Source organism: Carcharodon carcharias, chromosome 19, assembly GCF_017639515.1.
Source record: "Carcharodon carcharias isolate sCarCar2 chromosome 19, sCarCar2.pri, whole genome shotgun sequence".
Classification (NCBI taxonomy): Eukaryota; Metazoa; Chordata; class Chondrichthyes; order Lamniformes; family Lamnidae; genus Carcharodon; species Carcharodon carcharias.
This window is the reverse complement of record NC_054485.1, coordinates 48357161-48429249: the sequence shown is the minus strand read 5'-3', so window position 1 is coordinate 48429249 and position 72089 is coordinate 48357161.

The following is a 72089-nucleotide window of genomic DNA, read 5'->3' as shown; positions in this document are numbered from 1 at the left end:
GACCTCAGCTGGAGTGTTGTATACAGTTCTGGGTGCCACACTTTAGGAAGGATGTGAACACGTTGGAGAAAGTGCAGAAAAGGTTTACAAAAATTGTTCCAGGGATCAGAAACTTCAGTTATTAAGATGAATTGGAAAAATTGGGACTGTTGTCCTTGGACGGGAGAAGGCTAAGAGGAGATTTAATAGAGGTGTTCAAAATTACGAGGGGGCTGGACAGAGTTGATAGGGAGAAATTTGTTCCTGCTCGTAAAAGGATCAAGAATAAGTGGGCACAGATTTAAAATGATTTGCTAAAGCTTTTTCACCCAGTGAGTGGTTCAGGTCTGGAATGCGCTGCCTGGAAGTGTGGTGGAGGCAGGTTCAATCGAGGCATTCAAGAGGGCATTAGATGATTATTTAAATAGAAACAATTTGTAGGGTTATTGGGAAAAGGCAGAAGAATGGCACTAAGCCATAATGCTCATTCAGAGAGCCAGTTCAGACATGATGGGCTGAATGGCCTCCTTCTACACCGTAACAATTCTGTGATTCTGAGATAAGGGACAATTGGTCACCTGCTCTCTCCTTCTGAGTCATTGCCACAGATTTTTGCCGAGTCAGGCCAATTGGGAGGCCTTTAAAAATTGTGGGCAGGACCCAATCCCCATTCCCATTTCTGGCAATTTTTGCTGAAGTAGCCAGGCCACACACAGCACTCCTGCACTTGCCGGCTCCATTGCTGGGATGGGCACTTCAACCAACACCCCCCACAATTTTGGTGGAGTCTATGAGACACCAATCCATGATCCATTCTGCAGCTCAGGTGGATTTAAAATATGCCGGTGCTCAAAAGAAGAGTTCTCTCAGTGTGCTGGCCAGCAATTTCTTGATACGCACTGGTGGCAGTTGAAATATTTTACTACTTGTGCAGTCTTGGAACATTTACAGCATAGTGACTGAAGCATTTATCAACAGTGCAAGTTAATTGTGTGTAAGTGCCACTTGATAGCATTGTCAACAATACCTTCCATCACTTTGTTGATGGTTGTGAGTTGACTGATGAGGTGGGAATTACCGGATTAGTTTTGCTCTTTGCGGACAGGACAAATCTGGGAGATTTTCCACCTTGCCAGATGGATGCCAGGACAGTAGCTTTATTTGGTCAGCTTGGCTAGAGGTGTGACTCATTGTGGAGCGCAGGTCAACAGCACTAAGCCAGAATGTTGTCAGGACCCATAGCTTTTGCTGCATCCTGTGCACTCAGCTGTGTCTTGATATCACATGAAGCAAACTCAACTGGCTGAAGACTGACACTTCTTTTGAAGGGGTCGTCAGGAAGAGGCTCTACTGGAATACTAAAGCTGGCCTCCACTTATCTTGCTTGATTGAGACAGATAGAGAAATTGCTTATGGTACCATTAGACACTCACCCATTAATACATAATTGAGGTGAAAACAGAAAGTGCTGGAAAAACTTAACGGGTCTGGCAGCATCTGTGGAGAGAGAAAAACAGAGTTAACCTTTCGAGTTCAATATGACTCTTCTTCAGAACTCTGAATCCGTTCCAAAGCAGAGCCCTAATGGACTCGAAATGTTAGCTCTGTTTCTATCTCCACAGATGCTGCCTGACCTGCTGAGTTTTTCCAGCACTTTCTGTTTTTATTTCAGATCTCCAGCATCCGCAATATTTTTGCTTTTATTTTAACAATTCATTGAAAACTGTTTGGAAGTCCTTGCGAAGAGCAATGTAAGAGGGTAGAGAAAATATGAACAAATGAATTAGGAGGAAGAGTATGCCATTTGGCCCCTTGAGCCTGTTCCACCATTTAATTAAGATTATGGCTGATCAGATTGTGGCCTCAACTCTACTTTCCTGTCTATCCCCCATATGCTTCGAGTCCCATATTAATCAAGAATCTATCTAACTCAGCCTTAAAAATATTTAATGACCATGCCTCCACTGCTCTCTGGGGAGAGAAATCCACAGGCTGATGATCCTCTGAAGGAAAACATTTCCCCTCATCTCCATATTAAATAGGAGGCCTCTTATTTTTAAACTGCATCTCCTAGTTGTAGTCTCTGTAATAAGTTCATAAGATAATGACAAATAGGAGCAGGAGTAGGCCGTTCAACCTGTTGAGTCTGATCCAACATTCAGTAAGATCATGGCTGATCTGATTGTGGTCCTAACTCCGCTTTCCTGCCTGATCCATAATGCTTGTCTCCCTTGTAAAATCACCTTTCACAAAGGGAAACATCCTCTCAGCATCCACCCCGTCAAGTCCCCTCAGGATCTTACATGTTTCAATAAAATCACCTTTCATTCTTCTAAGCTCCAATAGGTATAGGCCCAACATGTCCAACTTTTCCTCATAAGGTATCCTCTTCATCCCAGCAATCGGTCGAGTGGATCTTCTCAGCATGTCCCCAGGGGCCAGTGTCAAAGTCCAGCAGAGTTGAAGTGAAGGAGGCCATGCCCACTTTTTTATGGCACTAGCTGCCATAAACTGGGTAATTTAAAGGTATATTGAAATTTAAAAGTTTTTGACAGGCCAGGGAGAAGGTAAGCATCTAAGGTAAGTGGACAGGGTTTGAGGGGTGGGTGGGGATCGGAGGTCGGAGTGGGTATCAAAGGTTGGTGGTTCAGGGGTTGGGAGGGGTCAGAGGCCGGGTTTGGGAGGGAAGGATATTGAACATTGGCGGGGTGGGTGGTCGGGTCTTGGGTTGTATAAGATCGGGCCTGGGGCTGGGGCGTGGGTGGAGGTGTGGGGGCGGGGGGGGAGGGTGTTGGGCCCATGGGGATGGGGCAGGTTGGACCGAGGGTCTGGGGAAGTATATCAGGCCTTGGGGATGGCGGGTTGGATCTCGGGGGGAAGGAGTGTATTGGGTCGCGGGGTGGCGGGTTGGGCCTTGGTTGGGGGGAGGGTGTTGGACCTTGGGGGTGGCAGGTTGGGCCTGGGTATGGGGGCAGGCGGTGGGCATTGGGCTGGGTTCGTTCGGGCCTGGGGGTTAGTTTGGGGCTGAGTTGGGCCCACCATGTGGGGAGGGCGGGAGGAGTCCAGTGCAGGTGGCAGAAATCTTGTGGGGAGATATTTGGACATCTGGGAGAGACCCCTATGGGGTTGGGTGTGTGGGGCATGTCACATGGGTGGGGTAGTCGGGGGATGGTGTCAACCCCTTGGTTGGGCGGAGGGTGGTCAGCGATTGGGGGAGTCCCGTTGGGGCAGGGATAGCCGGGAGGTGAGGTAGGTCCTTGGGGAATTGGGAATGTGGGGGCATTCCATGGGGGGTTGGTCTCGGTCTGTGCAACAGTTACCCAGGAGTTAGAAGTGGTTTTAATCCTTCTAACTTTTTCTGGGTAACCATTAATGTAACCCAGTCGGAACCATGTGAGGTTTTCGATTTAAATCGCATATTCAGATGGTTCCCAGCACAGGGCAATTGCCAATGTGGAAGTTTGCACTCCTGGGCAATTGCCATACAAACCCTGCCTGAGAACATCCGAAGGGGAGTCCCCAGCGCATCTTTGGGATACACAACAATATGATGCTGGGGAGCTCGGAAGTTACAGCCCAATGTGCTGCTTTTCTATTCTTCCTGCCAAAGTGGACAAGTTCACATTTTCCCACATTATACTCCATATATCATTTTTTTCTCCACTCCTGCAAACCTATCAACGTCCCTTTGCCGACTCCTAATGTCTTCTCACAACTTACTCTCCTACTTATCTTTGTGTCATCAGCAAATTTAGCAACCATACATTTGGTCCCTTCATTCAAGCCATTGATGTAGATTGTAGATGGTTGAGGCCGCAGCACTGAACCCTGCAGCAGTCCACTAGTTAAAGCTTGCCAACCCAGAAATGACCCATTAACTTTGCTCTCTAATTTCTATTAACTAGTCAATCCACTACCCACAGTAATATGTTAACTCCTACACCATGAACTCTTAATTTGTATAGTAACCTTTGATGTGGCACTTTATTGATTGCCTTTTGGAAATCAAAGTATAACACATCTACAGATTCCCCTTTATTCACGTTACTTGTTACTTCCTGTCCCACCTGCGACAGGTTTCATGGCGAATGGAAGCGGCAGGCAAAAAGTCGCAAATCCAGCATCGTAAAAACAAGTCGCAATTCTCCCGACGATGTGTTCATGGCGGGTCAGTTATCTCACTGACTAGTGGCACGAATGCCATTTGTATTTATTAGCATGTCATGAATGCTCATTAAAACAGGTGCTTGCCAGAATCTTGCCACGCCTTCCAATCTTGCATCACACCAGAGGGAAATTACATCGGCTTCAAACCCATTTGAAAAAGGGTGGCATGCACACATTGGACCTCAGTTCACTGGTAACTTCGAGGTGAGTGGAACATACCTGCCATAGTGCTGCACCAGTCTTGTTGAGATGAACACTACTCTGCTGGGGCTATAGGGTTGGACTGCTCCTGCTCTTTGCTTTCATTGTCCTGGGGAATACCACTGTGCTGTGGTACTCATGCAGGCCTCCATTTTCAGAAACTAGCACTTCAACTGGGGGTGGGGTGTGATGCAAGGGTCGGGTTGACGAACACAATGGGGGTGTGGGGTGAAGGTGGTGGAGTGGCAGTGAGAGGGAAGGGCAAACGCTATGGGTGAAATCATCCTAGATTTTCACCAAGTGCTGTAGGGGGCAGGTAAAGTGATGTTTTACCCGTCGGCATAATGGTGGGTTTACATGCCATATGGTCCCAAACCCATCACATTAGTTATGCATTCCCAGGTACCCCAGAAGATGTACAGGGGGACCTCCAGAATTCCCCTCTCAGGGGCCATATGGAAATTGCCCAGGAAGTTTAAATTTCCAATGGGCAATTATCCTTCACCTGGAGTCGTCTGATACTTCATATTAAATCAGAGACTTAAGACAGTTCCGACTCCCTTACCAGAATAGTTACCCAGGAAAAGTGAGAAGAATTGAAACCATTTCTAATTCCTGGGTAACTATAGTACTGCCCTGCAACTCCCTGCCCCCCACTGAACCACCCCAACAAACCTCCCAATCAATCCCCGACCACCCGACTACCTCCCACCCCCCGACCACCTCACAACGCCCCAACCATCCAACAGCCCCCCCCAATCCCCCACCATCTCGCAACTACCATCCCCACCAACCGACTACCCCCACCCCCTGACAGCCCTCCCCACTCCTCCAACTCCTGTCCCAACCTCCGACTAACCCCCAACATCTGTAATACCCTCCCGAAACTGTGCTACATCCTACTGCCCAAATACCCTCCCAGCCCCCTGACTACTACCCTGCCCCAACTACCCTCCTGACCATTCAACTACAACCCATGCCCCTGACTATCACCCCCCCACCCACTCGACAATTCCCTTGGCCCCCGATCTCCCCGACTACCCTCCCACCCCCTGATTACCACCCACCCCAAAATTACCGTCCCGATCCCTTGACTAAACCCTACTGCCCAACTACCCTCCTGACTACGCCCCTATCCCTGACTACCCTTCTGACCACCCGACTACCTTCTCACTCTCCTGACTATGGCCCTGACCCCCCTACTATTCCCCCATCCCCTGACCACCCGCACCCCCTGACCACCGCACCCCATGACACTCCACATCCCCCAATTACCCTCTCGATTCCCTGACCACCTCCCACAGTTTCCTGAAGCCCCCTTGCTTTGCCACCCAGCTCCTCACCCATTTACCCTACACAGTTACCCTGGCTTCTCAAAGAAGCCGGGACCTTTAAACTTACTGCTTTATGGCAGCTAGTGCCATAAAAAGGGGGTGTAGCTTCACTTCCCCCGCGCTACTGCCCTGCACTGGAAGGACTCCGGAGATGGAAGATTGGGTGAGAAATGTGCAGTTCCCAACCCGGGTAAGTAAAAAACGAGCAGAGTGGAAATCCAACAGAAGTTCTGCCCAAATACATCTATTCAACGCTTCTGTCATTTCCTGATTTCCCACTATTAATTCCCCAGAATCACTCCCTAGAGGAACCACGTTCCCTTTGGTTACTCCTTTCCTTTTTAAATACTTGCAGAATCTCTTACTGTTTTTTTTCATATTTCTAGCTTGCTTTCTCTCACAATGTAATTTCTTGCACATTTTATTCAATATTTGCTGGTTTTTAAATTCTGTCCAATCTTCTGCCCTACCACTAATCTTCACAGAATTGTACACTTTTTCTTTCCTTATGATACTATATTCAACATCCTTAGTTAACCACAGATTGTGCATCCTTCTCCTAGAGTCTTTCTCTTTCACTGGATGAAATGGAAGAAAGCAGCATGATGGAATCTGACATCCTCCTGATGCACATTAATCAATAGAAGTATTATATATCATTCATTAGTTATTCATTTATGATCTATGTTGATGAATATATATGGAATTTTTGGTAACTGAGAGACATTTAGAAGTTTGCAAATTGTGACAGGAATTTGGTTTTGACCCAGTGAGTTGGATCTCAAGGATTGTATGCTGAATACATATACAGCAATGAAGCCAAATGCAGCAAGTTCTGGACAATGTCCAGGCTTGCGCTGACAAATGACAAGTAACATTCGTGACAAGTGCCAGGCAATGACCATCTCTAACAAGAGAGAATCTAACCATCATCCCTTGACATTCAATAGCATTGCCATCGCTGAATCCCCCACTATCAACATCCTGGGGGTCACCATTGACCAGAAACTGAACTGGACTAGCCGTATAAATGTTGTGGCTACAAGAGCAGGTCAGATACTAGGAATCCTGCTGTGAGTAACTCACCTCCTGACTCCCCAAAGCCTGTCCACTATCTACAAGGCACAAGTCAGGAGTGTGATGGAATATTCTTCACTTGCCTGGCTGAGTGCAGCTCCAGCAACACTCAAGATCCTCAGCACCACCCAGGACAAAGCAGCTTGCATGAATGGCACCCTATCTACCAACCTAAAAAGCCACTCCCTCCACCGCCTACGAATAGCGGCAACAGTTTGTACCATCTATCAGATGCAGTGCAGAAACTCACCAAGGATCCTCAGGCAGCACCTTTTAAACCCATGACTGCTACCATCAAGAAGCTCAAGGACGCCAGATAAATAGGAACATCACCATCTGCACATTCTCCAAGTCACTCACCATCTTGGGTTGGAAATATATCACCCATTCCTTCACTGTTGCTGGGTCAAAATCCTGGAACTCCTTGCCTAACAGCATGATAGATTTACCTACACCACAGGGACTGCAGCAGTTCAAGAAGGCAGCTCACCATCACTTTATCAAGGGAAATTAGGAATGGGCAATAAACACTGGCCTAGCCAGCAATGCCCACATCCCATTAGTCAATAAAAAAAAGACCTCATCACTCCAAATAAAATCGATTTTGTAAGCACCTCAACTAATTTGAAGGATTACATTTTGAATCAGTGAAACTTTACTTGTAAGCTTATTGTTTTAACCTCATTGGGTGAACAAACCTGACACTAGCTTGCTAATGCTTCAAACAGTCATTAAGACCATACGCATGAAAAGGCTTGCATGCTGAAAGGATAAGACGGTTGAGACTTCACACAAGATTGAAGTGAAAATGCACCATTGCTTTGCAGATCAGGGTAACCCATGGATTTTGTTGTCAGTACAGAAAGAGAAACTGAAACTCAGCTCTGAGGGAAATGCTTAAACATTTTCAAAATTGAGTCAGACACTGAGTAGTTGAAAATGGGAAGAAAAGACACAAAACTGTTGGACTAAAACCAAATACAGATTGCACTAAACAAAAGAACATCTGTGTTTCACTCAGACTCTGGTCACCACCCACAATGACAGAGGAGTGTGGAGTGGTGTGGAGACTGGTGAGACTGTGAGGGGAGCTGGGTGATGATCAGCTATTAAACCTTCAGGCTGTTGCAAGGCGACACCTGCTGCAGGGCAAGATTAAAGCTTTCTATATTGGTTGACATTTCTGACCAGATCTATTCATTAAAAATGAAGAATCCAAATTCTGCCCACTATCTCTATATTTCTCCCAGATCATGGTTTTTCCATACTTTTGCCTGCGATGCTTAAAAATTTGATTTTAGAACATTTTTGGAGGAAATGGCAGCAATTTAACCCAAGAGATCTAGATGGCCCTGAAAATTATATGCAGTTTGTGTTTGCGTGGTTGTGGGGGGTGTCAGCTGGGTGATTCTCAGCCCTCCAGGTGGCTACGCATGCCTGCTTCTTTCAAATGACATTAGGGTAATAGGAAAAATCAACTTGGAGCAAAAAAAGTAGGAACGTAGGAACAGGAATAGTCCATTCAGCCCATCAACATTGTTCTGCATTTGAAAAGACCATGGCTGATATGTATCATAGCTTGAATTACGTAGTCCTGCTTATGTAACTGTTAATTAATAAAAATATTTTGTTACAAAAGCATAATAAGATTTGCAGAGAGGACAAAACAAGTCCAGCTTCTTTATGAGATAAACGGACTGTTATGATGTTCTCTATGGAATATTTATTCAGTCAGCCAAGATGAATTTCAATCACAACTCATTAATAAAACTGGCAATTAAACGTAGCTGAAATGTTGGCTATTAAGAGATTTCTGCCCTTCCCTCCTTTACTACTGCCCTTTCAAGTGAGCACAAAGGATCCCATTCCAAAGAACACCCAAAGGGAGTTTTCCCCAGTGACTTGATCAATATTTATTCAACTAATATCATTTGAATGATAAAAACAAAAAAACTGCGGATGCTGGAAATCCAAAACAAAAACAGAATTACCTGGAAAAACTCAGCAGGTCTGGCAGCATTGGCGGGGAAGAAAAGAGTTGACATTTCGAGTCCTCATGACCCTTCGACCGAACTGAGTGAATCCAAGAAAGGGGTGAAATTTAAGCTGGCTTAAGGTGTGTGTGTGGGGGGTGTTTGGGTGGGGGGAGAGAAGTGGAGGGGGTTGGTGTGGTTGTAGGGACAAACAAGTAGTGATAGAAGCAGATCATCAAAAGACAGACAACAGAACACAGAGGTGTTGAAGTTGCTAATATTATCTAAATGAATGTGCTAATTAAGAATGGATGGTAGGGCACTCAAGGTATAGCTCTAGTGGGGGTGGGGGGGAGCATAAAAGATTGTAAAATATTTAAAAATGATGGAAATAGGTGGGAAAAGAAAAATCTATATAATTTATTGGAAAAAACAAAAGGAAGGGGGAAGAAACAGAAAGGGGGTGGGGATGGTGGAGGGAGTTCAAGAAATAAAGTTGTTGAATTCAATATTCAGTCCGGAAGGCTGTAAAGTGCCTAGTTGGAAGATGAGGTGTTGTTCCTCCAGTTTGCGTTGGGCTTCACTGGAACAATGCAGCAAGCCAAGGACAGACATGTGGGCAAGAGAGCAGGGTGGAGTGTTAAAATGGCAAGCGACAGGGAGGTTTGGGTCATTCTTGCGGACAGACCGCAGGTGTTCTGCAAAGCCGTCGCCCAGTTTACGTTTGGTCTCTCCAATGTAGAGGAGACCACATTGGGAGCAACGAATGCAGTAGACTAAGTTGGGGGAAATGCAAGTGAAATGCTGCTTCACTTGAAAGGAGTGTTTGGGCCCTTGGATGGTGAGGAGAGAGGAAGTGAAGGGGCAGGTATTACATCTTTTGCGTGGGCATGGGATGGTGCCATAGGAGGGGGTTGAGGAGTAGGGGGTGATGGAGGAGTGGACCAGGGTGTCCCGGAGGGAACGATCCCTACGGAATGCCGATAGGGGGGGTGAAAGGAAGATGTGTTTGGTGGTGGCATCATGCTGGAGTTGGCGGAAATGGCGGAGGATGATCCTTTGAATGCGGAGGCTGGTGGGGTGATAAGTAAGGACAAGGGGGACCCTATCATGTTTCTGGGAGGGAGGAGAAGGCGTGAGGGCGGATGTGCGAGAGATGGGCCGGACACGGTTGAGGGCCCTGTCAGCGACCGTGGGTGGAAAACCTCGGTTAAGGAAGAAGGAGGACATGTCAGAGGAACTGTTTTTGAAGGTAGCATCATCGGAACAGATGCGACGGAGGCGAAGGAACTGAGAGAATGGGATGGAGTCCTTACAGGAAGCGGGGTGTGAGGAGCTGTAGTCGAGGTAGCTGTGGGAGTCGGTAGGTTTGTAATGGATATTGGTGGGCAGTCTATCACCAGAGATTGAGACAGAGAGGTCAAGGAAGGGAAGGGAAGTGTCAGAGATGGACCACGTGAAAATGATGGAGGGGTGGAGATTGGAAGCAAAATTAATAAATTTTTCCAAGTCCCGACGAGAGCATGAAGCAGCACCGAAGTAATCATCGATGTACTGGAGAAAGCGTTGTGGAAGGGGGCCGGAGTAGGACTGCAACAAGGAATGTTCCACATACCACATAAAGAGACAAGCATAGCTGGGGCCCATGTGGGTACCCATAGCCATACCTTTTATTTGGAGGAAGTGAGAGGTGTTGAAGGAGAAATTGTTCAGTGAGAGAACAAGTTCAACCAAATGGAGGAGAGTAGTGGTGGATGGGGATTGTTCGGGCCTCTGTTCGACTTCCTGTAAGGACTCCATCCCATTCTCTCAGTTCCTTCGCCTCCGTCGCATCTGTTCCGATGATGCTACCTTCAAAAACAGTTCCTCTGACATGTCCTCCTTCTTCCTTAACCGAGGTTTTCCACCCACGGTCGTTGACAGGGCCCTCAACCGTGTCCGGCCCATCTCCCGCACATCCGCCCTCATGCCTTCTCCTCCCTCCCAGAAACATGATAGGGTCCCCCTTGTCCTCACTTATCACCCCACCAGCCTCCGCATTCAAAGGATCATCCTCCGCCATTTCTGCCAACACCAGCATGATGCCACCACCAAACACATCTTCCCTTCCCCCACCCCCGATTGGCATTCCATAGGGATCGTTCCCTCCAGGACACCCTGGTCCACACCTCCATCACCCCCTACTCCTCAACCCCCTCCTATGGCACCACCCCATGCCCACGCAAAAGATGCAACACCTGCCCCTTCACTTCCTCTCTCCTCACCGTCCAAGGGCCCAAACACTCCTTTCAAGTGAAGCAGCATTTCACTTGCATTTCCCCCAATTTAGTCTACTGCATTCGTTGCTCCCAATGTGGTCTCCTCTACATTGGAGAGACCAAACATAAACTGGGCGACGGCTTTGCAGAACACCTGCGGTCTGTCCGCAAGAATGACCCAAACCTCCCTGTCATTTGCCATTTTAATACTCCATCCTGCTCTCTTGCCCACATGTCTGTCCTTGGCTTGCTGCATTGTTCCAGTGAAGCCCAACGCAAACTGGAGGAACAACACCTCATCTTCCGACTAGGCACTTTACAGCCTTCCGGACTGAATACTGAATTCAACAAGTTTAGGTCTTGAGCTCCCTCCCCCATCCCCACCCCCTTTCTGTTTCTTCCCCCTTCCTTTTGTTTTTTCCAATAAATTATATAGATTTTTCTTTTCCCACCTATTTCCATCATTTTTAAATATTTTAAAATCTTTTATGCTCCCCCCCACCCCCACTAGAGCTATACCTTGAGTGCCCTACCATCCATTCTTAATTAGCACATTCGTTTAGATAATATCACCAACTTTAACACCTATGTGTTCTTTTGTTCTGTTGTCTGTGACATCTTTTGATGATCTGCTTCTATCACTGCTTGTTTGTCCCTACAACCACACCAAACCCCTCCACTTCTCTCCCCCCACCCAAACTCCCCCCCCCCCACACACCTTAAACCAGCTTATATTTCACCCCTTTCTTGGATTCACTCAGTTTGGTCGAAGGGTCATGAGGACTCGAAACGTCAACTCTTTTCTTCTCCGCTGATGCTTCCAGACCTGCTGAGTTTTTCCATCATTTGAATGATGTATGCTCAAATCTGCTACTGCAATTCCTACCTTACAAGGTAGTGCAAAAGTAGATGTTGTAAAATGCTTTGAGATATCCTGAAGACAAAAGGTGCTATATAAATGCAAGTCTTTCTTTCATGGTCAGCACTCTGGTCAAAATTGTTGAGGTTGGAGGACAGTGACTGGAATTTTTGCAGGCCAATGGAGTCAGTTTGGGTATGTGTGGGGTGGGAAAATTGCAGAAAATTACATTCAGGTGGGAATCCCAATGCGATCCTGCCCCTTTCTGGCCATCCCAGGGATGGTTTGGGAGGGCAGCGGAGAACTCCGGTAGCAGGAGGAAGTCAATTGAAGTACTTAAGAGGGCAATTAGAAGTAATTTTGTGCCTGTATTCCCTTGTTCCCAACAGCTCAGGAGTTCCATGATGTGGCTGCATCCCAGCATGCTGGAGAAGGTGCTTGCGCAGTCGGCTGAACTTCCTCAGTGAAACTGACAAACTGAGAAGGCTTCGATCAGTTACAGTGAAGTGCTCCAGCCATAGCCAGGTGAGAAACTATTGTTCAAAGCACTCCTCCTCTCAGAGAGTACTTTCATACAAGTATAAATACATACAAATTAGGAACAGGAGCAGGCCATTCAGCTCCTTGAGTCTGCTCCACCATTCAATAATATAGTGGCTGATACGATTGTGGCCTCAACTCCACATTCATCTACTCCCAATAACCTTTGAATCCCTTTTTAGTCAAGAACCTATCTATCTACCTCTGCATTAAAAATATTCATTGACCCTGTCTGCACTGCGCTCTGGGGAACAGAGTTCCAAAAGTTCATGACCCTATGAGGGAAAAAAACCTTCTCATCTCCGTCTTAAATGGGAGACCCCTTATTTTTAAACTGTATCCTCTAGTTCTAGTCTCTCCCACAAGGGGAAACAACCTTCAGCATCCACCTTGTCAAGTGCCCTTTCTGCTTGACAGGTGATTTCCAACTTGTTGGAAGGTGTTTCAGCCGTCTTGGACTTCACCCATCTTCAACTGCACTTCCCTGCTGTCTGCCTTAGAGCAGCATGGGATCAACCTATTCAGTTCCACCTTCGACCTCTGCTGAAAATCTAGGGATCACCACTGCCAGCTGCCCCAGGAGCAGCAGGAGCAACACCAGCAGTAGCACCAATTGCTTCTCCTCAGGCACATGCCCCTCTACAGGGGAATGGGGGGTGGACAACGAGATCCAGCTAGAAGGAGGCAAGGCAAACAACACGGGGTCTACAGGTAGAGGATCGGTTCCTTTGACATGTCTGAGCATCAGTGCCTCATGTGGTTCAGGATTTCACAGCAGGCCGCTGCTGACGTGAGTGTCTTCATGGAACAAGTCCAGGAGGGCGTGTTTTGTCAATGGCCAATAAGGAGCATCTCACTGGAGGCCCATCCCATGTCTGCCTCTAGTCAAGTTGCATGCTCTCTTCTGCAATGAAAGAAGGTAGAGAGTGCTCAGTGCTGGTAAGGGCTTGTATGCAGACAAGAGAGGGACAACATATGTGGGGGTGACTGTGAGGTTAAAGTGCAAGAAGGCAATAGGCTGAGGCTATGTATGAATGTTAGCTGCAGCAATGAGGATGTGACATGCCTGTGGAATGAGGAAGGAGTGGAGCTGCAAGGTATACTGACCTGAGGATTGTTGTGCAGGAGAATGTTGGGAAAATCAGAGTGTGGGGCTTGGCACCCGAGAGTATTATGCCACCTGTTATGCCGTTCTGAGGTCTTGGATCCTCTTGATGTGCTGTCTTCAGGTTGGAGGGACCACACTCCAATTATTTACTTCCATGGCCATTTCCAGTCATGCCTGCTTAAATGGAGAGGTTGCCCTCCTCCTCCCCTCCTCGGCAGAGCTTGGGTCACTATAGCCTCTCAGCTCCCCCTACTGGAGCTTTAGGTTAGAGTGCGAAACCAAGGAACATTCTTCCCCAGTCTCCTCTTCATCCCTGTGGGTGCTGAAGCCTGAAAAATCCAGCTGCCGCTGAGAATTTCTGAAACATACCACGGTCCCTTTAAACAGAAATGCTTCTGTTTACAGAATAGAAGAATTATCCAATCCCCTCCTTCATTGGTTGAGGCGGGCTCTTAATTAAAAGAGCAACCAGAAGGTCCACTAAACAGGTTCACAACCCAAAAATGTTCCCGTCATTGTGCCAGAGTCTAAGGTGGTAGGAAATACCCAGAAATACAAAAACTGAGGGGAAATTTTGATCTAAGATCATCAGCCACAAACAGTAATTCTATTTCTCTCTCCACAGATGCTGCTGAGTGTTTCCAACATTCTCTGTTTCTATTTCAGATTTTCAGCATCTGCAGTATATTTGCCTTTGTGTTGGGAAGAAAGAATGTTTTAGTTTTGCTTGTCCCTTTTAAAGTAACTCTCTTATTGTTTTTTATATTTGTTCACATGGTGTGACTGTTGCTAGCAAGGCCAGTATTTATTGCCCATCCCTAATTGCCCTTGCAGTCCATGAAGTGCAGGCACACCCATAGTGCTGTTAGGGAGGAAGTTCCAGGACTTTGACCCAGCAACAGCAAATGAATGGTGATTTAATTCTAAGTCAGGATGGAAATATGGAGGGGAACCTGCAGGTGGTAGTGTACAGGTGTGTCTGCTGCCTTTATCCTTCTAATTAGTAGAGGTCATGGATTTGGATGGTGCTGTCAAAGGAGGTTTGGTGAGTTGCTGCAGTGCATCTTATATACAGTACACACTGCTGCCACTCTGCTCTGGTGGTGAGCAAGTGAATGTTTAAGGTGGTGGTTGGGGTGCCAATCAAGTGGATTGCTTTGTCGTGGATGATATTTTTTTTCCATAAAATATCTAAAAGAACATTATCAAACATTTCAAAATGGCTATCACAGAAAATGCAATAATATTCAAATTCTCTACATAGATCATGTTGCACTCTGATGTGTTTCTATAAAATTGTGATACATGTAATATTTAAGATATATCTTCAGTGAGTCATACAGCCTGAGGGCTAGAAATTGTCCTGGATGGTATTGAGCGTTGTTGGAGCGACAATAATCCAGGCAAGTGGAGAGCTCCCAGCCTCTGACCTGCTCTTGTAGCCACAGTGGAAGTTCCAGCTAAGTTTCTAGTCAATGGTCACCAGGGGTCAAAGAAGTGGAGAATTGCAAATTTATACATTTTTTCAAAAAAGGGGGTGAAGATAAGCCTAGCAAATACAGGCAAGTCAGCTTAACTTTGGTTAAACTTTCCCCAACTTTGGGGAAACCTCTAGAAACAATATTTAGGGATAAAATTAATAGTCACATGGACAAATGCAGGTTAATTAAGGAAAGCCAGAATGGATTTCTTAAGGGAAAATGATGTTTAACTAACTTGGTGGAGTTTTTTGAAGAGGTAACGGAGAGGGTCGATGAGAGCAATGTTGTTGATGTGGTGTACTTAGACTTCCAAAGGTGTTTGTGCAGTGCTGCACAACAGCCTTGTGAGCAAAGTTATGGCTCATGGAATAAAAGAGACAGTAGCAATGTGGATATGAAATTGACTGAATGACAGGAAACAGTGAGCAGTGGTTAATGGATGTTTATTGGGCTGTAGGAAGGTTTGTAGTGGAGTTCCCCAGGGGCCGGTGTTGGGACCCTTGCTTTTCCTGATAAATATTAATGGCCTCAACCTTGGCGTACAGGGCACAATTTCAAAATTTACAGATGATGCGCAACTTGAAAGCATTGTGAAATGTGAGGAAAATAGTGTAGAACTTCAAAAGGACATAGACATGCTGGTGGAATGGGTGAGCAGGTAACAAATAACGCTCAATGCAGAGAAATAGGAGGTGATTCATTTTGATAGGAAAAACATGGAGAGACAATATAAAGCAAAGATTACAACTCTAAAGGGGGTACAGGAGAAGGGACACCTGGGTATATATTTGAATAAGTCATTGAAGGTGGCAGCACAGCTTGAGAGTGCGGTTAGTAAAGCATACAGTATCCGAGGCTTTATTATTGGAAGCATAGAGTACAAGAGCAAGGAGGTTATGTCAAACTTGAGTAAGACACTAGTTCAGCCTCAGCTAGAGCATTGTGTCCAGTTCTGGTCACCACACTATAGGAAAGCTATGAAGGTATTCGAGAAAGTGCAGAAAAGATTCACGAGAATGGTTCCAGAGATGAGGAACTTCAGTTATGCAGATAGATTGGAGGAGTTAGGAATGTTTTCCTTGGAGAAAAGAAAGCTGAGAAGAGATTTGCCAGAGGTATTCAAAATCATGAGCGGTCTGGACTGAGTAGATAGGGAGAAATAAAAACTGAAAATGCTGGAAAAACTCAGCAGCTCTGGCAGCATCTGTGGAAAATGAAACAGAATTGACGTATCAAGCGTGTATGAATCTGAGAGTCATACGGACTCAAAACATTAACTCTGTTTTTCTCTGCACAGATGCTGCCAGACCTGTTGTGTTTTTCTAGCATTTTTTGTTCTATTTCAGATTTCCAGCATCCACAGTATTTTGCTTTTATCTTAGAAATGGAGTAACAGTTTCCACTTGTGAAAGGATCAAGGATGAGAGGGCACAGGTTTAAAGTAATTTGCAAAAGAAGCAAAAACGATATGTGCAAAAATTTTTTCACACTGTGAGTGGTTAAGGTCTTGAATGTACTGCCTGAGAGTATGGTAGACACAGGTTCAATTGAGGCATTCAAAAGAGAGTAGGACTGTTATTTGAAAAGGAAGAATATGCAGGGTTACAAAGAGAAGGTGGGGGAATGGGAATGTTTGTGGAGCCTCCTCCTCCTCCAGTTAGTCCTGGTCATTTGTGTCTACTTCCAGTTACAAACAGGGATCAGCTGTGAGGTCATGGACCTTACAGGAATTTCTCATTTAGCCATTTCCAAAAATAACAAGCCTAAGCTCTGAAAGCCCTGTCATATCTTTGTTACTCAGGTAATGATCAATCTGTTTGTTATTGTTTCAGGTATTTATGAAATTGCACTTTATTATTGTAATGCAAAATGGTATAGATAATTAGCAATTTCCCAGAAACCAAATAATGAAAAATATTCATTGTTAATAAATGACACACAATATGACAGGGAAATACCAGACATGATTAAATAATTTCAATAATTCACATGACCACGAGCAAAACAAATCACAAGCTGCCAATGCATTGACATACATACCTGTTTACAGGAAATGCATTCATGCTTAAACAAGGTCTAGGTATAACTAAGGAGGAAGATAGAGATTTGGTACCAAGGCTCTAGGCAGGTGAAAATTTGTCTGTCCACGTATTCCAGGTGACCCTAAATAACACACTTAGTTAAATGTGTTGAATTGCCTTACCCTGTTTATACCTTCTTAGTGTTGTGTTACAGTGTGTTCAGTGTCTGAGTTGCTGTGGCAACATGCACTTTTACATGCATAGTGCAGTCCAGAGCTATGGATATTGATGGTACAGGCTCCAACTTTCTTTCCATCACATGGAATCTCTCCTGCATTTATCATCTGCAGGTGCTGGAAGGATTTGTCGGTTGATACTCAAACTGTCTGGTCGCAGTCTGAATGTACCTTCCTTGACCATCAAGTCCTGGGTTGGGGTTCAAACCTGGAGCTTCATGTTCAGAGGCAGGGATTTTACCCACTGAGCCACATATTAGAAAATAAATTTAATGGATCATAAATTTGGTTCAATTTCTGGACTGTTATGATGGCATGTGTGTCCTACCTGATGTAAAATATAAATCTTAACTTTCTGTTTTTCCTGGCTTATCCACACAGTCACATGGACATCGGAAATTGATGACGCTGTTCTGTCAGATGTTAGAGATTATAAGGCAAATATTACTATACAAATATACTATTCCTTTTAAAAGGTTGGAGTAAAAAAGATATCTTTCCCATTAATTTAACAATTTTGCTTCACCAAATCTATTTAGCAAACCATTTCAGTTATAACAGGCAACGGGTAGAACTGACTTGATCAATCATTTAATATTCCTTTCAGTTTTAATTTATTTTCACTTCAGCATTGAGGAAATTAAATCATTTCAGCAATGAGCTTTTATTATTAAATATGTCCAAGTGCTTTCCAGATGACATGGTGTTAAATCCCTCTGACAGGCTTTACCATTAATAAAGTGGGAAAGTATTTTAGTAAATAGATTTAAAACTTTCCCCAATTGTGCGTATTTTTTAAGGTAACAAATGGATCGTAATAAATCAGTGTTATTTGGATCCATGCCAGTTGGTAAAGTTAAACAAAGACACTGCTGCTTTCTTTGGCAGAGAGTGTTTGTTGGCTTAGTTTACAGTCAACACTACTCCAACACCCAGTGTCCCAGCTATCCCCCTTTATAGTTGACGTTTCGAGTCCTCATGACCCTTCAACAGAACTCAACAGTTCTGCTGAAGGGTCATGAGGACTCGAAACGTCAACTCTTTTCTTCTCCGCCAATGCTGCCAGACCTGCTGAGTTTTTCCAGGTAATTCTGTTTTTGTTTTAGATTTCCAGCATCCGCAGCTTTTTGTTTTTATCCCCCTTTATAGGTGTACACATATCCATCACCTATTTAACAATGTAATTGTCATTAAACCTTAACAATGTAATTGCCATTAAACCCTAACAATATAATTAATAAGACGTTGACAACCAGGACCCCATAATTCCCAAATGACTGCCATCTGTCTTTTACATGTTGCTCAGCATTATATTGATGATTGTACTGCTCAGCTGAAGAAGTGCTTTATCCATGCCAAGCAGCTCCATTTCATCACCATTGGAGATGAGACAAAGCACTGAGCATATGGTTTTCAGGGAGCCTCTACACAAAGCCTTTATCCCAGTTACACTAAATGATTGAGGATGCCAGGAACTGAGGGGAGGTGCCATCTGAGCCTGAATCCCCGACAAAGGTACAAACCTCTGTCTGTCACCCCACCCCACCCCCCCACCCCCACTTTCCTGGGAACTGCATAAATGTAACCTGAAGAAAATTTGGGTGTTTGCTGTTAATATATTGAGGAGATTTTTGAACTTCTTTCTTACAATGTAGCTTTTCCCCATCAGCTCACTGATTTCGATTTCAGAATCAGTGATCAATGAGCGAAGAGTAAGTGAGGCCTCAATTGCATTATTTAGGTGTCTGTGAAACTTGCTGCCAGTTGCCTTGATATAGCATTTAATTGCACACTTGTTCATAAAACATGGGCATCTAGGTCTGGCCTCATCTCCCCTCCACATATGCTATGGTAGCTAACTGTATTGAGCTATCCATATACCTATTATAGCGTTATGTGAATTTATGAGTGGTATGTAACCCTACATGTGCGTGTGTTACTCTGCAAATGAGAAAAGAAAAATGATATAGGAACCACTGTTTTTTTAACTTTTGAGATAAGATGGGACATCAGCATGATGAAAAAGAGAAGGGGAAGGTGACTATGTCAAAAGGCAATGGTTAAGTGATATCAAGATTTTACTAAATATCGAGATATTTAGATTTTACAAATACCTCCTGCCATTAGTGTGAATAACTAAAATTTACCTGCTTATTCCAGTCACAGATATGTCACTCAACTTTTGGCTTTACAATCGTCAAACTATCTGCTGCAAGTGAATAGGAGGAATGAATGGCTGGAACGATTGTGCAGGAGGGAGGGCTTTAGATTCATGGGACATTGGGACTGGCCCTAGGGTGAGATGGGACCTTTACATGCCAAATGGGTTGCACCTGAACAGAGCCAGGACTGAGTGGAATTCAAAACACAAACAGATCAGCCATGATCTTATCGAATGGTGGAGCAGTCTCGAGGGGCCGAATGGCCTACTTCTGCTTCTATTTCATATGTTCATACGTACATATATAGGGAGTATGAAAAGAGACTCTAGCAGAAAAGGGGATCCCAAATTGTAAATGAGTTGTAAAAGGGGGAGTAGGGCCTATTAAGGACCAAAAAGGGGATTTACACATGGACGCAGAGGGCTTGGCTGAGGTACTAAGTGAATACTTTGCAGCTATCTTTGCCAAGGAGGAAGATGCTACCAGGGTAAAAAAGATGAGATAAATCAGACACTAGATAGATTTAAAATTGAAAAGGAGGACTTATTGGATAAGTTATCTGTATTTAAAGTCGATAAGGCATGGGGACCGGATGAGATGTATCCAAGGATACTGAGGAAAGTGAGAGTGGAAACTGCAGAGGAAATGGCCATAATTTTTCAGTCTTGCTTAGACTGAAGCATGGTCTCAGAGGACTGGAGAATTGCAAACATTACAACCTTTTTCAAAAAAGGGTGTATAGATAATCCCAGCAAATACATGCCAGTCAATTTAACTTCGGTGGTAGGGATGCTTCGAGAAACAATAATTAGTAGTCACACAGACAAATGCAGGTTAATTAAGGAAAGCCAGCATAGATTTCTTAGGGAAAATAATGTTTAACTAACTTGATGGAGTTTTTTGAAGAGGTAACAGAGAGTGTTGATAAGGGAAATGCTGTTGCTGTTGTATACAAATACTTCCAAAAGACATTTGGTACAGTGTCACACAACAGGCTTGTGAGCAAAGTTATAGCTCATGGAATAAAAGAGACAGTAGCAACAGGGATACAGAATTGTCGGAGTGACAGGAAACAGTGAGTAGTGGTTAATAGATGCTTTTCAGGCTGGAGGAAGGTTTGTGGTAGAGTTCTCCAGTGGTTAGTGTTGGGTCCCTTGTTTTTCCTGATATATATTAATGACCTGGTGTACAGGGCCCAATTTCCAAATTTGTGGATGATGCAAGACTTGGAAGTATTGTGAGCTGTGAGAAGGGTAGCATAGAATTTAAAAGCGGCATAGATAAGTTGAGGGAATGGGCGGACAATAGCAGATGATGTTCAATGCAGAGAATTGGGAGGTGATTCATTTTGTTAGGAATAACGTGGAGAGACAATATAAAATAAAGGGTGCAACTCAAAATGGGGTGGAGGAGCAGAGAGACCTAGGTGTACATGTACCTAAATCATTGGATTTGGCAAGATAGGTTGAGAGAGCAGTTAATAAAGCATACAATATCCTGGGTTTTATTAATAGGGACATAGAGGTCAAGAGCAAGGAAATTATGTTGTGTTTATATAAGTCATTAGTTCGGCCTCAGTTAGAGTATTGCATCCAGTTCTGGGTGCCACAATTTATGAAGGGTGTGAAGGCATTAGAGAGGGTGCAGAAAAGATTCACGAGAATGGTTCCAGGGATGAGGAACTTCAGTTATGAAGTTAGATTGGATTAGGACTATTTTCCTTATAGAACAGAAGCCCAAGAGGAGATTGATGGAGGTATTCAAAATCATGAGGGATCTAGATAGTGTAGATAGGGAGAAACTGTTCCCACTCATGATTGGATCGAGAATGAAAGGGCACAGGTTTAAAGTAATTGGCAAAAGTGATATGAGGAGAAACTTCTTTACACAATACAAGGTTAGGGTCTGAAATGCAATGCCCGAGAGTGTGGTGGAGCCAGGTTCAATTGAATCATTCAAAAGGGAATTAGACTGTTATCTGAAAAGGAAGAAAGTGCAGGGTTAGGGTAGAAGGCGGGAGAATGGGACTAGGTGAATTGCTTATTTGGAGAGCTGATACAGACACGCTGAGCCAAAGGGCCTCCTCCTGCGCAATAACAATAATCTGATTCTGTGAATTTAAAAAAAAATTCTAATCCACTGCTGTGAGCAATCCACATGAAAAGTCACAGAGACAATAAAAGAAATGAGAGATTTGGTCATTATAAAAATATCGGACTTGGGGGATTTTTGATGATAGCCATAAATCATCCAATCAGGTAATGAAGAGGCTGCACATTTTCTGATTGCTTTGGCAAGATGGTGCATTTAAAGTGTGGACATGTTGGGTAACCAATGGTTGGAGTGTATGGGGAGGTATGGATGCAAACCAGAAACTCTAGGATAATGTCCAAATTGTTCTGACAACTCTTTGGTGGAGGTTGCCATTGGCCCCTATGTTCCAAAGAAAATACATCTAATGAAAGAGAGCTTGTGGCAAAACCTGCAGCTACCTACTGCCCATGAGTCTAGAATGAGCTGTGTGGCTTCATTGATGGTATAATAGCTGAATGCACTGCTTGGTAATTGAACCAGGTAGACAAAGAAGTTTACAGATTGGGTCAGTGGTTTTGTGATTAATTAGCTGTTCACAGTTAGGCCAACAGTTGGGGCATTATTAATTGCCCTCACCAATCTCTGGGCTAGGACTGGGGGAAAATAATTAACCAGGATTATTATCCAGTGCCTCTTTCTGGGAAGACATTCACTCAATGTTGGCCTAGGATAGATGGGATTTAGACTATGATAGCCTCCATAAACAATTAAACAACCAGCTGATCTTCCTGATCTTCAATGTCTATGTTCACATATGAATGACCACTAGAATGAAGTCCCAGGTGCGAATCTCCACCTGGTGTCTGTATCTCAGTTAGAGTAAATACCTTCAGAACAGCAGGAAAGCAAACTGGGGAATCTGCTCTCAAGAATCATATCTACAGGTAGGCAGTTCTGATAAGTTGCATCAAACCATCCTGACTCCTGTTTCGTCAGATTAGCCATCGAACTGAAAGTTCCCTAAAGTCACTGCAGTGTTGACTGATTTGGAGTTGGTCACATAAAAAGGCATTAAAGCTCATGCTGACTATCTTGTGAGGGGAAGACAAATAAAGAGTGATGCCAGGTCATCGGTGCTCCACTATGGAGAAAAATATAATTGGGTTTCCTCCCTGATAGACCAGGAGCCCTGACAGATAATTCCGTGGTTCCATAATGTGCTTTATTTTACAGAAACAGCAATGGATAATTCAAAAAAATTTGATTCAGTTTTCAGCTAAGAGTGTGTGGGGTTGCAAAATTTAGAAAAGTTTGGTTTAGTATTTGTCTTTTGCACATTTGCCTTCATTTTGTGATAAACATGACTCTTGGTTATGCTGCCAGTTTTGATTTGAAGTGTAAATGTTAACTATGACTCAATGGATTGCCTGCATGCAAATAAGCCATACAGACTTGGAAATCTCAGGTTTGAACTCATGACTCTGAGGTAAGTTATCTTACCTTGCATTGCACTGTGCTCAAGCCTCTTCAGACTCCATGCCAAGCTTCAGCACTGTTCTGTGTCTCGCTCTGTTGGAGCCTTCTGACCACTGATGTCACAGCTACATCATTGATATCATCATGGTCTCATTAACACATCCATTAATCCATTTCGCGATACCAGACAGTTAGGTCAGAAAGTCTGTGGTTTAAGGCCGCAGTCAAGGAACTGAGAGCATGTAATGAAGTGCAGTTCGCCAGGTGAACGTCATTTATATCTGGTCATGATGCATGTCGGTCTAATTAGATGCCGATGTGGCTTTATGATCCAGCGTTGAGGCGTGATTCCCGCAAACTGCTTTGACAATAAGCATTCATGATATTTTCATGTATTCAAATGGCCTTCCTGACTTCCCAGGCTTGGCAAGAAGCGTCACCCATGATCGAGGGCTGAAGCGGGCAATCGCATACTGTTTTCCTGCCGACAGGAAACTGGCTTTTGGCTCCCGCGATATTTTCCCCTCCCATCCGCCATTACACACACCACAGGCAGGAGCGAAAAATCCCAGCCTCTGTCTCTCTCACGAGGGATTCCAGTCTTCACCTTCAAAAACCTAACCTGGCAATGCTCTCCAAACATCGCTCCTGCCCGGATGGCATCAACAATAACACACCTCACAGAGTTTCAATCGCATTTCCCAAGAATCTGTTCCTGAGTATGCACTCAAGCACCAACTCACAACTTCAGCTCAACTGCTCCAAGGGGGTACCTTTGTCCCAGTGGCCCATAGCACAGAGTCACCAACCTTCGACTTCCTTCTTCAGTTAAAGTCTGCTCCCCGTAGCCTTTTCCCTGTTTAGAGCCTGTTTTTCTGCTTCACTCTTTTTACCTGAACTGGGACATTTTCCTGTCCCTGTCCCTTGTCTGGGACTCTTCCTTTGGGACCTCTCCATCTCCCCTCTACCTTTGGGACTTTGCCCTGTCTCCTCCCCAGAACACTTGCCTTCTAAAGTGCGCCGCACCCGTTCACATAACCTGGGTTTTTGTGTCTTTTTTATCTTCTTACACAGGTGTGCTAGGCCCAAAGAATGTAAAAATGGCAGAACTTCAAATGCACAGCTCCCTCCTGGCCTGCGCAAGCACATCCCCCTCCCGGTCTGCGCATGCACATCTCCCTCCCAGTCTGTGCAGGCACATCCACCTCCCAAGTCCATGCATGCACAGCCCCCACCCGGTCTGCGCATGCACAGCCCCCTCCCAGTCCGGGCATTTGCTCCTGACATTTGCTCTCAACCAAGTGAGTATAGTGTTTAAACAGATTCAAAGTTGAAATGTAAGAAACATGCCAGCCACTTTGTGCACAGTGAGCTCCCACAAACAGCATTGTGATACTGAGCATATAATCTGTTTTTCTGATGTCGAATGAGGGTTAAATGTTGGGCAGGGCACTGGGGATAACTTCCCTTCATTTTGTTCGAAACTGTGCCAGGAAATATGGATATTTAATACCTGCCCAAAGTCTCACCCGTTTTCATTTGTATTAATCAACTAATTCACTGGTGTTGAAAACTTAGCCAAGATCAATGCTTTCATGTATGTCCTGTGCCCAAAAAGTAGGATAAATCCAGCCTGGCCAATTACTGCCCCATCAGGCTACTCTCGATCATCAGTAAAGTGACAGAAGGTGTCATCAAAGGTGCTATCAAGCAACATTTGCTTAACAATAACCTGCTCACTGTTGCTCAGCTTGGGTTCCGCCAGGGTCACTTAGATTACATCATTACAGCCTTGGTTCAAATATGGACAAAAGTGCTGAACTCCAGAGGTGAGGTGAGAGTGACTGCCTTTGATATCAAGGCAGCATTTGACCGCATGAGGCATCAAGGAGCCCTAGAAAAACTGGAGTCAATAAGAATCAATGGGAAATTCACCGCTGGTTGGAGTCATACCTAGCACAAAGGAAGATAGTTGTGGTTGTTGGAGGTCAATCATCTCAGTTCCAAGACATCTTTGCAGGAGTTCCTCAGGGTAGTGCCCTTGGCCCAACCATCTGCTTTATCAATGAACTCCCTTCTATCATAAGGTCAGAAGTGGGGATGTTTGCTGATGATTGCACAATGTTAAGCACCAGCCACAACTCCTCAGGTACTGAAGCAGTCCATGTCCAAGTGAGCAAGACCTGGACGATATCCAGGCTTGGGCTGACAAGTGGCAAGTAACATTCATGCCATAAGCAATGACCATCTCCAACAAGAGAGAATCTAACCATCACCCCTTGACATTCAATGGCATTACCATCACTGAATCCCCCACTATCAACATCATGGGGGTTTCCATTAACCAGAAACTGAACTGGGCTAGCCATATAAATACCATGGCTACAGAGCAGGTCAGATGCTAGGAATCAAGTGGTGAGTAGCTCACCTCCTGACTCCCCAAAGCCTGTCCACCATCTACAAGGCACAAGTCAGGAATGTGATGGAATACTCCCCACTTGCCTGGATGAGTACAGCTCCAACAACACTCAAGGAGCTTGACACTGTCCAGGACAAAGCAGCCCACTTGATTGGCACCAAATTTTCACTCCCTTCACCACTGATGCACAGTAGCAGCAGTGTGTACCATCTACAAGGTGCACTGCAGGAACTCACCAAGGCTCCTTAAACAATACCTTCCAAACCTACAACCGGTACCATCTAGAAAGACAAGGGCAAGAGATAGATGTGAACATCACCACCTGGAAGTACCCAAGCCACTCACCATCCTGACTTGGAAATATATCGCTGTTCCTTCACTGTCGCTGGGTCAAAATTCTGGAACTCCATCCCTAACAGCACTGTGGATGTATCTACACCACATGGACTGCAGTGGTTCAAGAAGGCAGCTCACCACCACCTTCTCAAGAGCAATGAGGGATGGGAAATAAATACTGGCCTAGCCAGGGAAGCCCACATCCCATGAATGAATAAAAACAATGTACATTGGGAAATAAATAGAAGTGTGTCATGCCCACTGTGATACCATAAATATCCACCCCTATCTTTCTGACTCTAGGTTTTCTTATCTCTCTTTTAACCATGATAATTAGCAATTATTACATTTTATGAAATCAAGAAAATTCAAAAATGACCCCTGCGGTTAGTTTTATTGTGACGTGTGTTTATTGAATTATTGATCCAGTCCTAAACAGGATTCGTCTGTGTACTCAATGATCAAAGTCTGAACAATTAATAAATATTTGGCTCTGAGCGGGCATACATCATCTTTTATCCATGAAGTGATCTGGGCAGCATTTAGAGGCCATGATTTTTCATGCATGACTCAAAAACAGAAAACAATGGAAATGGAATTTAGACGTGTTCTATAATGGGACCCCCAAGTATTCACATAAGGATTATGAAACCAATTCTAATTAAATCTTTATAAATCATTGGTTAGGTCTCAGCTGGACTATTGGCAATGATATTTACAGGGAGGCAGGGAGGGAGGGAGGGAGGGGTGGAGCCCTGAAGTATAGGTTACCCAAACGTCCTGGAGATATTAAGTTCAGTATATCTTTTGCATTTTTATTGCAGATTTCCAGTCCAATAGCCAGCCTTATTGACAGGCTGCCAGGTGTTGTTGCTGAATGCTAGTGATGTTTTATTACCATGCTTTTTAGTCTTACTGAACCTTGATGAGGCTTTGTTTCCTTGTTTTGAGATAGTTGGTACAAATAGTCATTTGAGTATTGTTGAAAAAAAACATGCCGTTGAAGCTTTTCATCTTGCACTCATCAGGACAGTTTGCAAAAATACCAATAGTAAAGGGAACAACAATTTATAATGCATGAGAAGAGAGTTCTGACTGAATTTGAACAAAAGCTTGGTAACTAACTGTTCCCTGGTGCGTTCTCCACGGCAACACCTCCAATAATCAGAGTCAGTTGCCAACCAATCAGCACTCTCTTCTCATGCAGTATAAATTGTTGTTCCCTTTATTATTAGTTGTTATCGTTTAACTTCAAACAATTTATTAAGAACTATTTACAAAGATCTCAGGGTAAGCAAATGGTATTGAGGACAGGAGGTTATGTCAGGCAAGGCTCCATATATCAGACCAGAGGGGCGGTGGGGGTGGGTTCTCATGTGCTTCTGGTTAAAGGTTTGACTAGGTGGGGGGAGACAAGACAAGAGCAAGGGAAGGGGCTAGAGGCAAAGACCTGACTGGGGGGTGGGGGGTGTAGTGGGGGGGAGAAGACTGGGGGCAACAAAATCTTGTGGCCAGATAGTAAAGAGAGTGAAAGGCAGCAGTCTCAAAGGAATCCCAGGCAGAATGGCAAGACAGCCAACTAAAGAATCGCTTAAGTAGTGATTTGAGCTTGAAAAGACTGTCCTTGTCCCAGTCCAGGGAGGAGGTGGCCATGTCAGTCCACTGTCAGTAGTGCCCAGTATGTTTTGCAGCGGTCTGGTGGGGGGGTGGGTTCCAGCATAGCAGGGAAAGCACCTGCAGCCTGTAGATTGGGAACAGGTAGTGTAGGGGTGGGCACTCAATGATCTAATGGGGATGGTCCCTATAGTAGACCTCAAGATGGGGTCTACATCCACCTCAAATGACTCAGTGGGTAACACAGGGATATCAACCACTATAACAATGGGATCCAGATTTTTTTAATATTTGCTCATGGGATGTGGGTGTCACTGGCTGGCCAGCATTTATTGCCCATCTCTAACTGCCCTTGAGAAGGTTGTGGTGAGCTACCTTCTTGAACTGCTGCAGTCCATGTGGTGTATGTACAGGGGATGGAATAGGAGGAAGGGAAACCTGAATGTTATGCTCCTCCAGGATGATGGAAGGGATTTCCATGGTCACACAGGGTGGGGAGGTGGTCAAATCTGATGGTAATAAAACCAGAGGACCACCATCTTGGAACCTGTGGCAATGGAGCTGTGGGAAATGAAACCAAAAAAAAGCACTGCTGGGCAGGTCTGTTAGGGGTTTTGGAAGGACTGCCTTCCAGCGCTGGGACTGATTAAAGGAGCGCCCACCTGAGGAGGGTTGCACAGCTGAGACATGTTGAGAGCATTACTGTTACAACAGAGGTGATAATGAACCTTCAATGTAAAATTACATTCATGCAAGATTAATTCTGATTAGTTCTCTGTGCAGTAACCCTTTACAAAAATCGTGGTTATTCCCCTCTGTGATAGTGACTCCAAAAACAAGTGGACAACCAGGAAAAGCCTTTTGAAAACACAACCTCAGAAGCTCATAGCAGCCAGTTTCAGAGATGGGAACCCCAGGCCCCCTAAAAGAATCTCATGAGCTTTGCCCTCTGCATCTGCCCTGAAGAGTACTGCAAAAGATATAGTGTTCAGTTCACTGAATGAGTAATGTGTAAACTGGAATAAATACAGGCTTTCCAAACACCTGGCCAAGTCCATTTCATAGTAATAGGTGTACTGAGATGGGGGAAAGCGTGATGGGGGCTTTGGCGGGGGTGAAGGGGGGGGCGTATGGTGGAAGGATACTGTAACACTGAGTGCATTCATAGCCATGGCCACAATTGCATTGGCTAATAGGTGCCTATACTGTAAGCAAGCCCTTAAAGCCACAGTCACCCACTAGTCAGTGACAGAAAAAGAATCTTTGGAGACTGCTATTAATTCATGTTTTATTTCAATAATCCAACAAGGAGAATATGAAGAAAATGGAGGCTGCATCTAATGTTCCCTGCATCATTGAAAGGCAGACAGGAGCATGCACAACCTCTGACTATGGCCTTTTAGAGTGCAGACCCTCAGGAATGACAGAAAGTACATGGAGATAAAGAAGGGGTTACCCTTCTCCATGCATCCACACCTCTCCTTGTACACTACACCTTCACCTTTCCACAATGCAGACGAGTCAGAGGACTATATGAGCCTCCATCTTACATTGCAAAGAATGAACATCATTTGTACACACAATGCTTCTCAACAAGATGTCTCACACAAGCACTTTTTACATAGGGGGTGACATGTCAGAGAAGATGTCGGAGAAGAACTGAAAAGGCTCACACACACTGTGCTGAGGTGGCTTCACACAACACGGACCAGAAGCTCATGATGCGAGATCAGTGAAAAATGGGTGACGAGAATATGGTGTAACCCCTGATAGACCACAACACAACTCAGCATTCAGAGGAGGCATACACAAGAGGAGGTGTGGAATGGGTGCAATTGTATTTACATTGGTGGAAATAATATATATGTGGTGAACACCTGTTCCACCATTGTGCTCCTACTATTCCTTGATCTTCCTAACCCTGCAGTGACATCTTGGTGTTTCCCCAACATCCACAGTGGAGTTGGAGGCAGCCTGCTGACCACTACACTCTGTTGCCTGTGATGAGTTTGGCGGGTGTCCTCTGGAGGGACAGACCTGGGGGGGTCCCAGCCAGCTTTAGGTCTCCTGCTGTGGGGCAGGTGCACCCTCCTTGGCCTGTGAAGCTGCAGCTGATGGGGGCCATTGGCAGAAGAGATTGGGATCGGCTGGACACTACCGGCGTCACCTGGGCGGATGGCAATGGTATGTCCAGCTGCTGGTACTTGTCTATATGGGTGCCCAAGGACCCCTGGCTGACTCCTTGAGGAGAAAGGGCAGCTGGAATGAGATGGAGGTACCCTGGCCCCGTCTCGCATGGCCACTGATGGATGCCACCAATGCCTACAGCAATGGAATGCAGCTCCTGGCATAGTTCAGGATTGGACCAAGGTCTCCATGGCAGCTGCCATCCTACCAGTGTTGACCTCGGTGCGCTGGTATATCAGTGCTATAACCTCAGGCAGCAGATGAACTCCTCCATCATACAGTGCAATCTGTGGAATGTACCTGACAACATTGCTTGAAATTCCGGTAACTGTCACTGCAATTTCAATATCTGTGTTAAGACCAAATCTACAGGCTCATCACCTGACTTGGGCTCAGTAGAATCCTGGCCTCCAGCAGTCCTCTGAGTGCCAGTGACTTTGGTGTTCTCTGCCTCCGCCCACTGTGGACCAGAATCTGTGCTGTGCTCACCAGATTTTGACCCTGAGCCTGCTCTAGATCTAAGTCCCACTGAGGCATGTGTCTCTTCACTGTTGGAGAGCGTGGGTGAGCGCTGTGACAGGTCTTCCATTGTTGTACCCTCAGGATCTTCATCTGAGGAGTCGAGGGGCCTGGAGAGGAGGGGCTGGCTCTTGGTGTCCCTGTGTCATCTGGCAGAGGTCCCTATGGAAGAGATTAGAGATAATTAGTACTTGGCAGCAAAGTACAAAACATCGCATTACACTCACATCATTGCTGTCTGAAGATTCAGCTGGTGCAGAGTGTTCACTTGGGTCTGCACTGCCAGTCTCAACATCACCACAGGAACAGTTCTGGTCCTCTCTGCCCAGGTGCACTGATCACTCCTCATACTGGGTGAGGACCCTGATCTCTGGCTTGACCCACCCATCCAGGACCTCTCCTTTTTATTATGGGCGAGCTTGTTCTGCATGAAAACAGATGGTGAGAGTGTGAGCAGGAAGCATGCCAAGGCAGATGGTGAGAATGCCTGTCTTGTGGGGTGCTGAGTGGAGCTGTGCACTGTATGAGGGTGCAACCTGCACAGGATGTGAGCCCAAATGGAAATGTCAATGTGTGTGTAGGAGAGTGAGTGGTGATGTCCCTTGTGCAGGTAGTGTGTACATTCCTTGTGGAGTGTTCTGCGAATGAGAGGCTTGTGAGAATGTGAGGTGAGAGTGATGAGAAGGCTGATTTATCCTGGCTGTGCGGATGACATCATTCATCTGTTTGTGGCACTGGATCCCTGTTCTCCAGGTGGAGTTGGCACTCACCACCACCACCTGCCTGGCCATCAAGAGGGTAGAGAAGGTCATGGTGGTCCTCAACAGCTTCCAGAAGGTGACCCAACAATGTGTCACTAAACTTGAGGGTTGCATGTTTTTTTGATTTAAGGACCATCCCTTGCCTGAAGCAATCCTGGGCTGCAGACATTGAGAAGACTGTGCATGGGTGCAGTTTAAATATGGTGCCCAGAGCAAGGTTCCACTGAGATCATGGTGGGGTGAGTGAATCAGAGGCCACCCACCAGTGATATGATGTGTTTCCTGCTGATGCATATTTAATGAGGCGAGGTGCGGACAATCAGATGAGAAAATGTGCCACTGCAGCTGGAGGGGAGAACACTGCTTGTCCTGCCAACCATTGTACTTAGTTCATGGAGGGGAAAGTCCCGCCTGGAGTTTCAGTGAGATTGGTTGACCCACAGTGTTTACTGATGCCTGGTGGGCTGTTGAGAAATCCGTGGACTCCATCTTCGTTGCTTCTGCCATTCATTGTGCAGTACAATGCATTCAACCTGCGTTTGCCTGTTGATTCAGATGTACCTCATATTAACCCTGAATGTTAGAATATAAGATAAATGTTGTAAATTGTTTTATCTTTCTGACCTTGTATCGTAAAGTTTATTTTTGTTTGTTCAAAGCCTATGGAATCTTATGGCTTTATTCATGTAATAAGTATCTTGAATTTCAAACTTTGCCTGCTTTAAACAAAATGTTTTTGGTCCCTAACCCGATTTTATCAAAAACATCGGGGTCTGGCCTAGGATCACAGCAGACTACACTTCAAAAGTACATCATTGGTTGTAAATCACTTTTGGGTATCTTGTGCTTGAAAAAGGCACTATATAAATGCAGATCCTTCTTTCTTGCGGATGAACAAATCATTTAATTTGTTGTCCTGTTTGTAAACTACATTTTTTAAAAACTCTCCTTCCTTGGGGCAGATCCTTGGCTACTGGTTGCCACACTGTACCTCCCCCAAAATTGGTCAGTCCTTATTTCTTAGCTTAGAAGATGGGAGTTGGACATTATTCAATTAAAATGTGTCACCCGTCCTTTCTTGATGTACAGGTAGCCATTTCAGCACAAGAGGTGGGGAGTAAAAAGCTTAGCTAATTTTTCTCCTATTGTCACAAGCAGCTGAGATCAGCTAACTCCATGCTGATTGAGGTCAGTGTGCTGGGGGGAAGAGAGTGTTGAGGCTATTTTTGATGTTGCGCTATCATTTAAAATGGGTGATTGCGAATCAGTGGCCTGTCATACAGCTCTCCTGATTGGCTTCAATAGAAATAAAAAGAGGAAGAGATCGAAGTGAGCTGTTAATTTACTTTCACCCATTTTCCATTACTGTACAAAGTCAAAGTGACCACCTTGGAATCAAACCTGGAATTTTTCAGGTTTGTACTTGACTCAGTCACATCAGTGTGACTTTATCCTATAAATCCTATCTTAGTCTGAATGCTGAAATTAATTTGAATTCTGGGATCCCATTATAGCTGTACATAAGTCTCCAGAAATCTTCCATTTAATTAATGCTCGAATAGGTACAATTACATATTCAACCTTTGAGGTCATAAATATTATTATGGGCATTCTGTGTTCCAAGTGTCTCTTCCACACCTTTGCCTCCTATATAGAATTCTATACCATCCAAAACCACAACCATTAACCAGGAGCTGCTCCTCAGAGAACCTCAAAGGACACAACATAAAATAAAAAGAAGTGGTGTTATTTAATATCAAGAGCAAAGAGGACAATCAGAAGATTCTGATTAATTGGCCCACTGTCACCGCATAATTTTATTTGAGCAGGAGCATTTAATTTGCAGTAACTAATCTAGTTTACAAGCCATTGCCTAGCATCAATTTGTTGAAACCATTGGCAGACAGTGACAACCTCAGGCAAATTCAGTGTCAGCCCAACATTAGTTGATGGATTTGATGATCTTGGATTTTTCTTCTTACACACCTTTATGCAAACTCAACAATATTCCAACAATGAAAATGGTCAATATGTTGCATTCAATTATTTGTATACTGTTGAATTTTCTATAATCTATTGTGAGCTGACTACAATGTCAATGGGATGGATTTTGTGGTGGTGCCCACTGCCAGTGCTGAAAGCACCCTTATTAAAGACGTCTGCCCTCCCCCAAGAGCTGAAGACCAATCAGAAAGCCGGCCGCTAAGCAGCCTCAGCAGCGCCACCAAATGTGGTAGCCACTGCTGGGGCCACACCTGGAGGAGGAGGGTGCAGCCATGACTGCACGTGCTCACAGCCAGCTAACTGGGGTCTGAAAGCAGTGGAGCCAGTCAAATAGGCCCCTGTGAAAGGTGTGGGGTGGTGATGGTGGGCAGTGTTTCACTTAGAGCATGTGGCACTGTTGATGCAGGGGGAGGCCATTGCTGCCAGGAGCCGTCTCCATGAGCCAAAAAGTCCCTGAAAAGGAGGGCCCCATGAGTCAGCTGGGAAGCTGTCAGGGTTCACACACTGACATCTCTATCCTTGGCCTGCTGCCCTGTTCCAGTAAGCTTGAGGAACAGCACCTCTTCTTTTCAGCCTTCTGAACTCAACATTGAGCTCAGCATTTTCAGACCATAGATCCTCTCCACCCCATTTTGTTTCCTTTTCCTTGCATATTTTGGTCTTTCTCATATTTTTGCTCTCAGACAGCAGCAACTTGCTCTAGGCAGATCTTTTATTTCCTTCTTTCTTTTCTTGCCCCATCACCATTCCCTTTGGCCCTGTAAGACTAACCTTTTGGTCATTCAATCTCTCCTGTCTGCCACCCTATCACAGGTCTTCCTTTATCCTTGACCCACCCACCCTATTTTCATAACCTATTACTTCACTAACTTTTTCCAGCTCTGATGAAAGGTCATTGATCTGAACCATTAACTCTGTTTCTCTCTCCTCAGATGTTGTCTGACCTGCTTAGTATTTTCAGCATTTTCTATTTTTCTTTCCAATTTCCAGCATACACAGTGTTTTGCTTTTGCACCAAGTCACTGATCGAATTATGGCACTGCAGTTAAGTATGTGGGGCAGGCCCATGGCTGCTCACCTCCCCTGCTACCTCCATCCATGCCTGCTTGGTTTGATGACCCAGTCTTCCCATGCTGACCCAAAGGAGCAGGACTTCCCTCTGAGCCCATATAGCCTGGAGGCATATCTATAAGGAGGAATTAGAAAACCTGGGTGCCACCCTTGTTCTTCCTTCTGTCACTATCTTAGCCATTACCAGGGCTAATTACCAGTACAATCTTAGCCATTACCTGTGCAATCACATCCTGTAAGAATGTGATTGTACTGGAGAGGGTGCAGAGAAGATTCACCAGGATGTTGCCTGGGCTGGAGCGTTTTAGCTATGAAGAGAGACAGGATAGGCTGGGTTGTTTTCCTTCGAGTGGAGAGTGCTAAAGGGGAATTATTATAGATAGAGTAGGTAAGAAGAAACCTTTCACCTTAGCAAAGGTGTCAGTAACCAGGGGGCATAGATTTAAGGTAAGGGGCAGAAGGTTCAGAGGGGATTTGAGGAAATTATTTTCACCCAGAGTGTGGTTGGAATCTGGAACACACTGCCTGAGGGTGTAGTAGAGGCAGGAACCCTTACAACATTTAAAAAGTATTTAGATGAGCACTTGAAACACCACAGCATACAGGGCTATGGGCCAAGTGCTGGAAAATGGGACTAGGATAGATAGGTGCTTGATGGCTGTCACAGGCACGATGGGCCGAAGGGCCTGTTTCATATGTGCCATATAACTCTATGACTCTATGACTCTATGGCTCCCTTGCTGCTCACTCCTGGGCTGTTGACTTTAAAAATGCTGCTGGCTGCCTTTTAATGATGGCATCATACTTGCTTGAGCCACAACTTCCTCCCACTCTTGCCTGCTTACTGGTCAGCTCCCACATCTGCGAGTGCTTAGTTAGATGACCCCAAGAATATCACACTCCCACTCCGCTCTCTTGCCAGCGCAGCCATGCCATCTGCTTTCAATCCCGACGTTTAGACTTTATTGCTGTCGGCAACATCCCAGCCTTAGTTTCTCTTTGTCTTCCTGATTGTTTCTGATTCTTTCCCAAACTTTGCAAACTCATTTGTGTCATCCACTCCTTTGTTGTCTATGTACATTGTGGATGCATTTTTCTCTCGTTTGAAATTTTCTCTAATTTCTTTATTCACCCATGATGTGTTATTACTGGTTAGTTTTTATTTGCTTTACAGGGGGATATATTTCTCCTGGACCCTATTGATCACCATTTTAAATGTTTCCCATTGCTGTTCTTTTTCTTTGTCAGTTTTTCTTTCCAATTTCTCCCCCCAATTCTATTCTCACCCCTTTAAAATAAACCTTTATTTTTCCAGTTTGTTACCTTGTCATATAACGGATGTTGCTCAACGGTTGTAATATATCTTAACGCTTCCTTCCTCCAGGTATATGACTGGAACAATCTCAACCTGCACCTGCCAAGTACATCGCAGGAGCCAGAGTCAGTTATCCAGCACTCAGAACTCCGGCTCAGATGTATCCACCCTAGAGGAAATTACTGACATGGTGACCTGGGTGACTCACAAACCTGATCAGGAGGCAATAGGAGGGCAGGAACCTGCTACCTGAAGGAACAACTCAAGTCATCCTTCAGCAAGGGGCACAGACTTCATGGACCTTGGTTTGAAGATTTTTTTTTTCTGAGCAGGTTCTTATGCCTAGTTAATAATTAATTTGCAATATGTAGAATTGCAGAGAAAATACAGAACAAAAATACATTATTTAGACCAAGCAGTGCATCCTGACATATATGCTCCATTCGAGCCTCCTTCCATTCTTCCTCATGTACCTCTTTCAGTAGAACTCTCTATTCCCTTATCTCTCAAATGGCTATCGAGCCTTCAATATGTTCTATACTATTTGCCTCAATGACTCTCTGTAGTTGTGAGCTCCAAATTCTCAACACTCTCTAGGTAAAGTGATTCTTCTGAATACCCTATTTCATTTCTTGATGTACCAGACAGGTTTCAACTAGAAACAGATAACTTTATGACAGAGAGCTTTTCAGATACTACATGCTTGAACCAGGTCCTCAACAATAAAGCTCCCCCTCAACCCCCCACACCGGATTACTACGCTTCGGGCTCATTGGTCGGAGCCTCCATGATAATCACGTCACGTAGGCAGTTGGAGAGGCTGTACCTTCTGTTACTACATTTTCTCCTCCTTTCGTTCTATTTACAGAGAACATTTGGATATCCCACAACATAAAATTGTATACAACTCAGGTGGTTAAAGATGAAGATTCTGATGTGGCCTGAATTTTCCCATCAGCGATTTTGGGGGCGGGGCCCGCTCGCCGACCAGAATATGACGCGGGATGACGTCGGGAGGAACCCTGCCCTATTTAAACATTCAGGAAGGCGGGCGGACAGCTGATTTCGCTGTCTGCCCACTGACCTGTCAATGGCCAATTGAGGCCAATGACAAGATAATTAAGCTAATTAAGGGCCCTGCTCATCCAACCTTAAGGCAGGCGGGCAGGCCAAGAGCCCCAGTGGGCTTCTGATAAAACATGAAAACTCATCCACTGGCGGGATGAGGTTTCAGGTCCGTTTTAAAAATCTTAAATAAACTTTATGTGAGATTTATTAACATGTCCCATCTTGTGTGACATTGTCACATGAGGGGACATGTTAATTTTTTTTTATTTTTCTATTTTGACACTTTGAAGCACTGTCAGTGATTTCCCTGAGACAGCACTTGATCTCAGGAAGCAGTGCGCTCTTTCGCACACATTCGCAAAAGAGCGCACTTTGGCAGTTGGGGAATCCCTTCCCCACCCCCCCACCCCCCACCCCCCCGCCAGCACAGGAAGCGCATAGCACTTCCCATCGGGCAGACCGCTTAAAATGGCAGCGGGGCCCGTTTTGGTGGCGGAGTTTGGCTACCCGCCCACCAACCTAGGGCAAAATTCAGCCTGTGGTTTCCTTATTTGGTTAGAGTGGTGTAGCTCTACCACTTGAGGTTCTTCCACTAGATCAACATGATCAGGAGCTGCAGTGTCAGGTACATTGTTAGAAAGTGGCAGATCAGGATTTGGGAACTCTACAGAGACATTGGGCATGTCTATTCTAGATCAATCTGTCACCTCAGGGATAAATGGTTTGACGTTAGTCACAGGTGGAATAGCTGGTTGTTGGAATGTCTCTCTATCCCTAAAATGATCCATGTTTTTTTGAACAATTTAATCTTCCACTTTCACCTGCAAGGACAAGGGACCAGTTTCTGAGGCAATTGTACCAGGAACTGAAAAAGGTCCACTTCCAAAATTTCACACGAGAACTATATCTCCTACAGTAAATCTTTGAGCTTTGCTATGAATATCATGATTCAATTTTTGATTATTCTGATTCTTCTCTACCTTACCATCTAAGTTTGGAAACACCAGACTTAACCTTGTATATAGGCGGCATTTCATTAGTAATTCAGATGGCATTAAACCTGTAGTTGAATGAGGCATCATATGATAATTGAGAAGAAAGCAGGAAAGTTGAGTTTCCAGAGTACCTTTGGATAACCTCTTCATTCCAGATTTGAAAGTTTGCACAGCTCTTTCAGCTAATCCATTTGATGAGGGATGATAAGGTGGTCTTTTAATATGTTTGATTCCATTTAAACTCATGACTCTCTGAATCTCTGTACTGGTAAAGACTGTACCGTTATCCAAAATGATGATATTTGGTAGGGCATGTATACTAAATCATTGACACAGCTTTTCAATAATTGCACTCAATGTTGGTGATCTGGCTTCATACACATCCATCCATCTAGAATGTACATCTACAATCAATAAAAACATGGTTCTTAAGAATGATCCTACATAATCAGTATGTAGTCTAACCCAGAGTCGACCAGGCCACTCCTACAGATGCAGTGGAGCTGAAACAGACAACTCCTATTGTTGCTGATACTGGAGACAGTACTTGACCATGCTTTCAATGTCACTGTCTATGCCTGGCCACCAGACATAGCTTCGTGCAAGCATTTTCATCTTTGATATGTCTGGGTGTGCACTGTAAAGCTCTGTCAAGAGTGGTTCTCTTCCTTGTGAAGGGATGATAACTCTTGATCCCCACAATAATATTCCATCTTGACAACTTAACTCTGCTTTTTGGGCGTGAATGGTTTAATCTCTTCAGACACCGGTAAATTTGACTGCCCTTGAAATATAAGGTCTCTGACTTTTGACAAAATTTGATCGCTGTTCGTCCAATTTCTAACTTGCTTTGTACACAGAGATGAAGAATCCAAGAAATTCAGCACGAGCACAACTTTTTGTGGCACTGGAGCATGTACAATGCTATCTGGTAATGGGAGATGACTGAGTGTGTCCGCGTTTACAATATGCAAGCCAGATGATGCATAAAGGTATACTCATACACAGGTTATATCAAAGCCCAACATTGAATTCTTGCTGATCTTATTGGCAAAATAGCTTTATTCACAATGAATAAACCCATTAATGGTTTATGATATGACACAATAGTGAAATGTCAACCATGCAGATACTGGTGGAATTTCTTCACTCTGAATACCACCGATAAACCTTCCTTTTCTTGTTGAGAATGACCCTTCTTGGCTGCAGAAAGGGTTTTGGAGACATAGCCAATTGGCCTTTCTGGTCCATCTTCCAACATATGTGATAACACAGCTCTCACACCATAAGGAGACTCATCACATATTATTACCAATTCTTTCAATGAGTTGTAGTGTACCAATAAACATGATGAATGTAAGAACTTCTCAACTTTCATAAAGGATTCTTCCTGTTGTGAATTCCACGACCAAAGATGATTCTTTTTTAACAAATGTAATGGCGCTAACACTATTGACAAGTTTGGCAAGAAGTGGCTATAATAGTTGATCATGCTCAAAAACAGACGAGTTTGGTTACACTGAGTGGATTTGGGGTTGTGGTGCACATCTTTGATTGCCCTAGCTTTCCCTTATACCGGATGGAGACCCATGGCATCTACTCTGTGACCCAGGTAAGTAACTTTCTCACTGCTGTGGATGAGGCTCCCGTATCTACTTCCATCACTAGTGGCTTCCCAACTTAGGTTATGTCAGTGATAGGTTTGGTTTTTACCGCTGTGACATTGTGTAGGGAAGAGATGCTGGCATTGGCATCTTCAGATTCAATTTAATCATGTTGGTTTTCTGCCTTCTGGACTGTTTCGATTTCACCCTTCATTGTTTTATTACGTGATCTTTCTTATGGCAGAAATGACATTCTGCCTCCTTGAATCTGCATGTGTCCAGTACGTGGTCACCCCCACATCTATAACAGGTTAACCTCGGAGTCACTGCTGAAATGTTTCTTCTAGGCCTTTTTGTTTTTCTAGCAGCGGATATTGCCTCTCGTTGCTGTGTCTCTGGCTTTTGGGCCACGCTCGACAGTAGATTCCTGCCCATGTGAAGAACAGAGCCATGTTGTATGTGTTGTAAAGCCTGCGAGACTCTAGCAGCACTTTCCATGGCTAGTGCTATTTTCAGGGTGCGCTTCAAATTGATGTTGACTTCTGTGAATAAATGGCGCTGAATGACAGTGTTGTGAACTCCACAAACTAATCGGTTCTGCCACATATCATTGAGTGTGTCTTCGAAGTCTCAGTGCTCAGTCAACTGCTTCAACTTCGCTATATAGGTTGCGATGGACTCTCCTGGGGACCTTACTCTGGAATTAAACTTAAAGCTCTGCATTATTGTGGATGGTTTTGGCTGGTAATGGGTTTTCAAGAGTTTTACTAATTCATTAAAGGATTTAGAATTGGGTGTGTTTGGGGCTGTCAGGCTGCGGGTGAGATTGTATGTCTTGCTACCACATACACTCAAAAGGATGGCTTTCTGTTCTCCTCCACAGTAATTTTATTCGCTACAAAATAAAAAACCAAGGTGCTCTACATACTGGCTCCAGCCTTCCATAGTTGAGTTGTAAGGATCGATTCTGCTGAAGAGTGGCATGACTGGTGAGTATTCTTTCCTTTTTTCTTATAATTTGATGTACTCATGTTAACAAGGTGAGGTGCAATGTCAGAGATATTTTGCCCTCATCACCAAATATAATGGCTTGGCATACTGGACAGGTTTCAACTAGAAATAGATACTTTATTACATGGAGCTTTTCAGATGCTGCATGCTTGAACCAGGTCCTCGACAAGAAAGCCCCCTCCCCCATCCCTGGATTACCTGTGCTTAGGGATCATTGGTTGGCGCCTCCGAGGACAATCAAGTGATCCTTGATAGGCTCAAGGAGAGGCTATACCTTCAGTTACTACACTGTCTTATATTGATGGTCTCTGGTTTTGCTTTTCCCCACAAATGGAAACACTCTCTCCCTCCCTCCCCCTCCCCCCTCTCTCCCTCTCTCTCTCTCTCTCTATCGATTTACTCCACCAAAACCTCTCAGCCTTCTCAGTTTCAGAGAAAATAGACAATCTGTTTCTCCTTTCTGGACAGGTATAGCCTCACAGTCCATATGTATCATCTTTTTTAAATCTTTGCTGAATTCTCTTTGTCAGATTTTTATAAAGTGGCAATCAGAGCTGAATACATTAGTCCAAATGTTGTGGAAGTAAGGTTTGGTATATGTTGCACATACCTTCTTTACTTTGCCGTCTAGAAATAAACCCCATTGTTGCTTTGATTTTGTCAGGGCCTTGTTGATCTGTGTCACAGCTTTTAGTGGTTTGTGTATTTGTACATGAAATCTCTTTGTTCCACTACCCTATTTATTTTCTTATTTTCCAATTAGTATGTGACCTCATTTTTTAAGGACTTATCTCTGTTGAAATTCATTTTCCAATTATCTGCCTATTCTGCAAGTTTATTAGTCTTTTCTTATAATTTGTTGTCGCCCCCCTCAGAGTTAATTATTGCTTACAATTTTGTGTCATCCACAAACTTAGAAATTGTGGCTTTGATTCCAAAGTCTAAATTGTTGATATAAATTGGCCCCAGCACTCTTTACCCCTACTCTCTGGTTCTGTCTTATAGCCAGCTAGCTATCTAATTGCTACTTGTCCCCTAACTCTGACATTATCTGACCTTATTCATTTGTCCATTATGTGACACCTTATCAAAGACCTTTTGAAAGTCTAGATTTATTACGTCTATTACATTACCCTTGTCTAATCTCTCCATTAACTCTTCAAAACATTCAGTGATGTTGGTCAAGCAAGACATTCCTTTTTGAAATCCATGTGACTATTCATTGTCATATTTGTGGTTTCTAGATGTTTACTATTTTCTCCTTATTAGGGAGTCCATTATTTTCCCGCCTAACAATATTGAGCTGACTGGTGTATGGTGCCCACGAGATCTTCCATCTCTCTTCTTAAATATATGTTAGCTATCCACCAGTCCTCTGGCACTACACCGCTTTTCTGTGCTGAAATTTATTAGAAATAATTTTGGGGATGAAAGGTTCTCAGTAGGAAGTTACAGTTTAAAAGACCTGAACACCATGTATACAAAATACTGCCATCATATTATGACTTTGGTTTAGCCAACAAACATACATTATTCTTGAACTGAACTGATTTTATCATATTTGAGTAACATTTTTGAAAAAAAGCTTTCAAGTAATATGAAGATGGAATTGTGGTGATGTACAAGGCCTGTTATATTGCTAGCTGGCTTTCAGGGGTGAGCAATTTTCAATTCTTATTATAACAGGAAAATGGCTGTGCTCTAACTTAGCAAGGAACGGTTTCAAATTGAAAAGATCTGCCTTCGGCTGACCTCAATTAATCACACCATTGCTGACTGACCCCACAATGTCTGGCTTGACCTTGACAATATGGCTGTCCTAATGTGACATTATTAAACGAGGTCTCCTTATAATAGAGAATGTAACTAAAGCTGAAAAGAATGTGTGCTGTTGGAATTGATAATTTAATAACTGCAGAAGGGGAAGGAGGAGCGAAGGAACAATGCTAAATCCAATATGTTCCCTCCAATGAGAAAACATGAGATGTTTTCATCCTACAATTTTCTTTTTTCAAATTATTTGCCAGAGTTTATTATTTAATGGAAGCTAAGTCTAGCGTTCAAACCTGAACCTACTGAAATAAAATAACACTCGCAATGAAGAGACAAAGTGTCTAAACAGCAGCAGGAAATTGCAGTCAATTTCTTATGTATCACAGAACCTCACAATCCAGTAATATGAATTGCTTCAGAAAGGAACCTAGAGTCTGAAATTCCTTGTTCTAAAGAAAACATTTTGTAAAATGGAAACGGTAAATGCTAGAAATATTCAGCAGATTGGCAACATCACTGGAGATAGAAATACTTAGGGCAGGATTTTACCCTTGGCAGGGGCGCTTGGCGGGGGTGGGCGGGTGTGGGCGAGGGTGGCCGGAAAGCTGTCTGTGTGGGCTGGGGGAGGAGGGAGAGCCGGGCTTGGCGCGTTGTTCGCGCACGTGTGAGGAAGAGCACTTCAATCTCCTTGAGGCACAGAGCTGCCGAAGTGAGATTGAAACGTTTTTTTAAAAAAAATAATAAAGACAGTAAAAATTTAATAAAACATGTCACCCTCACGTGACTCTGTCACATGAGATGGGGACATGTTTTTAAATCCAAAATAAAGTTTTTATTTCATGTTTATTTGCTTTAGGAAACCTCATCCCGCTCGTGGATGAGGTTTCCTAAAAAATGTAAAGGCTGCTTGGCCATTTTGCCTGCCCGCCAACCGTTAGGTTAGATGGACAGTGTAAATTTCATGTTAACAAGGTTGTTAATGGCCTTAATAGGCCTTTTAATTATCGGCGGGTGTGCAGTTGCCTCCCAGTTTGGCATGTGATAGCTGAATGAAACATCGCAAGACTGCATCATTCCACGCTTGGGCTTGTTGGGTGCGCACCCGCATGCCCAGCATAATATTCTGGCCTTAATATTTCAGGTAGATTATCCTTCATGGAAATCAATTTGTGAAATCATAAGTGCTTGCCACTTCCAAAGAATATGATTACATTAGGTCAGAAACAACCAAGAAAACAGGCATCCTTCTGTACAAGACAAATTCTATCCTTTTAATGATCTTATTTCGAATTTGTGATTCAATTAACATAATTTATATAGGGACAGTGAATGATTTTTGAAGTACAGTGATTGTTGATATGATTCAGCAGCCACTTTAACACAACACAGGCCAACAAATAGCCATGAGTTGCAGCACCATTTATACTGTTGTTTGTTGCTATTTGTTGAGGATGCAGTTGACCAGGAGACTGAGAGAGCTCCCATTTCTTTAACACCCACATGAACTTAGGGAACAGGAAGAGGGAACCTTGGGCTTAACATTTCATGTGCACAATGCAACTCCCAAAGCTGCAACAATATAACAGCTTAGGTAATGAGTTCAAATCCCTCGTTTACAACAGCTGCTTATCTTGGAAGTTTCTAAATATGCCCATGTATCAAGAGGGAATTTTTGTAAGTGTTTAATGATGAATTATATAACTGCTTCTTCTTATGATTACATTAAAATGTGGGAACCATGCTTCATTTTGATGTTGCTTTCAGCTAATAAACAGAATTGGGCTGATCTTTGTGTTACCTGTATATTAACTTGTTTTTAATTGTATGCAGGTAACTGGTGATTCATTTGAATTCCTATAATTAGGTTCAGGCTGAAAACGTTGTTGTTGGGTTAGGAGTTGTACCCTTGTAATTGTAACTGTAAATAAATGTAAAAGTGTGTATAAATTGACTCCAGTTCTATCCTTCACCAACTGTCTTTCTTTTTGCCATGTCACCTTCTGGAGCGGAGGGGGTGGGGAAGTATGGGGTGGGGGTAACAGTGCAAAAAAAGTCACAAAAATAATCGACATACCACCCTTTACAATTTTTGGGTGGATGATGATTTAGGCTCATTGATTTCCTCACTGCAGACAACAGTTTTTCCTTATTCACTCCATAAAACACATTATAATTTTAAAAAAGCTGGTATCAAATCTCCTTTAAGGTGTTAAACTTGACTCAATGAGTAGTCCTGTTGCTTGAGTCAGAAGGTCATGGGTTAATGCTTTACACCAGAGATTTGACATAATCTAGATTAAAACTTCAATGCAGTACTGAAGGAATGCTCTAGCATCGGTGGTGTCATCTTTTCAGATGAATCATTAAATGAAGGCCCACTCTATCTTCTCAGATGGATTTAAAAGATCACATGAAACTATTCAAAGAGCAGAGGTATTCCCCACTGACCTGTCCAACATTTATCCTTCAACCAACATCTAAAAATGGATTATCTGGTCATTATGGTGTTGCAGTTTGTGAGACTTTGCTGCACAAAAATTGAAAGCTACGTTTTCTGACATTACCACAGTAACTACACTCATTGGCTGTAAAGTGCTTTTGGACATCCTGAGGCTGTGAAAGGCATAAATAAAAGTTATTTATTTCTTTATCTTTCTCTACTTCAACAGAAACATTCTAGAATCTTTTCAGCCCTCATAGTTTCCTGTCCATGGCATTATCCTGGTGCATCAATGGACTGAGGTCTCACCCTTTACAAGGCCCAGAAGGAGTTCCTCAGAGCAGTGTCCTTGACCCAATCATCTTCAGCTGCTCCATCAAAGACCTTTCTTCCACCATAAGGTCAAGAGTGGGGATGTTCGCTGATGATTGCACAATGTTCAGCACCATTCGCGACTCCTCAGGTGCTGAAGCAGTCCATGTCCAAATGAGGCAAAATCTGGGCAATATCTAGGCTTGGGCTGACAAGTGACAACTAACATTTGTGCCACACAAGTGCCAGGCAATGATCATCTCCAACAAGAGAGAATCTAACCATACCCCCTTGATGTTCAATGGCACTAACATCACTGAATTCCCTGCTGTCAACATTGACCAGAAGCTGAAATGGACTAGCCATATAGATACTGTGGCTACAAGAGCAGGTCAGAGGCTAGGAATCCTGTAGTGATGAACTCATCTCCTGACTCCCTAAAGCCTGTCCACCATCTACAAGGCACAAGTCAGGAGCGTGATGGAATACTCCTCACTTGCCTGGATGAGTGCAGTTCCCACAACACTCAAAAGCTTGACACCATCCAAGACAAAGAAGCCTGCTTGATTGGCACCCCAACCACAAACATTCACCACCTCCACCACCAGTAGACAGTAATTGCAGTGTGCACCATCTATAAGATGCACTGCAGGAATTCACGAAGGCTCCTTTGACAGTACCTTCCAAACCCATGACCACTGTCATCTAGGAGAGGGTAGCAGATAGGTGGGAACACTAACACCTAGAAGTTCCCCTCCAAGTCACTCACCATCCTGACTTGGAAATATATCACTGTTCCTTCACTATCGCTGGGTCAAAATCTTGGAACTCCTTCCCTAACAGTACTGTGTGTGCACTTACACCACATGAACAGCAGCAGTTCATGAAGGCAGCTCTCCATCACCTTCTCAAGGGATATTAGGGATGGGCAATAAATGCTGACCCAGCCAGCGAAGCCTACATCCCATGAATGATTTAACAAACAAAATCCTCAGTTTAGGCTGGGGCATAGCCTATTCAGCTTCTGACTAAATTTCCGGTCCATCCAGTATACTTGCTATGGGAGTGTGCCAGAAAGAGCAGACCTATTTTAGGCATTACATACTGTTTTGTTTGCAATGTTGTTCAGCTCTATATTCTATGTTAAATAAATTGTCTTCTGGTTTATTGCAGAGTCTTGGTCTGATAGTGTATGTTCATACATCCATCGAACACGACAGGGGGATGCATGATTACAAATATATTCCACTAAGCCACTGCACAGTGACAAGGTTCCTTTGTTCAATCTGTGGGTGCTACTGCCATTTACCTAAATATTGGGCAGACAAAGGCATGCTCAAATCATAGGAACCTTGAGGTTCACAAATGGGAACTAATTGGAGACACTGCTCGATTCCAGGTAGAGTCACTCATACATAATAAAAATCATAGCAAAGTGTTATTTTAAATTTATGATAGGTTTCATTATCATCTGGGATGGAATGGATTTTTAATGGATGGAATGGATTGTCCAGCCTCGCCTGCTGCTGGGATTCTCCAGTCCCATTGAAAATCAAAGGACTTTTGGCTGGGCCACTGAATCTCCCATGGCCGGTCCCAACACGATGGGGCTGGAAAATCCTCATCCTTGTATGCTAATGTCCAACTTCTGCTTACAAACAAGTTGAGAAGTAATGTGAAGTCCGGCCTGATAGAGTACTGCTGCAACAAGGTATTCCCTTAATTCAGGGAATATGCTGATTGAAGGAATTTTAAGGGTTGATTTCTTTCTAAAATCTAGTCAAGTTTACATTTACTATTTAACATTGGGCGAAATTTTCCATGCCCACTGGCAGCAGGAGTGATAGGTGGCATTGGTGGACAATACAGTGCGGGAAGACAGGCCGCCATCATCCGCTCAGCCCGTGGATGGTGGGCCACGTTTCACCATTGGCGGGCTGAGGATCCCTGGTCGTCAGGGAGCTCATTGTAATATATCAACATATCATTAAAAGGCCATCCCGCCAGGCTCCTGGACCCCCGGCCAGATCATCCGTCCACGTCGGTGGGAAAGCACATCGACGTGTTTCACAACAGCACACGGGCGAGGTGCACTTGGCGACCTTCACTTTTGGGGAGCTGGAGGCTGGAGGTGAGTGAACAGTATCGTTCTCCACAGCTCGCCAAAGTCGTCTGTTGCTTTGCAGGCTTCAGGGACGCCGGGGGACAGGGGTGAAGTGCCGCCCTGCCACGGAGGTGACTGTTTTTGGAGGGTGGGTTTTGTGTTGGGGGGCAACTGCTGCTCAGCGGCGGATGGCAACTGTTGTCGGGGGTGGTAAGCAACTGTTGCCTTGGCATTGGGTCCCGCGCACAAGAAATTGAGGTGGGGGCCAAGGTAGGCGAGGGAACTGGCCACACATTAGAGATACCTGTATAAACTGACCATTCCTCTGCAACTGAGACAGATCAGGCACAGCCATAGCAATATGATTGGGGTCGGTCTCCTAACCTGCCCACCCATTGCAAGCATCACGGAGGCACCAAAGGGCCACCAAGCGCTCCAGAGCTTATCTCCACCGGCCCCCACTCACCTCCTCTCAGCAGAGACTGCGAGTCTGTAACCACTTTATTGGACTGTGGAGCATTTGGACTGCACACATTGTACAATATCCTCACCAACTCTGGCCATGTAGCAGTCACTGTTGGAGGCGCTCACAGCCCCTTGCAATCTCAATATCCCAGTTAGGAGCAGTTTTCCCTATGTTGCAGTCTGACAGGGCAGCCATGCAGCGCACTCATCTCTGGCTATCCGAGAGGTGACCAGCACTCTCCGGGAAGCATTAAGGGGCAGTCACACTGGGCCGGGAAAGGTGCTAAATACACCCATGATAACCACGTCTCTCTTTCATGCTGCAGAGGACCATGTCAAGATCATGGATCCTGGTGACCTAGCGTATGCCTGATGGCCTACAGTGAGTGGAGAAGAGAGAGGGGAGAGCGACTGAGGCTCCTGGCCATGCAAAGGCAGGAGCAGCAACCTCATGAAGAAGGGGAAGCAGGGGCTCCTGCACACACTGCCCAGGGGTGACAGCGAGCAGTGGCTGGTCGGTGCCTAGCAACACCCAGGGTCTATAGACGCCGCCTGCCATTCCTGTAGATGACCGAGAACCAGTGTCACCGACAACTGCACATGTCTAGGGAACTGATTGCTCACATCTGCCACTCACTGCAGGGCTTGGCGCCAATGGGACATGGAGGGCATCCATTGCCAGTGGCTGTGAAAGTGACCACGATGCTCAATTTTTATGCCAGTGGCTCCTTTCAGGGCTCCACAGGTGACCTCTGTGGGTTTTCACAATCCACCACCCACAAATGCATCCATGAGGTCACGGATGCCACCTTCTCCATGGCACATAACTTTGTCCATTTCGCCTGGGACTGGGACAGCCAGGATGCAAGAGCCATTGGAGTCTCCCGGATCTCGGGATTCCCACAGGTGCAGGGTGCGATTGACTGTACTCATGTGGACTACATCAACCTCAAAGGATTCCACTCACTGAATGTGTAGCTGGTATGCAACCACCAGAAATGCATCCTGCAGGTGTGAACATGGTTTCCAGAGAATGTGCACAACATCTACATCCTGAGTCGGTCACAGATTCCTGGAGTCTTCCAGGGTCCACAGAAGCTGCAGGGATGGCTCCTTAGGGATAAAGGCTACTTGCAGAGGCCATGGCTATGACACCCATGCAGCAGCCTCAGACTGCAGCAGAGCGACGCTATAATGAGGCACATGCAGCAGCTCACAACTTGGTGGAGCAGACCATCAGGATGCTGATGACGAGGTTCCGGTGCCTGGACTGCTCTGCTGGAGCTCTGCAATACAGTCCGGAGAGGGTGTCACACATCGCTGTTCCCTGCTGCACCCTTTGCAACCTGGTGCTCCAACCGAGGGACAAGCTGGCTGAGGAGGAGATGGAGCTACATGTCTCCTCTGATGAGGAGAACACTGATGGTGATGAGGATGAGGAGGTCCTCAGAGGCAACAATGATGGCAATGAGACCCTCACACTGGCCAGATAAGGCAGGCATGCTCGGTAGGCCCTCATAGCTGCTAGATTTGTGGAGGATGATGACGATACGCAGTGAGGTGACCCCATAGATCCTCACATTGCAGTTGTGAATGTTTGCCTCCAGTCTGGCTTATGGTGGTGCACATATACCCTCTGTGAGAATGCTCCTGTCATGGAGATGCAATGGATGCCCTACTAGTTGCTCGATTGCAGGAGGATGGTGACGACATGCAGTGAGGACACTCAATAAATCTTCACATAGCCTCTGAGAATGTCTGACTCTTGGCTAGCCGACAGCAGCTCACTTGCACTCTGGGATCAGGGTCATATTATAGAGACACAGCCATTAAATTTTATAAGCATCCAATCCTTTGTCCACCTTCAGGTGCTGGAACACAGCATCACTGGTTGCAGGTGCTGAAGGAATGGGGGCCAGACCCTCCTTAAAAGTGCTGAGAACACATCAAGAGAATGAGACAACTTTGTGGTGCCTGCCCATTACTTCTGGCAGCAATGACAAGCACCATTGAGGTGCAGGCATCAGCAATGTGTCCAGGGAGTGTGAGGCCGGACCATCACTGTGACCTGCACAGAGCACAGGGAAGAGGCCCTGGATTGAGACAACTGCCTTTTATTTTGTACAGAAAGGTTTCACATCTGAGTGACAAGAATACTGTTCATCAGAACAAGGAGCCATAGGCAGGGAGACATCTTGGGAGTTTATGACAATAGTGAACAGTATGTATAAGTGATCAACGCCCATGCCCAGTCTGTGCAACCACTTTTATTTAACTGTCCTAACCCTGCCACTACATCCCCGGACATCCACAGCAGAAGTGGAGGCAGCCTGCTGACTGTGACGAGTGTCCTCTGGAGGGCCGAGACTTGGAGGGCCCTGGCCTGCTTTCAGCGTCATGCTCTGAGGCATTGACACCCTCATTGGCCTATGGAGCTGGAGCAGCTGAGGTCACAGGGACAGGGGAGTAGGATTGGCCGGACACTCTCAGAGTCGCTTGGGCGGATGACCCCAAAGCATGCACCTTCTGATCCTCCTCCCTATGGGTGCCCAGGGGCCCCTAGGCTGATTTCTTGAGAAGCAAGGGTTGCTAGAGTGAGATCAAGCTGCCTGGAACCCTCTCGCGTACAGACTGTTGGAGGCCAACTGTGGCATCAATGATGGAATTGAGCCTGCGCAGCAGTGCAGGAGCAGATTCCTGGACCAAGGTCTCTACGGGCGCCATCCTACCAGTGTTGACCTCGATGCATTGGCATGCTAGCTCTATCACCTCAGAGTGAAAGTTGGCGGACTCCTCCATCGTGCCTTGCAATCTGAGGAGTGCGGCAGACATCCCTTCCTGATGTTCCCGAGCTTGCCTTTGCAGCTCCAACAACTGTGACATGACTGAGTCCAGAGGCTCGTCATCTGACTTGGACTCAGCAATGTTCTGGTCTCCAGCGGTCTTCAGAGTGCTGGACACCTGGGAAGTCCCTGCTAACACCTGCTGTGGATGAGGCCGTGTGATGTGCTCACCAGATTATGATCCCGAGGCTATTCTAAAGCTAGGTCCCACCGAGGTGTGTGTCTCTGCTCTGGTGGAGGGTATGGGTGAGTGCTGTGACGGGACTTCAGGGAGGCTGCCTCCAGATTCCTCTTTAGAGATTTCTTCAGGGCTTGATTGGAGGCCTTGGGTTCCCAAATGTGCCTGCATAAGCAAGGGGAGATAATTAGTGCATGGCAGTGGCCTATGAAAGAGGACTCATCACTCATGGCATGGTTATCTGATGGATATTGCATTGCTGGATCCTAACGTGGCAGAGCACCGCCGACCTCACCGTCAGCACAGGAACGGTCCAGATCCTCATCGGCCAGCTGGATGGCTCTGTTTTCAAAGTCCATGAGGACCTTGATTTCTGGCATTCCACCACCGGTCTGCAACCTCTCTCACTTGTTGTGTGCCAGCTTGTCCTGCATGGAGAGAGATGGAGAAAGAATAAGCAGGATGCCTGCCAGACCAGATGATAGGTATACTTGGGCAGAGTGGGTGTTGAGTGGTGTTGAGTGGTCCCATGGATGGGATGAGGACAATGACGGTGTTTGTGAAAGAGTGAATGTTGATGTCCGTTGAACTGGCAGTGAGCGATGGTCCTGTTGATGTGTGATGGGTTTGTGAGTGTGTGAGTTGAGAGTGATGAGAAGAGTGACTTACCCTGGCGGAACAGAGATCATTCATCCTCTTGAAGCACTGGGTGGCTGTCCTCTTCTGAAGGGTGTTGGCACTGGTCATGTTGCTGCCCATCCTGCTGCAAGAGCTGGGGTACAGGAAATCCCGGTGGGCCTCCATGGCATCTAGCAATCACTCGAGGGACCCGTCATTGAAGCGGGGGCTGCAATTTTTTTCCTTTGCTGGCCATGTTTCCGTGCAGCAGTGGTGAGCTGGAAGCAATGAGCGCTGTGCTTGCTGCTGGACTTTAAGCATGGGGCCTGGCGTGATGATGCCCAGCAGGTGATTGGGAGCCGCCTGCCATGGGAACAACATATTTCCCGGGACTGCATAAATAATGAAGCAATACAATGTGAAAAATCACCATTGCGGCCAGCGGGTGAAACATCGTTTTACCCGCCCTCTACCACACTTAGTGCAAAGCTGGGAAAATTCCATCCGTTAACTTGAAGTTTCTTTCAGGCTTGGTCAGAGGTATACATGCTGCTTGCCAGTGGCAGCTACACTATTATTTAATTAGGTGGCTAGTTAGAATTAGTTACCTTGGCTTGTCTCAGGTCTTTGGAATTTCATCTTGTGGCTTTATAGATGGATTTGTTTTTGCCCGAGCGAAGTAGCACAAAGTCCAGATTGACAGAATACTGCTGTGACAGAGTACTTACTTAACTTGGGGAATTTGGTGCTTGAGAGAATGCTCTGCAGTAAGGGAAGAGGTGTCATTCTGGTCGTTTACAGACAAGGAATGATCCAAGGGAGGGAACGAGAGACAGTGAGAGCTAAAGTCCGGGGTATTAATTGTACAAACAGATGGCTGATTGACTGATGATTTTCAATGTTTCTTCCTCTCTCTGAAACTAAGGCAGCAGTTTAAACTAGGACCAGGAAAATATAAGTATGCATTAAATTTGTAGAGTAATTAATTAACTACTTGATATGGCTACAAATAATAATTGAATAAAGACGGTCATTAGTTAAATAACTAAAACAAGCTAGTCTAGGATATGGCAGATCAGGTTGTGCCTCTGGACTATAGAGTGTAGGGGGTTGTGAAAGGTAAGGGCATCCCGAGCAAACATGTCTGCAGGTGATTCTTTATCCCGAATCCCGCAGCTCAGTGTCATTGAGCTGGACTGCAAGTCGGAAAAACTCCGACACATAAGACAGGGGTGAGGTTTCTGGACAACTTTATCCAGAATATAGTTACACCCCAGGGGAATGTTCAGGGACGGGAGGGTTTAACTGTTAGGGAGTCAGCAGCAGGGATTTAGGAGAAGTTGAGAAGGAGGTGCCCCAGACACTGGTCCTGTCCAGGACTCAGGAAGGACAGCCACAATAAAAGCCAAGGCATTGTGGCACATGAGGCTGGCTAGGGTTGGGAAGAGCAAAATAGAAAAGTGACAGTAATAAGGGTCTTTATAATTAGGGCAATAGATAGTGGGTGGAATTCTCCCATGCTGCCCGTGGCAGGTTTAATGGGGCAGCGAGGGGGATAAAGAATGCAGCAGCAGGTCAAAAAATCGGTTTCACGCTAGCGTAAAATAACGGCAGGATCTTCCTTTCCCGTCCGCTATGGCAGGTTGCAGTTCCCGCCAAAGGCCGGCGTGAACCTGATTTGAATCGCACTAATGAGATGCAGGTGAAGGCCCAACCAGAATTGCCCCTCAACTGCCTGATCGCCCGTGCCGCCAGCGGGACATCACACCGGCCCAGGGTAAAAACTGGACCAACGTGCCATGCACATATTAAGTTTTTACCTGAAGAAGGCATGGGGCTGCCTCTGGAGTTCAGGACCGTGGAGCCTGGAAGATGCAGCAGTGGCTGGAAGGAACATCTATCAGCTTCACTGTCTTCAAGGAGACCTATTTTCCAGTTTCAGAGTATTCCTGGAAGTCCATCTTCTTCCCTCAATGGTGGTTCCGTGATGTCTGGACACTGGATATGATGGGGGGACAAGAGCCACCCAGCCCACCCCACTGCGCCAAACATCTGGAAACTCCTGACTGCATAATTAATGAGATGGGTGTCGCGCGATACTGCGTGACTTGCAGGCAGCAGGGAAACATTCCCACCACAGGACTTAGTGCCAGATGGGAGAATCCTGCCAAGCATCTCTGCAGAGCAGAATCTGAATCCTGAAGGGTGTGTTGCCTATTCAGAATCAAAGAATGGTTACAGCACAGAAGAAAACTATTCGGTCTCTCACCTCTGTAGGAACAATTCACTTTGTGAAACTCCCTGGCCTTCGCCCCATAGCCCTGCACACTCTTCCTTTTCAGATAATAATCCAATTCCATATTGAATGCCTTGACTGAACCTACCGCTGCCATACTTTTGGGCAATACATTCAAGATCACAACCATTCGCTGCTTGAAAAAGGTTTTCCTCATGTCTCCATGGCGTCTTTTGCCAAATATCTTAAATCTGTGCCCTCTTGTTTGAAATCTTTCCACCAATGGGAATGGTTTTTCCCTACCTACACTGTCCAGGCACCTCATGATTTTGTATACCTCTATCAAATCTCCTCTCAACCTTCCCTTCTGCAGGGAAAACAGTCTCGACCTCTCCAATCTATCTATGAAACTGAAGTTCCTCATCCCTGTGATCATTCTCCTGAGTCTTTTCTGTACTGTCTGCATCTTTTCTGCACTCTCTCTAATGCCTTCCCATCTTTCCTACAGTATGGCACCCAGAACTGGACACAATATCCCAATTGAGGCCGAACCAGAGTTCTGTACAAGTTTAACATATCCTGCTTGCTTTTGTACGTTATGCTTCTATTAATAAAGCCTAGGATGCATTTTTCCCTGCTCATGTGACAGTGAAGGGTCATGTTTCATAACATTTATAAAATCTTTAATTAAAAACAAATCAATTCATTTCCCTGAGGCAGAGATGTAGTGAGCGCTCATGCAAAGTTCACGCTCACACGGCTCGCCCTCCTCCCGTGCTGCTCATGTTTCACGCTGGGTGCGCCTTAATTGTCCCATCAGTGTGAAACTGCCTTCCGGGCGTGATCGTGGGCGGTGGTCGGCTTCTCGATCGCCCCCATTCGCTCCCGCCGAGCCCACATGCCAAGGACAAAATTCTGTCCCACATGTCAAGACATGAGATAACAAGGGATCTCTTCTGGAATTCCTATTCACAGTCACCAGTACCAGAAGCCAAAACAAAAACAAAAACAGAATTACCTGGAAAAACTCAACAGGTCTGGCAGCATCGGCGGAGAAGAAAAGAGTTGACGTTTCGAGTCCTCATGACCCTTCGACAGAACATGAGTTCGAGTCCAAGAAAGAGTTGAAATATAAGCTGGTTTATGTGTGTGGGGGGCGGAGAGAGAGAGAGAGAGAGAGAGGTGGAGGGGGGGGGGGCGGGGTGTGGTTGTAGGGACAAACAAGCAGTGATAGAAGCAGATCATCAAAAGATGTCAACAACAATGGTACAAAAGAACACATAGGTGTTAAAGTTAAAGTTGGTGATATTATCTAAACGAATGTGCTAATTAAGAATGGATGGTAGGGCACTCAAGGTATAGTGCGGGTTTTTTTAAATTTTTTTTAATTTTTTTAAAATAATGGAAATAGGTGGGAAAAGGAAAATCTTTATAATTTATTGGAAAAAAAAGGAAGGGGGAAACAGAAAGGGGGTGGGGATGGGGGAGGGAGATCACTACCTAAAGTTGTTGAATTCAATATTCAGTCCGGAAGGCTGTAAAGTGCCTAGTCGGAAGATGAGATGATGTTCCTCCAGTTTGCGTTGGGCTTCACTGGAACAATGCAGCAAGCCAAGGACAGACATGTGGGCAAGAGAGCAGGGTGGAGTGTTAAAATGGCAAGCGACAGGGAGGTTTGGGTCATTCTTGCGGACAGACCGCAGGTGTTCTGCAAAGCGGTCACCCAGTTTACGTTTGGTCTCTCCAATGTAGAGGAGACCACATTGGGAGCAACGAATGCAGTAGACTAAATTGGGGGAAATGCAAGTGAAATGCTGCTTCACTTGAAAGGAGTGTTTGGGCCCTTGGACGGTGAGGAGAGAGGAAGTGAAGGGGCAGGTGTTGCATCTTTTGCGTGGGCATGGGGTGGTGCCATAGGAGGGGGTTGAGGAGTAGGGGGTGATGGAGGAGTGGACCAGGGTGTCCCGGAGGGAGTGATCCCTACGGAATGCCGATGGGGGGGGGGGTGAAGGGAAGATGTGTTTGGTGGTGGCATCATGCTGGAGTTGGCGGAAATGGCGGAGGATGATCCTTTGAATGCGGAGGCTGGTGGGGTGATAAGTGAGGACAAGGGGGACCCTATCATGTTTCTGGGAGGGAGGAGAAGGCGTGAGGGCGGATGCCCTCCCAGAAACATGATAGGGTCCCCCTTGCCCTCACTTATCACCCCACCAGCCTCCGCATTCAAAGGATCATCCTCCGCCATTTCCGCCAACTCCAGCATGATGCCACCACCAAACACATCTTCCCTTCACCCCCCCATCGGCATTCCATAGGGATTGCTCCCTCCAGGACACCCTGGTCCACTCCTCCATCACCCCCTACTCCTCAACCCCCTCCTATGGCACCACCCCATGCCCACGCAAAAGATGCAACACCTGCCCCTTCACTTCCTCTCTCCTCACCGTCCAAGGACCCAAACACTCCTTTCAAGTGAAGCAGCATTTCACTTGCATTTCCCCCAACTTAGTCTACTGCATTCGTTGCTCCCAATGTGGTCTCCTCTACATTGGAGAGACCAAATGTAAACTGGGCGACGGCTTTGCAGAACACCTGCGGTCTGTCCGCAAGAATGACCCAAATCTCCCTGTCGCTTGCCATTTTAACACTCCGCCCTGCTCTCTTGCCCACATGTCTGTCCTTGGCTTGCTGCATTGTTCCAGTGAAGCCCAACGCAAACTGGAGGAACAACACCTCATCTTCCGACTAGGCACTTTACAGCCTTCTGGACTGAATATTGAATTCAACAACTTTAGGTCGTGAGCTCCCTCCCCCATCCCCACCCGCTTTCTGTTTCCCCCTTCCTTTTTTTTCCAATAAATTATAAAGATTTTCCTTTTCCCACCTATTTCCATTATTTTAAAAAAATTAAAAAAAAAATAAAAAAATAAAAAAAAAACCCCACTAGAGCTATACCTTGAGTGCCCTACCATCCATTCTTAATTAGCACATTCGTTTAGATAATATCACCAACTTTAACTTTAACACCTATGTGTTCTTTTGTACCATTGTTGTTGACATCTTTTGATGATCTGCTTCTATCACTGCTTGTTTGTCCCTACAACCACAACCCCCCCCCCCACCTCTCTCTCTCTCTCTATCTCTCCGCCCCCCACACACACACCTTAAACCAGCTTATATTTCAACTCTTTCTTGGACTCGAACTCAAGTTCTGTCGAAGGGTCATGAGGACTCGAAACGTCAACTCTTTTCTTCTCCGCCGATGCTGCCAGACCTGTTGAGTTTTTCCAGGTAATTCTGTTTTTGTTTTTGTTTTGGATTTCCAGCATCCGCAGTTTTTTTGTTTTTAGTACCAGAAGCCAGATGGTTTGCCAGCAATCTACAGTTTTGTTCTTGGCAAAGTTAACCCAACAAAACAAATTATAAAACCTTTGGGCCCATCAAGAATACAATTCGGTGGCCAGACTGTACACAATCCAACACAGATTTTAAAAAGTAACATTAAGAATGCAAAACCAAGATACTATATTTTAAGAAAGGAGATGGGAAAGCCGCACAGATTACACACAATGATAAAGGAGATCTTTTGCAGGGCTGGAAGAAAATGAATGCGCCTTTAATAAAAAAAATGTTCTCATCTGAAATTGAGTTGGGACCCTTAGAATTCACACAAGCTGGACTTTAAATCTTAATTGTCACAGTGATTGTTTTTTTTTATGGGTTAAACCTTATAATGTTGCAAGGCAGGATGTTTAATGATGAAATGTGACAAAAGAGGAAAGAATTTTGTCTGTACTGTGTAATAAGTTAGTTGTTAAATGCTTACAACGTTGTAATTTGTTATATTCTGACAGAGTTATGGAAAACAATCATTACCACAGTACAGTTTTATTTATCTTTTAGAGGGAAAGTGTTATGAATGCTGAACTTCGCAAGATAATTATGTTTTAACATGGCCCCTTTCACTTAACATCAAACAGAACACTCTGAAAGGGAGAGAACAAATTCCTGATAAATAACAGAGTTTGGAGAAATGCCCTTGTGATCGGTTACCATGGGGAGAGAAACTCAAATAGAAATCCATTGAGGTGGAGTGGCAGTTTTAAAAACATCCATAGTATCTCATGGCAAAAGAAAGGACAGTTGCTGTTTGAGACACAGGAACAAAGAAACCACTCCTGTGTAAAAGCAGAGAGAACTGTTTTGTGTTAATGTCAAAGCAGGATACTTTTAAGAATTTGGTTTCTGTTCAGAAGGGAATGAAAAAAATGGAGCTCTTGAAGGTTTAAGGAATGGTGAGTCATCAAGGTGCGCCTTGCTGGCGATAATCGTTTCCATGAAAACTCAGGTGGGGTGGAACAATTGTCGAAGGACATTGAAAATTTTGATGTGGTTCAGCAGGGAGAATTGAACCTTCACTAGAGAGTTGGGGGTGACTTTGAGAATGTTGCCTCAATGTTAGATATCTACCAGGAGTGTGGTGTATGGTAAAAGGATATTGTAAGGCATATTTTGGTTATATTAGTTAGCTGCATTTTCATTAGTTTGATGCATTAGCTGCCTGGCAATTAATGTTTGATCCTTTTTGAGTTTAGTTTGTTTGTTACAGTCAAAGTCTTAAAACATGAAACCTTGTCCATCAGTTCTTTCTTTCGATCATTGGGAAATTCATCTCTTTCTAAGTTATTGCTCCCAATGGGGATCATAACATGCCATATTATCAAAAGGATATAGAGGCACTGGAGAGGGTGCAGAGAGGATTTACATGGATGGTATCAGGAAAGAATGAACACACTGGGTTTCTACTCTATTGATAAAAGCAGGCTGAGTGGGGACCTAATAGAGGTCTTTAAAATTATGAAAGTTTTTGATTGTATCCACTCTAAGAAAATGTTTCCTCTTGTGGGGAAGATCCTAGTTATAGGCTATTGATATAAGATGGTCACCAAAAAATCCAGGAGTGACCTTAGAAGAAACTTCTTTAATCAAAGATTAGTGAGAATTGTAGTATAAGAGTGATGTAAGAAGACACATGACTCAGACCTAGGGTCAGTGTGGTGTTGAGCAGAAGCATGCAAAGACCTAGTCATGGAGATTGCTCCTTGCCTGTACCTTTTATTTTACATATGTATATAGTTACAGGTAGTAAGTAAAGACTTGCTGTTAACTTTTTTAAGAGACACTATTCTGTAACCAACACCCTCCCAACATGGTGGCAACTCAGGATAAAATACCCTCAACTTCACTGAAATGCTGAAAAACTAAGGGTAGAATTTTTCATCCTGCAGGCGGGCACATGCCCGACCCAATCTAGACTAAAATAATGTACGATGATGCCGGGCAAGCATCCCGACTTCATCATGCACTCGAGCAATATTTTGCTCGGTGGGCGTGTGCAGGGGCTGGAGTGGCACCGGCCATTAATGAAGCAGCCACTTAAGGCCCTTAACAGTCCAATTGACTGTGATTTTTCCTTCCCTGTGCAATTTTCTGCTCGCCGCACTGACGAAACAGGCAGGCAACCAGCCGACATTTTCACACATCTCATCCAAGGGCGGGATAAAAAGGGTCAGCAGCATTGCCAGTGTGAATAGTTTTGAAGATAGTTTGCAGCTTGTTGCTCATTGGTGCTTGGCAGTTTCATCTCTGTTCTGGGCTTCATTCTTAGCATTTCCAGGCTTCATTTCAGGACTCATTGCTGTCTGCCAGGTCCCTGGAGGATTCAGACCATGTGGACCCTTCCAGGTATCAGTCAGCCTTCCCTTACCCTGGGAATGGGGATTGTGGTCTCTGCTGGAGGCAACTCCTCTGTGGAGGAAGAGAGGGGCAGCAGGGGGAGGAGGCCACGTGTCCCTGTGCAGCTTTCAGGGGAGGGACCTGTGGGAGGAGAGGCGCAGGCACAAGGGGCCAGCAGGTAGCCCAAGGCAGAAGGGGCCACAGAAGATGCCACTATCCTGCTGCCAGGGTTTATAGGCGGCGATGCAGTTACTTCAATATGTCCGAGGTGCAATGCTGAAGGAGGCTCCACCTCTCAAGGGAGAACATCACCTCCATTTGCCAGATGATTGGGCCTGATTATGTGGGTGGACAGCCCATGCCAGTTGCTTTGAAGGTCACAGTGGACCTCAGCTTCTATGCCTCTGGCTCTTTCCAGGGCTCAGTGGGGATTTGTGTGGAGTCTCCCAATCAGCTGTCTACAGTTGCGTCAAGCTGGTGACAGAAACTCTGTTCAGGCGGGCACTGACCTTTATTCTTTATTGTACAGATGAGGCCAGCCAGGCTGAGCGAGCCAGAGGCTTTGCAGTGATTGCTGCATTCCCCTGCATCCAGGGTCCAATCGACTGTATACATGTGGCCATTAAGGCACCAGCGGGTCAGCCGGGTGCCTTCATCAACAGGAAGGGCTTCCACTCCATGAATGTGCAGAAAGTGTGTGACCACAGGATGCAAATTCTGCAACTCTGTGCAGGGTACCCTGGCAGCCCCCATGATGCCTACATCCTGAGGCACTCCAGGTGCCGAGGCTCTTCAGTGCTCCAGCCCGACTGGATGGTTGGCTGTTGGGTGACAAGGGCTATCCCTTTAAGAGGCTCATGATGCCTCTCTGCCATCCAAGAACAGAGGCAGAGGAGCATTACAGTACAAGTCATACCTCCACGAGGGCAATGATAGAGAGGACCATAGGTCTCCTCGAGATGCCCTTCCGATGCCTGGACCATTCAGGGGAAGCACTGCAATACCCCTCAGAGCAGGTGTTACTGATAGTAGTTGCATGCTGCGCTCTCCACAATCTGACACTGGCAAGGGGGTCCCACTGGAGGCAGAGGATCTTGACACAGCTCCACAGGCCACAGATGATGAGTCCAGTAGTGATTCCAAAGAGGACCACTGAGAAGCACGTTGAGGGCATGGAGCCAGACCTCGGTAACCTGCAGGGAGGCAGGGACACCAGGGACACCTAGATCCATCACTACTTCAGCTAGACTGCCAAAAGTCAGCTTCAAACATATGCCAGGGCTGCCAGCTCCATCTTGGGTGTCTGAAAGGACCTTTTCATTGAACACAACCAACACCCAGTGTCTGTGGAATAATTTCAGAGCCACTTACGTCCAGCATTACATACTGGCATTCCCCCACCAATGAAATAAAAAGGTGAAGCATACTCAGGCCATGACGACAAAAACACAATTTATGTCATTCTGACAGTTCAATAATCTTAACAGAAATGTTTCTGGTATTCAACACCAGACCAGTATACACAAAGTAAACAAAAATGAACAGAATATCACCCATGACCTGTCCGTCTTGTGCTCATGGTGCCTTTAATTTGCGTTTGTGAGTGCTATGTCTCAGTGCACCCCCCTCGCTGTCTCCATTGGAGACAGCCTGCTGACTCTGCTGTCTTGTTGGCCTTGATGACCTTGGCGATCGTCCTCTGGCCAGTGAAGCCTATGCTGGCCTCGCATGAGAGGGAGCAGCCCATGCCACGGCTGGCATCTCCCAGTCGCTGCAGCCTCATCAGATGCCGTGGTCAATGGTGGAGGGGCAGAGGATCTGCTGCCATAATCCAGAGTGCCCTGAGAGGAGCCTGCAGAGATGACTGACAGCTTGTGCGCCAACGTGAGGTAGCACTCTGGACCTCCCTGCCCACCATTGATGGACGGGCACCTAGCTGGGATCCTGTGTGCCTCATCCATCTCTCACATTTACACTGACCACTTGAGGTCAGTGCCTGTGTGAGGGCTTGCAGGTCCGTGTGAGGGCTTGCAGGTCCAAGCGCAACCCCAGGAACCCTCCATCCTGTCTCTGAAGCTGCCTCTCCATGAGAGTTGCCACACTCTCAATGGAGGAGGCAGTGTGCTCAGCCATGAGGGTCAACGCAGTGCTCACTCATGCTCTGCATGGACTCCTCCATCACAGTGACCACTGTGCGCACACCCTCATGGATCTCAGTCAGATCCTCCTGCACATCCCACTGGATATCGTGCATCTGCCGCCTAATGGACAACTCCAGAGGCACATCATCAGCCTTCAACTGAGCATCGTCGGGCTGAGAAGTTCTCCAACTGCCAGCGCTCTGGGCACATTCTGTCTCCACCTGCACCTCAAGTGATTGTGAAGTGCCTTCATCAATGTGCACTGAGATACTAGCTGCTGTTCTAATACTAGTATCTGTGCTGGTACCTGCTTCAGAGAGCGGGCGTGACGCAGGTGCAAATGACGCCCAGTGGTCTTCCAGTGTCAGGAGTGGCCCTTTGGGGTCTGGAGACCGAATGCCTGCTGGCGACCCTAAAAGGGAGAAGAAGGACATGTCATTCGTTAAAATCATCACACTGTCACAGTGCATGTCAGGCACCCTGGTGAGACAATGGAGATCTGCATCATTGTGCCCTCGTCTTTCAATGATCAATGGGGACTCCAGGTTCGAGGCTCACATCAATGAAGAGACTACACTAGAAAGGTTGCAGGAGCTGAAATTCTCACCTCTGTGCACTGCGCTCTTACCTTCACCTCGCACCCCCGCCTTTTCACGCCGGGTTGCATGTGCTGGCTCTTGAGCTCTAGGGCTTCTTGCTCATACCTCAAGTGGATTAAGAGACTAGTAGGGCCTCTGCCAGTCCATGACCTTTCTATATTGTTGCACACATTCTTCTCCTGGAACAACAGAGGAGCATTGATTAGTCCACTCTGTACATACAGCCCCATTGCAGCCTGGCCAACCCCAGCTGAAGAACGCCTCACAGGTCACATCTGATTTGTGGCCCTCGAGCCGCAAGGCACTCAGTCATATCAGCCAGGTCAATTGCCCCTTGGCCAGCTCCAGTGTGATTGACAGTTGGCACTCAGACTCTAGCACCCCTGAGGTCCAAGGTGGGGACAGCCAGACCTTAACACATTGGCATACTGACCCATGCCAACGTGGTACTCACCTTTTTTGAGTGCAGCAGGTCATTGAAGCACTTCTGGCACTGCACCCAGGAGTGCCACACCACATGATGGCTGTAGATCAGTGCTGCCATCTCCTCCCATGCCCTCTTGGTGAGGTTCGCTGGTCTCATCCTCCCATTTCTGGGGACAAGGGTGTCCCTCCTGGCAACCACATCCTCCAGGAGGACGGTGAGGCACTCATCGGAGAAGCTGGGGGCTGAGTGCCCAGCCAACCTGCCCTCCTGCCTGCCGTTTCCAACTACACTCGGGACCATAGTGCCAGCTCAGGGAGCATCCTCCATGACAGCCTTCCAGGGGCTGCCTGGGCAGCTTTTAAACCAGCTGACGGGTCACCATTGGACACGGCGGTCAGCAAACCCCCACCTCCACTCGGCCCTTCCCACCAGTGCCAAGCTGTGTTTCACACTGGGCGGGCCTTAATTGGCCCACCAGCATGAATTCGCGGTCGGGGCCTGAATGTGGGCGGTGGTCCATTTCGCGGCCGCTCCCGGGCCTGCCCGACAAAGAGAAAATCCTGCCCTAAGGAAAGGGAAAAAAATTCAACAGACATTCTGACCTGAGAGAACTCCCAACATAAGCTGAAGACACTGAGAAAAAATGGAAAACATCCCAGAGAAAAGAGCCTGGAAGCTGAAGGCAAAGATTTTTTACTGCAGCAGGAGACTCCACTGAATCTCCCTTGGAAATCCAGCTTCAGAACAGAAAGCCCACAGAGCCTGCAAGAGTGAGTTAAATCTTTTAAAGTCCTGGGAGCCCTTTCGCTAATCCAGTATTAGAAGTGCAGCTTGAACGTCACCTGTCGCTAAAACCCGATCCGCAACTCGAAGCCTCAACACGAGGCCTTCGTACTTGTAAAGTGCACAAAAGATTTAAATGTCTCAGGAATGTCGTATCTGTCCAATTCCAAAAACAACAGGCTTACATTTAAATTTGAACACCTTGTTATTCAGAAAAGCAAAGCGCTGAACCAAAGAAGCCAGAAGACAGCTGACCCAGGAAGTCATTGGTCATAATAAATAAATAAGGGTCTACCACAAAAAGGTTAATGCTGTACTGAGTAAAGTACCACCCACACAGTGATGTAAAAAGCACATGACACAGACCTAGGGTCAGCGTGATGCTGAGCAGAGTTGTATAAAGACCTAGACATGGAGGTGGTTCCTTGCCTGTACCCTTTACTGTGTATATGTATATCTTTGTAGTACATACTTGGGGGAGGCAGTGACATAGTGATATTGTCACTAGACTAATAATCCAGTGATCCAGCGTAATATGCTAGGGACGCAGGTGCAAATCCCGTCATTGCAGATGGTGGAGTTTGAATTTAATTAATAAAAATCAGGAATTAAAAGTCTAATGATGACCATGAAGCCACCAGGTTCACTAATTCCTTTACCTGGTCTGGCCTATATGTGACTCCAGATCCACAGCAATGTGGTAGACTCTTAAATGCCCTCTGATCTGGCCTAGCAAACCACTCAGTTGCATTAAACTGCTAAAAAGTCTGAAAGGAATGAAGTTGGATGGACCACCTGGCATTGACCAAGGCACAAGAAATGAGAATGACAAATTCAGCCCTGTCGATCCTGCAAATTCGTCTTTACTAACATCTTTGGGGTGGAGGGTGTTGCACGTAATAGTCCCATACAACTGTAGGTTGTATCGGTTCACAGACTCCCAAGATACCGGCGTCTTTTGCGGCCTTGTGGAGTCCGTGAGCCATATCTATATAGGGTGTTGTAGACTGCACTCCATTTTCAGTTATTTAAAAAATCTTTTACTATTGTTTTGTTTGCCCTTCAGTCCCACACTCCTGAACAACGGGCACCCGGTGTGAAGGTGGGCCAGGAGGGAGGAGGACCTCCTCATGAACATGCTCCTGAGCCTGACCAAGTTGGTCATTAACAGGTCCAGGCAGCAGATGATCGAGGCGGTCATCCGATCCGACTGACTGTCCCTCTTCTGCGGCTATGTTTGCAGCGGGTGTCCTTGGAGAGTGAGCATACGGTTTCTGCCAGCACTGTCGAGGCCTTTTGCGCTTGGTGAGCACCGCAGGAACTGGGGTGTTTTATTGACCCTGTTAATCACAATTTGGTTTAATGTTTGCAAGTTTCCTTTAAATTTTGTCTTTGTTTTTGCAGTTTCCCTTTAAGGGGCTGCCTTTTACTTTGTCTCTAATTTTGTTAATTTAGTTTACTTGGTTGACTCAAAAGAGTTACAGACCGAGCTGCCCGCATCTTAAAGGAAATAATTGCTAAACTGGGTCTACAGCAGGTGGTGAGGGAACCAACAAGAGAGAAAAACATACTTGACCTCATCATCAACAACCTGCCTGCCGCAGAAGCATCTGTCTGTCATAGTATTGGTAGGAGTGACCACCGCACAGTCCTTGTGGAGACGAAGCCCCATCTTCACATTAAGGATATCCTCCATCGTGTTGTGTGGCACTACCACCGTGCTGAATGGGATAGATTTCGAACAGATCTAGCAACTGAAGATTGGGCATCCATGAGGTGCTGTGGGCCATCAACAGCAGCAGAAATGTACTCAACCACAATCTGTAACCTCATGGTCTGGCACATTCCCCACTCTAACATGATGCCAAGCCAGGGGTTCAACCCTGGCTCTTTGAAGCATGCAGGTGGGCATGCCAGAAGCAGCACCAGGCATACTTAAAAATGAGATGTCAACCTGGTGAAGGTACAAAACAGGCCTACTTGCGTTCCAAACAGCCATTAGCAGAAAGCGTTTGAGCTAAGCAATTCTACAACCAACGGATCAGATCTAAGCTCTTCAGTCATTCCACATCCAGTCGTGAATGGTGGTGGACAATTAAACAACTGATTGGAGAAGGACGCTTAACAAATATCCCCATCCTCAATGATAGAGGAGCCCAGCACATCAGTGCAAAAGATAAGGCTGAAGCACTTGCAACAGCCTTCAGCCAGAAAGGCCGAGTGAATGATGCACCTCGGCCTCCTCCAGAGGTCCCCAGCATCACAGATGCCAGTCTTCAGCCAATTTGATTCACTCCACGTGATGTTGAGAAATGGCTGAGGCACTGGATACTGCAAAGGCCCTGACAATATTCTAGCAATAGTACTGAAGTCCTGAGCTCCAGAATTTGCCAAGCCCCTAGCCAAGCTATTCCAGTACAGCTACAACACTAGCACCTACCCGGCAATGTGGAAAATTGCTCGGGTATGTCCTGTACACAAAAAGCAGGACAAATCCAACCCATCCTATTCCTGTCCCATCAGCCTACTCTCATCATCAGTAAAATGGTGGAACGGGTCATCAGCAGTGCTATCAAGTGGCATTTGCTTCACAATAATCTGCTCACTGACACTCAGTTTGGGTTTGACCAGTGCCACTCAGCTCCTGACCTCATTACAGCCTTGGTTCAAACATGGACAAAACAGCTGAATTCCAGAGGTGAGGTGAAAGTGACTGCGCTTGTCATCAAAGCAGCACTTGACTGAGTATGCCATCAAAGAGCCCTAGCAAAACTGGAGTTAATGGGAATTGGGGGTAAAACTCTCCATTGGTTAGGGTCATACCTAGCACAAAGGAAGATGGTTGTGGTTGTTGGAGTTCAATAATCTCAGCTCCAGGACATCACTGCAGGAGTTCCTCAGGCTAGTGTCCTGGGCCAAACCATCTTCAGCTGCTTCATCAATGACTTTCCTTCCATCATAAGATCAGAAGTGGGGATGTTCGCTGATGGTTGCATAATGTTCAGCACCATTCATGACTCCTCAGATACTGAAGCAGTCCATGTCCAAATGCAACAAGATCCGGACAATATCCAGGTTTGGGCTAACAAGTGGCAAGTAACATTCACGCCACTCAAACAGCAGGCAATGACCATCTCCAACAAGAGAAAATCTAACCATCGACCCTTGACATTCAATGGCATTACCATCACTAAATCCCGCACTATCAACATCCTGTGGGTTACCATTGACCAGAAACTGAACTGGACTAGTCACATAAATACTGTAGCTACAAGAGCAGCTCAGTGGCTAGGAATCCTGTGGCAAGTAACTCGCCTCCTGACTTCTCAAGGCTTGTCTACCATCTACAAGGCACAAGTCAAGTGTGTTATGGAATACTCTCCACTTGCCTGGATAAGTGCAGCTCCAACAACGCTCAAGAAGCTAAACACCATCCAGGGCAAAGCAGCCCACTTGATTGGCACCCCTCCCACAAACATTCATTCCCTCTGTCACCAATGCACAGTGGCAGCAGTGTGTACCATCAACAAGATGCACTGCAGGAACTCACCAAGGTTTCTTAGGCAACACCTTCCAAAACCACAACCACTACCACCTCGAAGGACATGGCAACAGATTCTTGGGAACACCATCACCTGGAAGTTCCTCTCCAAGACATTCATCATCCTGTCTTGGAACTATATGGCCATTCCTTCCTGTCACTGGGTCAAAATCCTGGAACTCCCTCCCTAACAGCACTGTGAGTGTACCTACACCACAGGGACTGCAGCAGTTCAAGAAAGCAGCTCACCATCACCTTCTCAAGGGCAATTAGAGATGGGCAATAAATTTTGGCCTAGCCAGTGATCAAATTCCGTAAATGAATGAAAAACATAAATCAGACTTCTCTCAATCATCACTAAAGTGATGGAAGGGGTCATCAACAGTGCTATAAAGCAGCATTTGCCTAGCAATTGTAAAGAAGTTTTCATTTTTTCCAATATTACAGTGGGATACTGTGAAGCAGTCTTATGGGGGCTGTGTGTATCTTGTGTGTGACTGTGTAACTAATTTAATTAAACTGAAGATGGTCAGGCAAGGTTTAAATCACAAAGGGTTTAGGTGCAAAAGCAGGCATTTTGAAGTAGAGATATACAAGATAAAATGGGATACTGGTAACTACAACATGAATAGGAACCTGCGTTAGGAGATGAGTGAGGAGTTGAATGTTTTGCTGTTGAATTTCAAAGAGACACAATAGGAAATTTTACAACTGGCAAAGATCATAAATAACTAAAGCAAAGTTATTAAGTTTATTTTTCCTGAGAGTGCTGGCCATAATGACATCATAAAATATTTTTAGATTCTGGGAAAGATAATTTTCAAAAGAAGGCTAAGAACACTTTGCTTAAAGATTAAAGGAGAGAAATATATTTAAGGAAAGTTTGAAAGCTGTTTGTGGTGTTTGTGGCCATATGAGATCTTGAAGGTGGGCATTGCGAAGACAGACCTGTGAAAATCAACCCCTCATCACCCCAGAGAAGTGCCTGGTTGTTCCAGAAAGCAAGGATTTATAAAAAGCCTGGGATTTCCATTGTCGAGTGAGAGGGAGAGAGAAGCTTATGAAATACCTCCCTGTGGCAACAGTGGGTGCCTTGCTGTAATATTACTGAATGTTTTATGGATTAAGAATCTATAGGGATGGTTGCCTGAAAAAGGGTGTTTATTCGTCTATCTAGCTAAGTAGAAATCTTTTGGGAAATGTTATAAGACTAACTTTAACTGTGTAACTGTAATCTTGTGTGTTTGAGTTTTCTTTTCTTTTGTTAATAAATGTTTTAACTTAATATTTAAAATCTCCAAAAGTGGTAGCGAAACCTTTATTTTTGACTTCAGTACATCTACCTTCTTGTAATAAATTACAAATTGCAAATTGTTGTGATAGCTTTGCCTAGTTTCCCTTTGGGATTTGGTCAGCCCGGCAAATACAAACCAGCGTATCATAACACAATAACCTGCTTACTGACGTTCACTTTGGTTTCTGAAAGGCAGCTCACCACCACCTTCCCTAGGGCAATTAGGGATGGACAATAAATGCTGACCTAGCCAAGCAAAGCCCACATCGCATGAATGAATAAAGAAAAAAATTTACAAGTAGTTAATAAAGACTTACTATTAACGTACCGAAGACTACAAAGATTTCTTTAAGAGACATCATTCTGTAACCAACACCATCCCAATAAGAATGTGAAACTCATTGTCAGAGGGAGTGATTGAAGCAGATAGTATCAATGCATTTACGGGAAAGCTAGACAAGTATTTGACGGAGAAGGGGATAGGTGGTTATAAAGCTAGATTTAAAGGAGTAAAGATAGGAGGAGTCTTGAATGATGCATAAACACCGCCATGGACAGTGAGCTGAATGGTCTTTTCTGTACCCTATAATAAGACACTCCCTTTAGTCCTATTTCTTTCCTCCTTGTATTTCTTGGTTTTCTTCAGAGTTGCTGCCTGACCGGCTAAGTGTTCCAAATGTTTTCTGCTTTAATTTCAGATTTCCGGCATCCACAGTATTTTGCTTTTGTTAATCTCCAAAACCTGTCGGTTCCGATGATCCTGTGCCACATGTGAAACAAGTGGTATAGTATTGTTCACTGTCGCTGGGTCAAAATCCAGCTGCAGCTTCCTTCCTAGCAGCACTCTGGGTGTTTCTACAACACACGGGCTGGAATCGTCTGTGCCTGCTGCCATCGGGCATGTTCGGTGGCATGAGCGGACAATATAGCGAGAAGGCCAAAAATCGGTTTCACAATGTCATGAAACCATCTTGCAATCGTCTGCTCAGCCTGTCGATGGCAGGCCGCTTTTCCTGCTATTGGATGTTGGGAACCTCACTGTAATATATCAGCATATCATTATAAGGCTAGCCCGCCGGACTCATCCTCCCACCCCTCCAGATTGTCCGCCCATGTTGGCATGATTGCACGCCACCCTGTTTCACAACAACACATAAAAGGCATGCACTTGGTGGGCTGCACTTTGAGGGGAACCTGGGGTGAGAGCACAGGAATGTTGCAGAACGCTCGTGAGAGATGCCTGTTGGACATCAAGGTTGAGGCGCATGGGGGGTTGGTGCTAAGGTTATCCTGCAGCAAGGTGACTTTGGGGAGGGGGGAAAAGACTGCCCTGCGGTTGAGTCAACTTGGGGGGATGTGGGGGGCTGCAAAGATTACCCTGTGGTTGAAAGTAGCACACAAGCACATGTGGGAAGGGGTAGGGGTTGGGTGAGGGACACGGCCTCGCAGTAAAGGCACCTTGTATAAAGTGACCATTCCTATGCAGCTGAGACACAGGTGCAGCCACATTGATATGATTGGAGTCGGGCCTCGAGTTTTTCTGCCCACTCAAGCAACGCAGAGGCATCAAAGTGCCACCTGATTGGCGCCTAGCTGGACCCAGGCTCTATAGATGCCGACTTACATTCCTGCAGGTGACCGAGAACCAGTGTCGTGGAAGACTGCGCATGTCTAGGGAACTGGTCGGTCATATCTGCTAGTTACTGCAGGATTTGGCGCCATGTGGACATAGAGGGCATCCGCTGCCAGTAGCCGTGAAAGTAACAGTGGCACTAAATTTCTATGCCAGTGGCTCCTTTCAGGGCTCCACAGTTGACCTCCATAGGATCTCACAAGCCTCCATCCACAAGTGCATCCATGACGTCATGGATGCCCAGGATCAGGACAGCCAGGATGGCAAGAGTGATTGGATTTGCCCAGTTCTCAGGTTTTCCACACGTGCAGTGTGCCATTGACTATGCTCATATCCCCATCACAACATACGGTCAACCATGTCAACAGCAAGGGGTTCCATTTGCTGAATGTGCAACTGGTGTGCGATGACCACAAACACATTCTGCAGGTCTCTGCATGGATTCCAGCGAGTGTGCACAGCTCCTACATTCTCTGATCCCTGACGACTTCCAGGGTCCACAAAGACTGAAGGGATGGCTCCTTAGGGACAAAGACGACCCGCAGAGCATGTGGCTGATGACACCCGGGTAGCGGCCTCAGACTGCAGCAGAGCGACGGTATAATGAGGCTCATGCTGCAACTCACAACTTGGTGAAGCAGACCATGGGATGCTGAAAATAAGGTTCCGGTGCCTGGACTGGTCTGGTGGAGCCCTGCAATACAGTCCACAGAGGGTATCATGCATCATTGCCTCCTGCTCCACCCTTTGCAACCTGGCACTGCAACGGGGAGAGGAGCTGGCTGAGGGGGAGATGCAGTTGCTGGAGGTCTCCTCCGATGAGGAGGACGTCGATGTTGATGAGGGTGAGGAGGTCCTTGAAGGTGATGATGGTGGTAATGAGGCCCTTGCATTGGCCAGGTGAGGCAGGCACACTCGGGAGGCTCTCATAGCTGCTAGATTTGTGGAAGATGATGACGACATGCAGTGAGGACACTAAATAGACCTTCACATAGCCTCTGAGAATGTCTGACTCCTGTCTGGCCGAGGGCAGCTCACTTGCACTCTCTGATAAGGGTCATATCATGGAGATGCAGCCATGAAATTTTAAAAGCCCTTTATCCTTTGCTCGCCTTTAGGAGCACAGCGTCATCGGTCACAGATGCTGAAGAGATGGGGTCCAGCCCCACCTTAAAGGTGCTGAGAGCACATAGAGAGAATGACGGAACTCTGTGACGTCTGCCCACTGCATTCTGGTGGCAATGACCAGCACCATCGAGGTGCAGGCATCAGTAATATATCCAGGGAGTATGACCATCACTTTGGTCTGAAGGCTGCATGAAGCACAGGGAAGAGGCCCTGGACTGAGACACCTGCCTTTATTTTGCGCAGAAAGGTTACACATCTGAGTGTGACGAAACCTGCTCATCAGAACAAGGAGCCATTGACAGGGAGACATTCTGGTGTTTATTGACAATAGTGAACAGTATGTACATGTGATTAACACCCTTGCCCAGGGTGTGAAACTGCATCTTATTAACCTTCCTAACCGTGCCATTATGTCTTGGTGCTCCCTGGACATCCACAGCGGAAGTGGAGGCAGCTTGCTGACTGCTATGTTCTGTCTGTGATGACCTTGACAGGCGTCCTCTCGATGGCCAGACCTGGAGAGCCCCAGCCTGGGTTTCAAGGTCCTGCTATGTGGCATTGGGACCCTCCTTGGCTTGTGGAGCTGGAGCTGCTCGGGTCACAGGAAGTGGGATTCGGATGGGCTGGATACTCCTGGAGTTACCTGGCAGTACACCAGCTGATCCTCCTCACTATGGGTGCCCAAGGGCCCCTGCCTGACTCCTTGAGGAGATGGGGTAATTGTAGTGAGGTCAAGCTGCCCTTCAGCCCTCTCGGGTACACTGTTGGAGGCCAACTATGGTGTCAGCGATGGAGTTAAGCCTGTGCAGCAGCACAGGAGTGACATCCTGGACCAAGGTCTCCATGGCAGGTGCCATCCTACCAGTGTGGCCTCAGTGCCTTGGCATCCTGGCGTTATCACCTCAGCCTGAAGGCAAACGGACTCTTCCATCGTGCATTGCAATCCTGAGCTTGCCTTTGCAGCTCCAGCAACTGTGACATGACCGAATCGACCGGATTGTCATCTGACTCGGACTCAGCAATGTCTGACGTCCAGCAGTCCTCCGAGTGCCGGGGACCTGGGAAGTCCCTGACACCACCTGCTGTGAATCAGAAAGTGTGATGTGCTCACCAGATTGTGGTCCAGATTGTACTCCAAAGCTATATTCCACCGAGGTGTGTGTCTCTGGGCTGGTGGAGGGTGTGGGTGAGCACTGTGACAGGACTTCAAGTAGGGTGCCTTCAGATTGCTCTTCAGGGGTTTCTTCGGGGCTTGATTGGAGGCCCTAGGTCATTGACTCGGCTGTTTGGCTGATATGCCTGCAGAAGTAAGGGGAGATAATCAGTGCATGGCAGCGGCCTGTGAAACAAGACACATCACTCATGGCATGGGTGTCTGATGGATGTGGCACTATTGGATCTTCACTTGGTAGAGCAGCACCGACCTCACCGTCAGCTCAAGACTGGTCCAGATCCTCTCCGGCCAGCTGGATGGCTCTGTTTTTGAAGTCCCTGAGGACCTTGATACCTCAGTCTGCAACCTCTCCCTCTTGTTGTGTGGCAGCTTGTCCTGTATGAATAGAGATGGAGAGAGTGTAAGCAGGATGCCTGCCAGGCCAGATGATAAGTATAAAAGCAAAATCCTGCAGATGCTGGAAATCTGAAACAAAAACAAAAAATGCTGGAAAACCCAGCAGGTCTAGCAGTTCTGAAGAAGGGTCATATGGATGCAAAATGTTAACTCTGTTTCTTTCTCTACAGATGCTACTAGACCTGCTGAGTTTTTCCAGCATTTTCTGTTTTTATTTCAGAAGATAAGTATACCTGGCCTGTGTGGGTGGTAAGTGCTTCCACGGATAGGATGAAAACAGTGAAAGTGTATATGAGAGAGTAAATGGTGATGTCTCTTGAACTGACAGTGAGTGAGGGCCCTGTGGACTGAATATTTTCGATCATGATCTCGCTCCTCCATCCCCACCCCTTTTCTGATGCCCACCTTTTTTCTTTTTTTTCGCAATAATTTATATAGGTTTTTCTTTTCCCACCTAT